At 51.4% G+C, this 69,915-nt stretch overlaps 3 protein-coding genes across 3 annotated transcripts; 2 read left to right on the top strand and 1 right to left on the bottom strand.

Moving 5' to 3' along the window:
- Positions 1-7,491: 7,491 nt before the first annotated feature.
- On the bottom strand, positions 7,492-28,168 carry SUN5 (Sad1 and UNC84 domain containing 5). The gene is made up of 13 exons (XM_068524940.1): positions 28,083-28,168; positions 26,046-26,104; positions 25,781-25,849; positions 24,716-24,782; positions 23,754-23,815; positions 19,830-19,879; positions 18,506-18,540; positions 17,806-17,914; positions 11,123-11,201; positions 10,064-10,179; positions 9,302-9,469; positions 8,699-8,785; positions 7,492-7,623 (listed from the first exon to the last, which is right to left on the bottom strand). Exons 1-13 carry the CDS (start codon positions 28,166-28,168, stop codon positions 7,492-7,494), a joined length of 1,119 nt encoding a protein of 372 aa, XP_068381041.1.
- A 3,805-nt stretch (positions 28,169-31,973) lies between these two features.
- Positions 31,974-50,378, top strand: BPIFB2 (BPI fold containing family B member 2). The gene is made up of 15 exons (XM_068524174.1): positions 31,974-32,082; positions 34,334-34,427; positions 36,286-36,390; positions 37,307-37,453; positions 38,932-38,992; positions 40,372-40,432; positions 44,796-44,887; positions 45,159-45,344; positions 45,571-45,624; positions 46,195-46,365; positions 46,881-46,948; positions 47,113-47,158; positions 47,871-47,934; positions 48,311-48,387; positions 50,337-50,378. The coding sequence occupies exons 1-15, from the start codon at positions 31,974-31,976 to the stop codon at positions 50,376-50,378; spliced, it is 1,377 nt and encodes a 458-aa protein (XP_068380275.1).
- Positions 50,379-57,752: 7,374 nt separating this feature from the next.
- On the top strand, positions 57,753-69,708 carry BPIFB6 (BPI fold containing family B member 6). The gene is given in 16 exon segments (XM_068524739.1): positions 57,753-57,924; positions 59,175-59,274; positions 60,362-60,466; positions 60,951-61,100; positions 61,259-61,322; positions 61,785-61,849; positions 62,634-62,724; positions 63,507-63,680; positions 64,842-64,895; positions 65,259-65,324; positions 65,327-65,434; positions 66,226-66,293; positions 67,585-67,636; positions 68,451-68,508; positions 68,923-68,999; positions 69,645-69,708. Coding segments are annotated over 16 exon segments (1,437 nt in total). The 3' UTR covers positions 69,678-69,708.
- Positions 69,709-69,915: the final 207 nt, after the last annotated feature.

Here is a 69,915-nt window from a genome sequence, read left to right as displayed (position 1 = left end):
CCTGTTCCTTCTCTCACCATCCCTGTCTCAGTGACTCTTAGGAAGGACTCTGCTGAACTCTTCCCCACTGAGGTGTGAGTGACTGAGAGCAGCACAGACCAGGCACAGAGTTTTAGGCCAAAGGGACATGGTACTAGTGGTGGGATGAACCACCACTAACAGGGCTGATGCTTCTTTCTCAACAGGCAGAGCTGGTTTTACTCTGGAGCCTGGGGGTCCTCATGGCCCCTCCCCCTGTTCTGCTCCCCACCCCGCAGCTAGAGAAGGCACAGACTTGGGTAATACAGTCTTTCTCGACAGGTTCAGGGACAGGAAATGTGACAAGGCCGGTGACGTCCAAACTGCAGGTGTTGGTTCAGACACGGGGTGCTGGTGGTTCCAAGAGGGTTGATGGAGCAGTGGAGATGGTTGTTAAATCAGCAGGTGACTTGGCAGGTTCAAGGCTGTCAGGAGCTGGGCAGGGCAGCTGGGCCCCGCCAGCCCCAAAGTCTTGGGTATCAAGCTGGTGATGTCACCACAAAGATTGCCCAAGTAAGCCCCCAGGGCCTGGGCGCTCCCTGCATGCAGGAGCTCAGGGCTCTCTCTCTCAGAGACCTGGCCTGTGGTGCCTCAGTTCTCCTGGGTGAGAAACGGCAGCATTCTGCTTCTCCAGAGGTCTTTCCTACTTTTTATCAATCAGATGAGGCCGAAGGGCAGGAGGCAGTGTGCCTATTGTGCAGATGAGGAAACTGAGGCCCAGAGAGGGACTTGGCTGGACCCCATGCTTCCCACTTTCCAACACTTGTCTCTGTCCTGCCTATTTGTGGGTGAGCCACCACGTTCTGCAGAATGCTGCTGGTGCAACCCTGACCCCAGACTCGGTGACTTGGCGGAGGCCAGGCAGCGCCAGCCCCTGCTCATCTTTAATGGACCTCACACAGCATCAGCACCCCATTGCAGATAAGCACCCTGGTTTGTTCCCGGATTCTGAGCATCTGAGCCTGTGCTGTCCCTGCCGCCGGGTCGTTCAGGGTGTCAGCACTCTTTCCGTGTGCTTTCACTCATCAGCTTGTGTTTATGGAGCACCTACCGTGTGACAGGTCCTGTGCTGGGTGCTGGGGACATAGCGGGGATAAGACCGCCATGGTGCCTGCCGTCAGGGACCCCACATGCAGCAAATGACGCAGAATAGTAAAAATAATCAAATCACATCGATAGAGCACTAAGTGCTAAAAGCAGGGGGTGGGAAAGACAATGTTGGGTGGGAGGTAACAGGGAGTTAATTAGGACACACGATCAGGGAAGGACTCTCAGGGAAGGTGACGTCTGAGCAGAGACCTGCAGGACCGAGGAGCCAGCTGGGTGGCCATTTGGGAAAGAGAGTTCCAGGCAGGAGCACAGCTGAGACAGTGGCCTTGCGGGGGGCGGGGTGAGGCCAGCGTTTAGGGAGCAGTAAAGTGGCTGGTGCGAGCGAGCTGAGGGAGCAGCGGAGGAGAGGAGGTCCGCCGGGCAGACGGGGCCTTGCAGATCATGAAAAGGACTCTGGAGTTACTCTGAGTGAGACGGGAGCCATCGCAGGGCTGGAGCAGGGAGCAGCATGCTCGGATTGGAGCCGCGTGCAGAGGGCGAGGGGGACGTTCAGGAGGTGAAGGTGGTGCAGGCGCCTATGTGCAGGAGTAGAAGTGTTGCAGAGGGAGGTGTCTTGCTCAGCTCCCCGGTTTTTGTCCTGAGGCCCTGTGCACTGCACATCCCACTGAATTTCCAGGGAGGTGGCTGTCTTACCCCCATTTTACGGAAGAGAGTAGAGGCTCTCAAGTAGGGGAAGTAACTTGCCCGAGGTCATCCAGCACGGAAGCCAGAGGGGGATTCGCACCCAGGCCAGGCTGACCCTTGCATCCACTCCCCTCTCTTGGGTGCCTCCCTGGTCCTGCCCCGCGCTGGCAGGGTGACCATGTGCCGGTGACTAAATCTCTTCCAGCAGCGTCTGGAAAGCTAGGCAGCTCCTCCTGGTGATTCAAAAGATTCAAATAAGAGACAACGTTCCCCGTGGGGGGCACTCAATAGACAGTCTAGGGCTGAGGACCACTCAGGGAGGAGGAGGAAGTAGCCACCTCTAAAACCAGGTTAGAGAATCCAAAGAATCCTGGGCTCTCGTGTAACTCCACCCCCCGCCCCGGCTTGCGTACCTCCTGGGACGGGGGATCAGTCCTGCAGTGTTGGACTGGTAGAACGTCCTTCCTTGGGTGGCATCCACGTTTACCTCCTGCTCCGGCCCAGCTCCATCCAGGAGGGTGATGAGGGGAGGCAGTGGAGGTGCTAGACCGTGTTCCCCCAGCTTCTCACAGGGGCCACAGGAGGGACCTAGCGCACAGCCACAGACCCCATCACGACCAGCCCTTCCCTTCCCGTACACCCACCAGCAGCAGCTCCAGAGCTAGACAGCCAGGCTCAAATTCCCGCTCTGCAGCTCTCGAGCTGCGTGACCACACGAGGCCTCATCCTGCTCGTTTCCTCCAGTTGCACCTCCCTCACGGGGCTGCCGGGAGAAGAGGACATGGAGAGGTACAGCGAGTTCCCATCTCCAGGCCCAGCAGGGTGAGTCCTCCACGAAGGGTGCCTATTATTGTCATTTTTATTTCTCAGCCCCCTTGCAAAGCCCAGGGTCTCAAGTGTCCTAGGATGATGCCTGACATATCTGTGCTACTTGGAATGGCCATCCGGGAACTTCCCTCCTGTTGCAGGGGGACCTTCTGGAGGCAATGCCCTCACTTGGCCACATGGCTGGTTGGTGGCATTGATAGCAGACAAGCTGGCAGGTTAAGAAGGGAGGGGTCGCTAGGAGCTCTGCTATTCTGAGCTCTGGGCGGGGTGGACAAGGCCTCCCCTTCCTCCTCTTTCCCACTCCAGACCCACTGCCAAAGCTGAGGGGCTCAAAGGACTCAGGGCTGAGTGCTGGAGACAGAATCCTCCTGGAGCCCAGCCCCAGGGAACTGCCCAGGACCAGTGTCTGAGAGCTGAACAGAGCAGGAGGCTCTCTGCCAGTGCAAGCGGCAGGAGCAGGTGGTGTCCAGACACCCAGGGTAGAGGGGGCTCTAGGGGCCCCAGAGTCTGGGCCAGCCTTCCAGGCCACCTAGAGATTCCCATAAGCCCTTGGGCCCCATAGTGGAGAAGAAGGGTAGATGGGGTGCTCAAGCTCAGGCTCCCTGACCTTGACCATGACACGTGGTGACCAGCAGCCTCGACCCCTCCTCTCCAGGGCTGAGTCATCCCCAAGAGCCCTGGGAGGGTGAAAGTGGCCTAAAAAACCACTGTGACCACTGTCGGGCTTTGCACTGGCCTAGATGCATGAGGCCTCAGAGCAGGATCTGGTTTGGACAAATAAAGACTGTGATGCTTCCCTCACTTTGTGTGTGAGGGGTTCATACCCATCATCACAGTTGACAAGGGCCTTCCACACCAGGAGCTTGGGGGCCTCAGTTTGCCTCTGGCCTCTGAGATGAGGTGAGGACTAGCGTCTCTTGGGCTCATGTGGGGAAATTGAGGCTAGGAAGGTGACTCCCTCCAGGTCACATGGTGAGGGAGCACAGGGTAGGGGTGGAGCCCAGGGCTTTGTCTCATCACTGGGCCAGGGGGCTCTGAGTCACGGAGAAGCCAGGCCCTGCCCGTTGGCCCCAGCCCTACCTGGCCGGGCGTCCAGGGATTAGCGGGATTAGTGAAAATCCTGGGGCTTGAGCTAGGCTTACAGGAGGTGACACTCCGGGTACCACGGAGCGGGGCGGTTTGGTGCTCTGTACCTCTGGTTCTGTCACTGCAGAGCCGACTCCCACCCTGGCCGGCTGCCCACTCCTCTGCTCCGGTCCAGTGGGTGGGCCGGGTGGCGGGCGGGCAGCCAGCCTTGTGCATTATGGGACTGGCATGGGGCAGCGGGGAGAGAGGCCCAGGGGCAAACTTTGTTCTCCTGCAGGATGCTGCCCTAGAGATGAGCCCCTTCTGGCCGGAGCAGCCCCCTGTTGTGGGCCTTGGGTGACACTGGGTCCCTCTGGGGGCCTGTCTTCTTGTCTGTACAGCAGGGCTGTTCAAGGACACCGTGGATTGCAATGCCCAAGCCAGGGCCTATTGACCTTCAAGGGCAGGGGCTGTGAGGCATGTAGGGGATGCGTCTGGGGCAGGTAAAGGGGGAACCCGTGGTGAATAAGGCAGAGGGCTGAGCCGCATGCAGTGGGGGCTCCTGGTGAAGAACAGGACCCCCCGTGGATGGAGCACCCCCGCTGTGCCCTTCCCTGCAGTCTGTGTGATAGCTCGGTGTCCTGGGGTGGGCGGGGCTGTCAGGCTGCTCCCCAGGGCGCAGCAGGGACAGACCCAGCAATCCTGCTGTCCCTCACACTTCCACAGTTGGTCCACCCAAACCGACTGGAATCTAAAATGACGGTGAGAAGGGTTGGATGGGCGAGCAAGCATTTCGGGCCTGGAAGGGTCTGGGTTGATGTCATAGCTCCACCATGACGCATTGTGACTTTAAGAAGTCACTCCACCTCTCTGTGCCGCAGTCACATGTCTGTGCACTGTTCCCAAGCTACAGATGAAAGATGGACTGTTTAATAAAGGTACTGTATTGTGGCCTCTGGTAGCAATTTAGCTAAAATTAAACTAGATCCCTACCTCACACCAAGCACAAAAATAAATTCCAGATGCATTAAAGAGCTTTCACATATCTAAATCTTGTGTGTGTGCACTAAAGAGCATATATCTATATATCTATAGTGTGTAGGTATGTGCATACATTATATGTAAATTATAAAATTAGTAGAAGAAAGTATATGAATATATTTTTGTAATCTTGGAATTGGGCAGGACCTTCCTGACAATACATACAACTTAGAAGCTATAAAAGAAAAGACTGATTTACCTTTGGACATAAAATTTTCAAAAAAAAATTAACAAAAGACACTTTAAACAAAGTTAAAAGACAAATGACAAGAAGGAAACATGTAGGACAGCTGGAGGAGTGAGATTGGGAGAGGCATTTGGGGGAGGAAGTAGGGTATCTCTGGGTTCACTTTTCATCAAACTTCAGTATGGTGTGTTAACAACATTCTTGTTAATAACAAGGACGGTTCTCATAAAAACTATGGAAATAATGCCAAGTTGGATATGCATGGCTCCCAGGTCCACTGGTTGCTGGGAGGGGGCAGGGAGTGGCAGGAGGATGAGGTGACCCCTTGAAGCCACCCTGACCATGGAGACCATTAGAGGCAGGCCCTGGGGCCAGGTGCTGGAGGGTTCCCAGGGGCTGGTGAGGAGCCTGCCTGATGGCCAGAGGGGTGGGTTCTGCAGCAGGACAAGGGCCTGTCCAGGGTGCTCTCCCAGGAGATGGTGTATTTCCGATTTATCTGCCCTTCTAATGTCCAGCTGAACCCTTGCCAGCCTCTCCACCTGCCTCCCCCTGCCTGTATGGAGTCCCTCCCTTGCAGGTTCCATCCCTGTGCCCTTTGCGGCTTGAGCAGCCTGCCCCCTTCTAGCACAGCGTCACCCCGTCCCTGAGTACTGGACCTCCTATCACCCGCCTGGGGCCAGAGGTTGACAGTGATCATTTACCTTGGTGATCATTTACCCATCATTTACACAGCACCTACTGTGTGCTATGCTCAGTGCTGAGACCTCCATGGGTGGAACCGTGGTAGATACTTACAGTAGATACTGGCTTTAGCACTTCCGTAAGCTCTTAAGTAAATACTAGAACAGGTGAGACTCAGCTATGACAAAGATTACGCACATAAAGAATGAGTGACTGATTGAGGGAACAGAAACAAAAAAATATTTACATCTGCATTTCTAATTGTATACAGTGATGACATGGAACACGCTATCAGAATTTATAGAGCTTTCTTACAGTGTTTCCAAAGTTTCCCAGAGTTTCTCCTTTACAGGATTTCAGATATTTTATTATTTTTTTTTCAATTTTTAAAATTGTGGTAAAATACATGTAACATAAAGCTTATCATCTTAACCTTTTTAAAGTGTACAGTTCAATGGTATTAAATACATTCATAATATTGTGCAACCATCACCACCATCCATCTTCATAGTTCTTTCCATTTTGTAAAACTGAAATTCTGTACCCATTAAACACTAACTCCCCTTTCTCCCCTCCCCCAGCCACTGGCAATCTGTCTACTTTCTGTCTCTAGGAATTTGACTACTCTAAGTATCTTATATAAGTGGAATCATACTGTATTTGTCTTTTTGTGACTGGTTTATTTTATTTAGCATAATGTCCTCAAGGTTCATCCAAGTCATGGCATGTTGTGGAATTTCCTTCCTTTTTAAGACTGAATAATATTCCGTTATATGTATAGATCACATTTTGTTTATCCATTCATCTGTTGATGAACACTTGGGTTGCTTCCAGCTGTTGTGAATAATGCTACTATGAACATGGGTGTACAAATATCTCTTTGAGACCCTGCTTTCAGTTCTTTCGGGTAAATATCCAGAAGCAGGATTGCTGGGTCATGTGGTGATTCTATTTTTAATTTTTTTGTGAACTGCCTTACTGTTTTCCACAGTGGCTGTACATACCTTCCCACTAATAGTGCACAAGGGTTCCAGTTTCTCTACATCCTCATCCACACACTGTTTCTGGTTTGTTTCTTTGTTTTTGTTTTTAAATTTATTTTTATTTATTTATTTATTTTTGGCTGTGTTGGGTCTTCGTTTCTGTGGGAGGGCTTTCTCTAGTTGCGGCAAGCGGGGGCCACTCTTCATCGCGGTGCGCGGGCCTCTCACTATCACGGCCTCTCTTGTTGCGGAGCACAGGCTCCAGACGCGCAGGCTCAGTAGTTGTGGCTCATGGGCCCATTTGCTCCGTGGCATGTGGGATCTTCCCAGACCAGGGCTCGAACCCGTGTCCGCTGCATTGGCAGGCAGACTCTCAACCACTGCGCCACCAGGGAAGCCTTGTTTTTTTTTTTTGATGATAGCCATCCTAATGGGTGTGAAGTGGTATCTCATTGTAGTTTTGATTTGCATTTCCGTAATGATCAGTGATGCTGAAACACTCTTGTGATGGTCAAGGGTGGGATTTCTCATCTCCCACATCATCTGATACAACAGGCATAATTCTGTCCCCATTGTACAGATGGAGAGACTGAGAGGGCTGGGTCTTGCCCAAGGTCACACGCGGGTCAGGGGCAGAGCTTGACTTGAAGCCAGGAAGCTGAGTCAGGTACGGGCATCAGACTGCCTGGGGTTGAATCCTAGTGCTGCCATTTGCTGGCTGTGACTTCTGGCAAGTCATTTTTTTTTCCTTGGAGACTTCATTGTCCCCATCTGTGAAATGGGGCCTCATGGGGCTGCTGTGAGAGTGCCTGGGTACCCAGCACGTGATTGATAATTGCTAACTGAGCTTCAGACATCAAACCCTAGCCCACCCTCACTTTTCGGGGCCAAAAGACACTCAGACTTGGGCAGGGGCGTGAAGAATAAACTTTAATCTCTCTCGGGGTGGGGACTCTAGTTAGGCTGCTCTCTGGGTGGAGTCACAGAGCCGTGCACACGCACTCGGTATAGGCAGGTGAAGCGTGGGTTCCCCCAGTTGCTCGATATCTTCACCTTGACTGCTCCAAAAGTCCTGGGAGGGTGGTTCTAGAAAAGAGTCACAGACAGGAGGCAGCTCGCCATAGGCCCCCACCCGGCCTGTCCAGAGGAGTGTTTGGGAGAGGAAGGGAACACTCCATTTCCTCAGGTGGGGAAACTGAGGCTCAGAGAGCAGAATGTCCCAAAGCCACACAGTAAGTTGCTACTCAGGGGCTGGGATGGAAGGGGTTGAGGCCAGAGGACAGATAGACTGTGATGAGGAAGGCGTCCCAGCACAGCACATACGTGCTCCGGGACCCTGGGCAAACCATGCCCTCTCTGGGCTTCAGTTCCCCGTCTGTAAGAGGGAGGGGTAATATCTGCTTCTCAGGGTTGCCGTAAGCATGAAATGAGATCTTGGGGCCAGATGGCTTACTGGCATCTGACACACAGTAGGTGCTCTATAAGTGTTTCCCCCTCCCCTTTTTGCACCCTCCCCAGAGGGGATGGAGCCCAGTGCAAAAGGGGGCCTTGGCCTGTGAGATCTCACCGGATGGTCTCAACCTCCCAGGGAAAACTACACCAGGGGAAACTGAGGCCCGGAGAGAAAGGGAATGGCCTGAGATCACACAGAACTTTTGGTTGGGTCAGGATTTGGGTCAGGGTCAGCCTGATTCCCAAGCCTAGACATTCCACTGAGTCTCAGGGCCATTCCAGCAGCCACCCTCTGGTCCTGCTTCTGTCCCCAACTCCCTCCCCTCCAGGCCTCAGCTTCCCCACCTGTGGTTGGACCAGGTGCTGATCATGTGGCCTCCCAGTATGGAGACACTAAGTTTGAGGCCAGCAACCCTGGCCTGACGGGCCCCACCTGCTCAACACGTGCTGTCCCTGGGAGGAACCACAGCAGGAGGGATCCTGGGCAGGTCAGGAAAATGGAAGCGAATAGGTCTCCTCAGGGTCCTACTCTAGGCCCTGGGCAGTAGCTCTATCACTCTGGGCCTCAGTTTCCTCATCTGTCAATGGGTTAGTGACAACTGTGCACTGCCTCGGGCTGCTGGGAGATGAAGTGGGGTCCCCTGGGTAAAGCCCTGCACAGGGCTGTGTGTTCATTAGGCGCTCAACATGGGCAGCTTTTCTCGGGTACCTGGAGCCGGAACATCTGAATGGTGTTTTCGGGCTGAAACTGGAATGCCCCCAGGAACACCTCCTCCTTTGGGGAAACTTCCATGCCCTGGAAGTCAGAACCAAGAAGAAAGTGTCAGGCACAGGTAGGACCTCTAGAGGGTGCTGCCTTCTCCCAGCCGAGACTTGCACACCTCCCAGGATGGGGAGCTCCCTACCTCTTTGGGCACTGTTCCACTGCAGCACAGAGTAATGAATAGGAAAGAGCACTGGACTGGGAGTCACAAGGTTAGGGGTCCACTCCTAACTCCGCCATTGACTTGTAGGCTTTGATGCTTCCCTGCCCTTTCTCTGAATCTCCAGTTTTCTTATCCGTAAAATGGGGACTTAATGGTCTCTGAAGACTAAATTGGCTCTGAAAAGCTTGGGTTGAAAGAAAGTACTGTTTACCCCCTTTCCTTGAAGGCTGTGATCTGACCCCGACCCTGGCCATTCCCAGCCTTAAGGTCCAGCCCCTGCAGGCTGTGGGAATTGTGCAGACAGTTTATCATAGCGCCTGGAATACTGCAATTATGAGCTGTCCCCTCCCTCACGTAAGCATCGCTCCCGGCCAGGGCATGCTCACGTAGATGACGAAGTCCTTGGGGGCAGTGTCCAGGCTGCCTGACAGTGAGATGGTCTTGGGGATGTGCTGCAGTGTCAGGTTGGACAGGTAGACCTTCTGGGCCAGTTGGATGGTCACCTGGCCTCTGTCACCCGAGAAGGCCCAGCAGTTGCCAGGCGTCACGTTGGGCTAGAAGTGGCAGATGCAATGAGGGATTTGCTGGGTGGGTGGCTGGGTGAGAGCAGCTCCCTTATCCCACCCTGGCTCGCCTAGACCTCCGCGGCCCTCCTGGATGAGCCAGATCCTTCCTGTCTACAAAGCTTGGCTCGAGTACCACCAACACCAGGAAGTTTCCCTGACCGTAGGCAGCAAGGATAAGCCTTCCCCTCAGCCCAGTGCAGCGAGGGCAGGGGCCTTCTCGGGGCCCTGAGGGTTCCCTGCCCCTCAAGACTTGAGGGCTGGGGGAGGGGCCCCTTCCAGTGCCAAAGCAGGCTGTCCTTGCCCCTGTGCCTGTCCCCTACTCCTGCCTAGCCCCCCCAGGGGTCCCTGCTGTCTGCACTTGCCTCTTGCCCTTGCCCCCTGACTTCTCCCCAGAGCGCCCCCCCTTGCCCCATCAGTTGCCCCCTTTCTCTGCCTCTGCACCCCGCTCTCTTGTTCCTACCCCTACCCCTGCCCCAGGCCCCCACCCCCTGCACTCTCACTCCAACCTCTGCCTTCAGTTCCTGCCCCCAGGCCTCTGACCACACCCCTGCCACTCTCCCCAAGTCCTGCCATTCCTCCTGCCTCAAGGATCACGTCCGGGGGCTGCGCGTAGTTCCACAGCCGGATCCAGTTCCAGTAAGAGCGAGCCTTGTCGTGGTTGTATGTGGCTGACGTTTGCTCGTAGTCGATGGAGGCCCCTGTATGGGAGGTGATGGTGCGGGGGGTGGGGGGGAGGGGTGTCTCAGCTGAGCAGCCCTGGCTTCTGCCTGGTGGAGGGGAGACTCACTATGTGCAGGGGGAGCACTTTGGAAGAGTCACTGGTCCTCTCTGGACTTTAGTGTTCTCCTCTGGGAAATGGGAGTAATAATAGTAACAATAATAGTAGTAATGATAGCATCCATTTCATAGGGTTGTTGTGAGGTTACAAGGAGTTAACACACCAAACTGTTTTTACAGCAGCGCCTGGTGCAAAGTAAGGTGCTTGCTCACTTCCATCAGCCTAGTTACTATAACCTAGTAATTATTGCTATGGCCATTATTATACCCATTTCACAGAGGAAGAAACTCCGGGCCTGAGAGGTTAGACTGATGCCTTCTGACCCTACATCTCCTTGGGCCTGGGGGTGCCTGGGTGAGCTGGTACTGTCTGCACAGGGCAGCCCGCCCTGCCGGCCCACCTCCCCGCCTTCCACGCAGCCCCTCGCAGGGGCACCTTTCACGTCGGTTCCCTCAGTCTGGAACGCTTTTCCCTCCTCACCAGGTCTCAACCCAGCGTCCTCCTTCCCACCCGTCTACTGCAGCCACTGGCCTTATTTTTCCAAGGCACAATTCCCAACTGTAATTGGGCCAGTGGTCAGTCTCCCCAGCCGGGCAGGGACAGATCTGCTGACCCCTGGGTTTGGAGGATGATGGGTGGGGGAGGGGTGGGGAAGGGCCTCCCCACCCCACCTCAGCTGCCATGGGAGAAAACGGAAAACTGTAGCAAGGAGACCAGCTGGGAGGCAGAGGTTAGCTCTGAGGACAGACTTCCCAGCAGCAGAGTGTGCCCCAGACCAGAACTGAAATCTACCCTCTGAAGGGTTTCTGAGGAAACTGGACGTGGGCCGATTGGTGGGGCAAGGTGCGGGGGGAGGCACTCACCTATCGACTTCAGGGCAAAGTCCGGTTTTTCAATGTAATCTCCTTGGATCATCTTCATTATTTTCTGGGCCATTTTTTGCTGAGAAGGCAGAAAACCCAAGCTGTGCACTGGTGCGTTCTTACGGATCATGGTCCACAGGCATGTTCACACCAGGTGATGTGTGCCTTCAGGACCCCTCTTGTCCCTACCTGCTTGTCCCTGCCTGTTCCATGCACAGGGCTGCCCGGTGCTATGCTGTGAGGAAGCCCAGGGCCACCCCTATCCCACCCATGGGGTTACTTAGTATTTTCATATCCACTGTGATGGGATATCACACACGCAGGACCAGGAGTCTCAGTGAAGTTAAGGGCAGGGGATCTGGAGTCAGACAGACCTTTCCTGCTAAGGGCCCTTGGGCTATTTACCGCCCCCGGAGTCTCAATTTTCTTGTCTATAAGATGGGTTGATAATCGCGTCCACCTCCTACTTTTGCAAGGATTAGAGCTGAGACTCATAAAGCCGCTACTATATGCCAGGACTGTCCTCGGCTTCACATATGGTCACTCTTATGCCCTCACAGCAACCCTAGGAGGTAGGTACTATTATCATCCCCATTTTAAGGAGGAGAATCCTGAGGCACAAAAGGGTGACTTGTCCAGGGTCACACAGCTGTTAAGAGGCAGACCCGGGAACTTTGGTTCCCGAGTTCAGGCTCTTAACCACTATGCTCTGTTGCCAGAGAAAGACTGCAAAGCATTTAGCACACTTGGTGCTCAATAATCACTGGCTATTGTTTTGTTAGACTCTTCACAGCTGTGGCAGATTGTATTTTCTAAAAATGGATGCAAAAATGTCTCCCGTTCCCCGCTCTTCCTTCAGTGTGGCTTTGACACCCTTCTCATGGAGACGCGGGACTTCAGTTCCCTCCCCATCGGTCTGGATGGGCCTGTGACTATGGCAGGAGTGATGCTGTACGACTTGTGGGCTCAGTCCTAAAAGGTGAACCGCCTGCTTCTTTGGGGACGCTCACTCTTGAAAGCCAGTTGCCGTGTTGTGAGGAAGCCCGTGCCATACGAAGGGACCACCTATGGGTGCTTCAGTCAACAGCCCTGAGTTCCCAGCCGACAGCCAGCATCAACCTCCAGACGAGTGAATAAAGATTCCTCCAGATGATTCCAGACCCAGCTATTGGGTCACCCCTAGCCTTCAAGTCTTCCCAGCTGAGGCCCCAGACATCATGAAGCAGTGACAAACCATCCCCGCTGTGTCCTGTCTGAGTTCCTGACCCACAGAATCTCTGAACATAATAAAATGGTGGTTTTGCACCACTACGTTTTAGGATGGTTTGTCATGCAGCAGCGGTAGGATAATAGCTAGAGTGTTACAGGGCAGTGATTATTACTCTATTTCGTTGATGTGGAAACTGAGGCACAGAGAGGTAAGAGCTGAGCTCCAAAAGGTAAGAAAAGATATTGCTCATAAAAAGCTATTGCATCAGGGGGCGTCCCTGGTGGCGCAGTGGTTGAGAACCTGCCTGCTAATGCAGGGGACACGGGTTCGAGCCCTGGTCTGGGAAGATCCCACATGCCGCGGAGCAACTGGGCCCATGAGCCACAACTGCTGAGCCTGCGCGTCTGGAGCCTGTGCTCTGCAACAAGAGAGGCCGCGATAGTGAGAGGCCCGCGCACCGCGATGAAGAGCGGCCCCCGCTTGCCACAACTAGAGAAAGCCCTCGCACAGAAACGAAGACCCAACACAGCCAAAAATAAATAAATTAATTAATTTAAAAAAAAAAAACTTAAAAAAAAAAAAAGCTATTGCATCTATAAAATAAGAACAGGAAAATAAGAATATGAAAAGAAGCACTGAGAGAACAAAGAGAAAACCGTTAACGAATTCAGAATATATTAGCAGAAATGAAAAACTCAGTAGAAGTTTTGGTAGATAAAGCTGACAATGTTTTCTCAACTGTAGAGCAAAAAGATAAAGAGAGGAAAATGGGGTGAAAAGAAAAAATTCCCAGAGGATTAGTTTAGGAGTTTGACATCCACATAATAAGGAGTTTCAAAAATGAGAATAGAGCAACCAGGGCCAGGGGGAAATCATCAATTTAATCACATGATTAAAGAACATTTCTTTTTTTTTTTAATTGAAGTATAGTTGATTTACATTGTTATGTTAGATTCTGGTGTACAGCAAAATGATTCAGTTATACACATCTATATGTTTTTCAAATTCTTTTCTATTATAGGAAAAGATGTTGAATATAGTTCCCTGTGCTATACAGTAGGATCTTGTTGTTTATCTATTTCATATATAGTAGTGTGTATATGTTAATCCCAAACTCCCCCTCTAATTTATCCCTCCCCCCTTTCCCCTTTGGAAAGCATAAGTTTGTTTTCTATGTCTGTAAGTCTGTTTCTGTTTTGCAAATAAGTCCATTTTTATCATATTTTAAATTCCACATATAAGTGATATCATATGATATTTGTCTTTCTTAAAGAACATTTCTTAGGACTAAAGAACACATGTTTCCAAATTAAAAGGGTTCCAAGTGTGGCCAGCCCATAGGCACATTATTATGACATTTCAGATATAAGGTAAGATGTGGGGCTTCTAGGTAAGATGTAGTAAGTTACAGAGAACCTATGGTCCCACTAAAAACAACTAGAAAAAGCCAGATAGTTTACTAAATCATATTTAAAAACCATCACTGAGCTATGAAAGAAACAGGAACAGAGGGACTAAAATGTGCTGACATTCTTAAAAAAATCCCTGGGGCACTTGATGATTCTGGGCATGGGGAGGATCTGAGTTTAGGTCAGACAAGGGGCTGCTAGTGGTAAAAGAGAAAGTAGCAAAGTTTTTAACAGTTACATACAGCGGGTGAGACAAAATTGGAGATTTGAGGAGCCTTGACCATGACCAGTTTCCTCCATTAGATGCTAACTGAACCCAAAGACTATGTAAGAAGCTAAAGGGCTACTTTGAAAACTTCTGAAAGGCAGAATAAAACTTCCTGGTCTCACAAGCCTTAGTCAACCAAGTCCCTCTGAGGAAGGGGACCCCAAAACAAAACAAGCAAGAGGTTAAAGCCTTAGAACAGTGATTCTCCTTATTATGTGCCAGAATCACTGAAGGACTTGTTGAAACATAGATAGTTGGTTCCCATCATCAAAGTATATGATCTGGTAGGTCTGGGTGGGGCCCATTAATTTGAAATTTCTAGCATTTTTCCAGTTAATGCGGATGCTGCTGGAATAGGGGCCTCACTGTAAGAACTCCTGCCCTAGAAGAAATGCTACATCAATACTGAGCGGCTACAGCTGTGCTTACCTGAGGGCACTAAACCAATTATGGGTACAATTAGAGGCTGAGAATCCTAGCTTGACCCCGGCAGAGAAGGCCACCAATGGGGTCAGAGATTTTCGTATCCAAAATTGGAAACTCAAAGCCCAGAAATAAATCCACACACCTGTGGTAAATTAATCTTCGACAAAGAAGGCGAGAATATACTGATACAATGGAGAAAAGACAGTCTCTTCAGCAAGTGGTGTTGGGAAAGCAGGACAGCTACATGAAATCAATGAAGTTAGAACACACCCTCTCACCATACACGAAAATAAACTCAAAATGGCTAAAAGACTTAAATATAAGATATGACACCATAAAACTCTTAGAAGAGAACATAGGCAAAACATTCTCTGACATAAATCATACCAATCGTTTTTCTTAGGTCAGTCTCCCAAGGCAATAAAAATAAAAGCAAAAATAAACAAATGGAACCTAATCAAACTTATGAGCTTCTGTACAGCAAAGGAAACCATACACAAAATGAAAAGACAACCTACAGACTGGGAGAAAATTATTTGCAAATGATGCGACCAACAAGGGCTCAATTTCCAAGGTATACAAACAGCTCATACAACTCAATAATAAAAAACCAAACAGCCCAATCAAAAATGGGCAGAAGACCTAAGCAGACATTTCTCCAATGAAGACATACAGATGGCCAACAGGCACATGAAAAGATGCTCAACATTGCTAATTATTAGAGAAATGCAAATCAAAACAACGAGGGACTACCTCACACCAGTCAGAATGACCATGATTAAAAATGCTACAAATAACAAATGCTGGAGAGGGTGTGGAGAAAAGGGAACCCTCTTACACTGTTGGTGGGAATGTAAATTGGTGCAAACACTATGGAAAACGGTATGGAGGTTCCTTAAAAAGCTAAAAATAGAGCTGCCATATGATCCTGCAATCCCAATCCTGGACATATATCCAAACAAAACTATAATTCGAAAAGATACATGCACCCAATGTTCATTGAAGCACTATTTACAATAGCCAAGACATGGAAACAACCTAAATGGCCATCAACAGATGAATAGATAAAGAAGATGTGGTATATATATATATATATATATATATATATATATATATATATATATGAAATGGAATACGACTCAGCCATAAAAAAGAATGAAATAATGCCATTTGTGGCAACATGGATGGACCTAGAGATGATCATACTAAGTGAAGTATGTCAGAAAGAGAAGGACAAATACTATATGATATCACTTATATGTGGAATCTAAAATATGACACAAATGAACTTATTTACAAAACAGAAACAGACTCACAGACATAGAGAACAGACTTGTGGTTGCCACAGGGGAGGGGAGGTGGGGGAGGGATAGACTGAGAGTTTGGGACTAGCAGATGCAAACTATTATATATAGAATGGATAAACAACAAGGTCCTACTGTATAGCACAGGGAACTATAGTCGATATCCTGTGATAAACCATAATGGAAAAGTATGAAAAAGAATGTATATATATGTATAACTGAATCACTTTGCTGTATAGCAGAAATTAACACAACATTGAAATTCAACTATATTTCAATAAAATAAATTTGAAAAAATTGGAAACTCAAGAGGCCTCAAACACATGGCAGTCTTTCCCATCAAGACATTTACCAGGACTTCCCTGGTGGTGCAGTGGTTAAGAATCTGTTTGCCAGTTCAGGGGACATGGGTTCGATCCTTGGTCCGGAAGATACCACGTGCCATGGAGCAACTAAGCCCATGCGCCACAAGTACTGAGCCTGCACTCTAGAGCCCACGAGCCACAACTACTGAGCTCACCCGCCACAACTACTGAAGCCCGCAAGCCTAGAGCCCGAGCTTCGCAACAAGAGAAGCCACCACAATGAGAAGCCCGCACACCGCAACGAAGACCCAACACAGCCAAAAAAAAAAAAAAAAAAAGAAAAAAAAGACATTTACCAATTTTTGAAACTGCACGGGCAGGAGGCTAGAGGGTTAAACTGAAAACCTCTGACTAAATCCTATAAAAATTGCAATCCAGCAGGGAGATCAGCTCGGTGCTTTGTGACCACCTAGAAGGGTGGGATAGGGAGGGTGGGAGGGAGGGAGACGCAAGAGGGAAGAGATATGGGAACATATGTATATGTATAACTGATTCACTTTGTTATAAAGCAGAAACTAACACACCATTGTAAAGCAGTTATACTCCAATAAAGATGTTAAAAAAAAAAAATTGCAGTCCAGGTCTGAACCAGTTCAATGCATGTTTACATAGAAGTGATCAGTATACTTCATCTTCCTTACAAAGAAAAGGGGGAACTCTCCCTGTTTGAAATTATAATTATCTGGAGCATCTAGTTCTTTTGTAAACAATGTCCAGAAAACACTAAAAAATTACCAGACATGAAAAGGCAAGACCATAAGATTGATACTCCAAAGAAAAAATGGAAAATAGGAGGAGACCATAGATGATCCAGATACTAGATTTAGCAGACAAAGATTTAAAAATAATTGTGACCAGTATGTTAAATAAAATAAAGGAAAAGACTGACAGCATAGATGAAATGATGGAGAATTTCACCATAGAATTAAAATCTATGAAAAAGAATCAAATGTATATTCTAGAACTAAACAATGCAATGTAAGAAATTAAGAACTTAATGGAAAGGTTTAAGAGTAGATTGGACAGAACAGACTACAGGATTATTAGTGAACCTGAAGAAATATGAAGAGGAAGTATCAAAACTTAAGCGCATAGAGAAAAAGAATGAAAAAACAAGCAAACCAGGTAATAATATAGGAATTATGCGGAAAGCACTCTAAACTTTGGCGTAGATGTAATTGGAGTCACAGGAGAGGAGATAGATAATGGGGTAGAAACAATATTTTGAGAAATAATAGCTAAGAATTTTCCTAAACTATTGAAAAAAAATCAACCCAGAGAGTCAATAATTTCAGCAATCCCCCAAGCAGATTAAATACAGAACACTGGAGGTAAAAAGAATATCCTACAAACTCTCAGGAATGAAAAGAGATCACACTCAAAGGACGAATAATAAGAGTGACATTAAACTTCTCTAAAGCAACAGTATAAAACAGAACACAATAGTGGAAGTCTTTCAAACTCCTCAGGGGAAAATTTCCTATCTAGGACTCTATTCCCAGCCAAACTATCAATCAAGTGCAAGGGTAGAGTAAAGGTGTTTTCAAACATGCAAGTTCTTAAAAAATTAATATACCTCTTATTTTGCTCTTTCCCAGGAAATTATTGTGGGATATGCTCCACCAAAAGTTGGGATATGAGGAGTGGGGCATCAAACAAAGAGAGATCGAGTGTTTGGGGGCAGAATGGCCAGCATCTCACCTCATCTGACATGGCTTCCATCTTCTGGAGCTTGGCAATGAGCTGATTCAAGTTACCTCGGAGGTCCTGGATTTCCCCAGCATGATGTCGCACCTTCTCTTGGTACATCCTTATAAGGAAGGAGTGAGAATATGGACTGACCAATTTGTGATGCTGCTACTTTTACCCTCAGCTTCTACCTTTGCCAGTCAGCCCACAAAGAACTAGCTTCACATTTTTCCACTCTCATGGGCCCATCCCTGAACCTACCCAGAAAGTTCTTATCTCTAAAATATTACTCATGCTCTTCCTTCTGCTTGGACTGTCCAACTATCCTTAAACCCAGCTCATTCCTTCTAAATATTTGAGTATTTTGTCTGCATTTAAGGATGCTGCCACCAGGTGGTATCTTGTTGGTTAAAATTTCTTACTTGCTGAGCACTAACTATGGGCCAGGAACTATTCAAGAAAGTTTACACCTTCTTTAATCCACATAATTACCTAGAACAAGGTGGATGTTATACCTCACTCATAAATGGGGACTCAGAGGCCCAGAGATGTGAAGTGACTTGCATAAGTTCAGCCAGGTAGGAAGTATGGAAGCTGGGATTTAAACCCAGGTTTTCTGGCAGAGCCCACATTCTTAGCCAATACATCTCAGGTCCTGGCTATAGCTCTGGTTTTTAGGTGATAATAGGACTATTTAGCAGATTCTTCTTACCTCAAGCTCTGCAGTGGACTATTTATGCTGTCATCCTGGTGGGGTGTTGAGGAAAGCAAGGGATCTTCTTCAGATGGCCTAATCTGGGTCCAATAGAGTTTCATCCATCCATCCTCCCGCAACCATAAATCCATCCGTTCATCCACTTTCCTATTTATTCTTCCACCCACCGGCCCACCCATCCACCTGCCATCCATTCAAAATCCAATTTACCCTTCTTTTTATTCATCCATCCACATACACTTCCATCCACCCTTTCCCATCCATCTGCTCCTCCATTTATCCAATCTTTCTCATCCATCTACCCTCCTATCCATCTGCCTTACCTTATCCATTGACCCCCTCATCAATCCATGCATGCATGCACCCCTCTACCCTCCCATCTATCTACCATCCCACTCAACTATCCATTCATCCATCCGTCCATTTACTCACCCTATACCATCTGCCCTCCCATCCATCCACTCTCTCATCCATACACTCTTCCATTCATCGATCCATTTTTCCCCTTATCCATTTCCCCCATCCCTACCTCCATTACTTCCATCCCCCATCCATTCACATTCCCATCTGGCCGTCTAGACATCCAGCATTGATCGTGTCCACCTTGTGCCTAGCATTGACGTGGACATCGCTGGAATGAATCAGACCTGGCTCTGCCTTCAAGGACTCCCAACACAGTTGGGGAAATAGTTATGATTACAAAAAATGGCATTTATGTTTACAGAAAATTGTGGGAGAGGGGAATGTGACTACCTCTGCTTAGCTGTTCCTGGAGGAGGTGACATTTTAGCTGGATCTTGAAGCATATATATGATGAAGTTCATGAGGGGAGAAGAGGAGAGGGAAGGACAGGCCCATCAGATCCCCTTTCTCTCTAGGGCTCTTTGCTGTCCTTAGACAGGGAGCTCTGGCCCTTGATTTCCTCCTCCTTCTTCTCCAGGAACCACAAAGCAAATGGTCTCATCTCAATTAAGCAGAAGAACAAACTGCCTTGAGTAGAGAGAGAAATGTGTTCCCCGGCCTCACCGTCCCACTCTAGGTGGGGGCCTTGATAAAGAAGAGATGGGTCACTTCTGGGGATGAGTGACAGGAGAGGCGTCCTGGAGGAGGAACTATGCATCTGGTCCTCAAAAGTCACGTTTTGGCAGGGGAAATGGGTTCCGGGTGGGTGGCATGGCAAAGGCAGAGATTTGGAGCTGGAATGAGTCAGGAACTGAGTAGGGTCCAGATGTGGTTAGAGTGAAAGGAGCTTATGAAGGTGACATTGACTGGCTGGGGTGAGGCCAGTCAGTGGTGGGGCCTGAAGAGAGCACACACTCACCTGCCAGATTTCCACTTTGGACGGCAAGTGCATAGAAAACACCCAGAATCCTGTGGGGATGGGGGAATGAGAATGAGCCATTTAAGATGAAAGGTTAAGAGCTCTGGAGTGAAGCCATCTGGATTCAAATCCCAGCCTTACTAGCACTTGGGAGAAGTTACTTAATCTCTCTACACTTCAGTTTCCTCCTCTGTAAAATGGGAATAGCAGTAATATCCACTTCATGATTGAATGATATCATATATGCAAAGTGTCTCACATAAACCAAATAATGTCTCCTCTCCCTCTCCTGTCTCAATCTTACTGAGGATAATTGGCAAAGAGAAGAAAAGGGGGTGTGGTCTCCCCTGCATTTTATGATCTCTGTGCTGCCTGAAATCTCATTATTCAAGCCATTATTAAAAGCTTGTAAAACTCATTGGTTGTTCATGATAAAACACTCAACAAACCAGGAATAGAATGGAACTTCCTCAGTCTGAAAAAGGCCATTTATGAAAACCCACAGTTAACATCATACTTAATGGTGAAAGACTGGAGGTCTGCTCTTGCCGTTTTTCTTTCTTTCCCTTTCTTTCTTTCTTTCTTTCTTTCTTTCTTTCTTTCTTTCTTTCTTTCTTTCTTTCTTTCTTTCTTTCTTTCTTTCTTTCTTTCTTTCTGTCTTTCTTTCTGTCTTTCTTTCCTTCTTTCATCTTCCTTCCTTCCTTCCTTCTTCCTTCCTTTCTTTCTTTCTCTCTCTCTCTTTCTTCCTCCCTTCCTCCCTCCCTCCCTCCTTCCCTCCCTTCCTTCCTTCCTTCCTTCCTTCCTTCCTTCCTTCCTTCCTTCCTTCCTTCCTTCCCTCCTTCCTTCCTTCCTTCCTTCCTTCCTCCCTTTCTTTTGACAGCACCGTGCAGCTTGTGGGATCTTAGTTCCCAGACCAGGGATTGAACCTGGGCCCTGGCAGTGAAACCAACGAGTCCTAACCACTGGACCACCAGGGAATTCCCTGCTCTTGCCATTTCTATTTAACACTATCCTGGAGATTATAGCCAGGTCAATTAGTCAAGAAAAAGAAATAAAAGGCAGATGACATGATGTTGCATATAGAGATCCTAAAGTATACAAGACTGGGTGTCTTGCCCAGTGTCAGCAGTAACACATGAATTTGGCAAGGTTGCAGGATACAAGATCAGTACACAAAAATCAATTGTACAGTTGATCCTTGACAACAAGGGGTTGAACTGTGGAGTTCACTTACACACAGATTTTTTTCAATAAATATACCATCGGCTCTCCATGTTGGGGTGTTTCACATCTGCAGATTCAACCAACTGCTGGTCTAACTTTCCATCTGCTGTTGGTCAAATCTGGTGATGCAAAACCTGCAAGTAAGGAGGGTTGACTGTATTCATTGTACCACATGATTTTATATAAGGGATTTGAGCATCTGCAGACTTTGGTATATACAGGGGTTCCTGGAACCAGTCCCCCTGAGGATACTGTATTTCTAAACACTAGCAATGAACAATCTGAAAATGACATTAAGAAAACAATTCCATTTATAAACAGAATGTCAAAGAATAAAATACTTAGGAATAAATTTAACAAAAGAAGTACAAAATTTGCACTCTGAAAACTACAAAACATCGAAAGAATTAAAGGAGGCATAGAGTTATTCATCAATAATGGAAAGACAGCCCAATGTTCATGGATTGGAAGACTTAACATTGTTCAGGTGACACTACTCCCCAGATTCATGTGTGGATCAATGCAATCCCTATCAAAATCCCAATGACCTCTTTTGTAGAAATGGAAAAGTTGATCCTAAAATTCATATTGTAATGTAAGGGACCCATAATAGCCAAAACAATCTTAAAAAGAACAAAGTTAGAGGACTTGCACTTCTACATTTCAAAACTTACTGTAAAGCAACCAATCCAGGGTAGTACTAGCAAACAGATAGACATATATGTCAATAGCATAGACTTGAGAGTACAGGAATAAACTCTCATATTTATGGTCAATTGATTTTCAGTAAGGGTACCAGACAATTTAATGGGGAAAAGAATAGTCTTTTCAATAAATGGTGCTGGAACAACTGTATATCTACATTCAAAAGAATAAGGTTGGACCCTTACCTCACACCATATACAAAAATCAACTAAAAAATGAACCATGGACCTCAATGTAAGGGCTAAAACTATAAAAATTTTAGAAGAAAACATGGGAGTAAATCCTCATCACTTTGGGCTAGGCAATGGTTTCTTAGATATGACACCAAAAGCAAATATCACAAAAGAACACACAGATAAATTGGACTTAATCAAAATTTACAATTGGCCTTAATCAAAGGACTTTATCAAGAAAGACAACCCACAGAATAAGAGCAAATATTTGCAAATCATATATCTGATAAGGGACTTGTATCCTGACTATATAAGGAATTTTTAGAACTCAATAATAAAAAGTCAAATAATCCAATTTAAAAATGGGCAAAGATCTGAATAGACCTTTCTCCAAAGATGATATACAAATGGCCAATAAGCACAAGGAAAGATGCTTAACATCATTAGTCATTAGGGACATGAAATAAAAACCATAATGAGATATCACTTCACATGACCTAGGATGGCTGATAAAAGACAGACAATAATGATTGGAAGGGAGATCAGCTCAGTGCTTTGCGTCCACTTAGAGGAGTGGGATAGGGAGGGTGGGAGGGAGACGCAAGAGGGAGGAGATATGGGGATGTATGTATATGTACTGCTGATTCACTTTGTTATACAGCAGAAACTAACACGCCATTGTAAAGCAATTATACTCCAATAAAGATGTTAAAAAAAAAAAAAATGATTGGAACCCTCACACATTGCTGGCGGGAATGTAAAGGGTGCAGCCATTTGGAAGAGAAGTTTGGCAATTCCTCAGATAGTTAGAGTAATCCAGCAATTCTACACCTAGGTATATACCCAATAAAATTGAAAACACGTGTCCATGCAAAAACATTACAGGAATGTTCATAGCAACTTTATTAATAACAGCCAAAAAGTAGAAACAACCCTAATATCTATCAGTTGATGGATGGATATACAAAATGTGGCTCACCCATACAATGGATTTTCAGCCATAAAAAGGAACGAAATGCTTACGTATGCTACAAAATGGATGAACTTTGAAAACACTGTAAGTGAAAGGAACGAAAAGACAACGTATTGTATGATTCTATTTATGTGAAATGTCCAGAATAGGCAAATCCATAGAGTCAGAAAATGGATTAGTGGTTGCCTAGGTCGAAGGGGAGGGGACATGGGGAATGACTGCCAGGGACTGGGAAGTTTCCTTCGGGGGCAGTGAAAATACTGGAATTTGTTAGTAGTGATGGGTGCACTACTTTGTGAATATACTAAAAACTGCTGTATTATACATTTAAAAATGGGGTGATTTATGGTATGTCAAGTACGCCTTAATAAATGTATTTAAAAGAATCTTATCTGTTGGGTTATGTTGCCTAGGAATTTCTAATTTCCTAGGAAGTTCTCCCCCGGCTCCAAACCCCGTGGTGCCCTTAAGTGGAAGGAGGAGATTCCTTTGCTTGAAAAAGCAAAGCTGTGATGTGGAGGCGGTGGTGGTGTCTAGTAGGAAGCCATAGAGACCCAGAGAGAGAGAGAGAGAGAGAGAGAGAGAAATAATTATCATCACATGGTCTGGGGAGAGCTTTACAGTTTTCCAAGTTTTTCTTAGCTTTCAAAGAATTTTCTTAGTCATTGTTTCATTTAATCTTCCGAGCAACACTGATTAGACAGATGAGGAAACTGAGGCTCCTAGAGGGGCAGTGTCTGACCCAGTGTCACATAATCAGTGCCAGAGCCCTCACTCTTTCCCTTCCCAGGATGGGCAAGAGCCCAGGGATACCTCCACCTGGGATGGGGCAGGGCTCTGGACACGCACCCAAAACACAGAGAATCAGAACACCTGTCTTTTCCACGAGCTTGTGGAGGAACAGCTTGCATCTGGAAGACAGAGAAGCAGTGGTCAAGGCGAGGTAGGGCTTTGCACAGCCTAGTAAGTCTTAGCCTGGCTCTTGCCCCGTTCCCACCCCAAGAGACAGGTTCCTTCCTGGGCAATGACACTCTCTCCCTAATGCTGGCCGTATTCTGCGGCTCCACAGCATTTCCGAGGAAAGGAAGCTCTTACCTCAGTATCTGGGGCCATCAGAGATCAACTCACAGTGGTCACCCATGTCCTTCTCACTCCCTCTCTCCGTCTATATACTGTTTGTCCCCTCCCTTCTTCTCTCCCGGGAAATGCACCCTTCAGGGTTTCGTTCAAATGTCCCCTCTGCCTACAACCCCCAGAGTCAACACTCCCAGCTTGGCACTCTTTTTGGTGTCTGCCTGCCCCACCCAACTGGGAGCTCATGAGTGACGGAGGCCAGGTTGGGCCCAGAGCAGGCATTAAGGAAGCGTTTAGAATATAAACTTTAAATGAATGAATGAGGTGGAAAACTCTTGCAGGAATTTAGAGGCATTTGCATGGGCAGGGAACAGAAAGGGAAAGAATGGGACAGGCGTTGCAGGCAGGAAGAACAGCCTGTACAAAAGTATGGAGGTGGGAAGAGGAACAGTGGGTCCAGGGAGTGAGAATCCTAGCCTTGCTGGCCCAATGGATCCACAGCAGAAAGCAGGATAAGAGGAGCTTGGAAAGAAAGGGTGGGACAAGATTTCAGAGGGCTACAGGCTGAGGTGCTGGAGCGATGGGGAGCCACACTGGGGTCTGGGGGGAGGCGATCCGATAAAAACCAGGTTTGAGATAGCTTATCTGAGGGGAGGTCCAAACCAGTGATGGGGTTGCCATGGTCACCAGCGCACAGTTCCAGCCCCCATAACCCTCCCCTCACCTGCCCTGCTCACCTGCAGGTGTTGAACAGAACCTGGTGGGCCTGAGTCCTCAGGAAGCAAGCCAGGCAGGTGATCCAGGCTGTGGAGAAGACAGGAGAGCAGTGAGTAGCTGCACCCTCATTCTTATCCTGCAACAACTCACAGGGGCGAGACCCTGTTGTTGGGAGACCCTCTCAATTTGCTATTCGAGCCCAGGACAGTCCTTTGCTCTACTTATGGGTAAGCACCAGCTTGGAGTGAGTACTGGAACTACAGTAAACCCACTAGCAACCGGCGGTTAATAAACACTTAAAAGTGACTCAGACACATGAAAAGTCTGAGATGTCCTTGCTAATGTCCATTCCCAGACACTGAGAGCTTCTCAGTAGAAGAGTCTTTGTCTGGTTCATCCCCGGCTGCCTAGCATTGCCCCGCATTGGGGAGCTAGGCAAAAAGTAGGGGTTCAGGATGGATGAATAGGTGGAAGGATGCATGGATAAATGGAAGAATGGGTAAGAGAATGGCTTGGAAGATAGATGAATAGGAAGATGAATAAGAAGATGGGAGAATGAGAGGGGCGTTAGAAGGATGGATGGGTTGATGACTGGACGGATGTGAATATTAACAAATAAAGGTATGGGTGAATTGATGGCTGACTCAGTGAATGGATTGGAGGGATGGATGAACTAATGGGATACATGGATATTCCAAAAGGTGGATATGTGAACAGATGGTTGGGTAAATGACTGAGTGGATGAATAGTGGAAGTGTGGCTGGATGAACATAGAAGACTGATCTTTAGGGTGTGGTCAGAACCATGTCCTTGAAGTGAGGGTGAGTTGCATCGAACCATTCCCATGACCTCAGGGACCAGCCTGGTGGCAGAGTAGAAGAGGGCTGGCAGTTAGCTTCTCCTCCAAACAGCAAGTCTCTCTCCTAGTCCCTCTCTCCGACCGCCAAAGAGATCCTCGCTGGAATGACACCCCTGACACCTCTGAAGGGAAGACCTCCAGAGCTCAATCTGCAGCCTGACTTGAGGCTGGGCCCTCTTCCCAGGCCCATGTTGATGGCCAAGGCAGCTCTTCAGTGTATACGTACACATACATCCCAGCATGCCCTGGGTCAGGCCTGAGGCAATGATGTGGATAGGCAACAGGAAGGCGTCACCTGCAAAGAGCACAGGGCTGTCATGTCACTGCCAGCCTCTGGGACATGGTGCCTGCAGACACCAGGGGAGCATCCCTGCCCCCTGCCCTGCCCCGCCCCTTGCTGGGTGACCCTGGGTTGTCCATTTGACATCTTTGAGCCTCAGCCCCTCACTGCCCACAAAGACCCTGGGATCCCCTCTCCCCTCCCTTCTCACTCGTGTTTGACAAAGGCTCCTCTGTCATCCTGCAGATGTTCCGGCCTCGTTGGATGATCCTGGCAACAACAAGATTCACAATTGCATTTTACAACTTACGAGAAGCGTGGTGTCCCCATTTTCCAGATGGAGAAACTGAATTGCAGAAAAGTTTGCTCACGACCACAGGACTGCGAATCAGGGAGAGACCCAGGTCTGGCTGACCCCCGATGCAGGTCTCTTTAGAGGAAAGGACTCAGTTTGCTGTGGCAGTCTTCCAAAAGCCACTCCCTCCTCTTACTGGCAGAAGGCTGATATTGGTCCTTTGTCCCCTTCTCCCCCGAGTGATTTAGATGGTCCTGATTGGTCTCAGCCTGTTGTATTCTCAGTCCCCTTGCTGTTGGCACAAGGATGGGGAAGTCTGCAGGGGTGAGGTGTGGGGGTGGATACAGGGGTCTGGGACTTGGAGGAAAAGTTTTCTCATTGCTAAGCTGAGACCTGCAGGATGCAATACCCACTCTCCTTCCACCCTATATGGCCATGCTTCTGTGTGACCCCTGGGACAGTGGTAGCCATCTTGTGACCATGAGAGGAGGCCAAAAGGGAGAGCAAAAAGATGGCAGGAGGGACTTCCCTGGTGGCGCAGTGGTTAAGAATCCGCCTGCTAATGCAAGAGACATGAGTTTGAGCCCTGGCCCGGAAAGATCCCACGTGCCACGGAGCAACTAAGCCCGTGCGCCACAACTACTGAGCCTGCACTCTAGAGCCCGCGGAGCCACAACTACTGAGCCCACGGGCCGCAACTACTGAAGCCTGCGCGCCTAGAGCTTGTGCTCCACAACAAGAGAAGCCACAGCAATGAGAAGCCCGGGCACCGCAACAAAGAGTAGCCTCCACTCGCCGCAACTAGAGAAAGCCCGCGCGAAGCAAAGAAGACCCAACGCAGCCAAAAATAAATAAATAAATAAATAAATAAATAAATAAATAAATAAACTTAAAAAAATAAAGATGGCAGGAACCTGCGTCTTGGCTGGCACTGCAGAGCCTCAGAATTAATGTTCTCTGGAGCCACCCATATCTTGGGACCTTTGAATATGTGAGATAAATTTTCTTTATTCCTTTAAAATTTTTTTAATTGAAATATAGTTGCACAATATTGTATAAGTTACAGGTGTACAATGCAGTGATTCACAGTTTTTAAAGGTTATAGTCCATTTATAGTTATTGTAAAATATTAGCTATATTCCCTGTGTTGTACGTTTTTCTTTCTTTTCTTTTTTTAAAATTTTTATTGGAGTGTAGTTGCTTTACAATGTTGTGTTAGTTTCTACTGTACAGCAAAGTGAATCAGCTATACGTATACATATTTTCTTTATTTCTTAAGGTAATGCTCTCCAAACATCATTTTTTATTATACTCCCAATGTTGTTTATATATATATATCTATATATATATCTATATATATATCTACAAGTGTGCTGATATATTATTTGTCCTTTCAAATGTACAAGCTTTATTTATACCTTCCTGAGGAATATAAATTAAAAGAGGATGAGCTAAAGGAAAATACATACTGAAGTTCTAATAATTTTTCCCCTTACCCCAGTGAACTGTTTTGTATACCCTCTTGGGATATACACCTGTTCTGGGGGCCCAGAGGAAGGCATCATTTTGAGTTGGAATTTCCATCACCTGCAGCCAGAGGTCTCCTACAGATAAAGATGGCAGAGATGTGTGTTTTCTCATTTACTATCTGTCTCCCTCACGTGAGCTCCACAGGGGCAGGGAGCACACCCATCTGGTGCAACACCGTGCTCCCAGCACTCTGCCCAGTGCCTGGCACACAGCAGGTGCTCAGTAAACACGTGCTGAAAGGATAACTGCTCCACCACTTCCTGGCCGGGAGACTTTAGGAAAGCCACCATCCAATCTCTCTGACCTCAGGTGCTGCATCTGTAGGCGCAGCTGGTAATGCCCACTGGCTTCCAAGAAAAGGCTGAGGGGCAGCATTTTGTAAACTGTCAAGGGCTGGGCAGAGGGAGGGGATGCTGTCCTCACCTCCTGGGTCTGACCTCCCTGGGGACGTGGACCACATTTTCGGGTGGGTCACACGAGTCCCCAGGGTTCCTTGAGGACCGGGGCATCGATGTCCTTCTCTAGGACAGGGAATTGGTGGCAGGGCTCTCTGGGAGTCGGTGAGGAGGAAGTGGCCACTTCTGCTGCCACCTCCTAGCGTTCCCTGGAAGGTGCCATGTGGAATCTTCCCTGGGTCAAGGGGAGCTGTTGGCACTGTGACCTCACAGAGCAGGTGGGGATGGTCAGCCCAGTCTCTAGCTTGGCTCTGGAACTTCCCCTTGGAGGAACCCATTCTGACCAACTTTCCACTTTAAAGATGGAGAAATTGAGGTCTCAAAAAAGGAAGGGTCATGCCAGGGACTCAGGGGCTGGACAGGGGAGAGACCTGGCATGCCAATATCCAGGCCATGCTTTTTCTTGCTCCCAGGCCCCTTTCTGCCCCAAGCTTCCCACATTCTTAGGCTGTACACGTATTTATTACGTAATGCCGAGTTTCTCCCTGGTGTTTTGTATTTTACATAATACAAAACGACGTTTATGTGTTGTTGTCTTAATAAAGTTCTACTTTTTACTGGTGAAAAAGAAAAGCATACAGAAGGGGAATGTCTGGCTGTGGTTTTTCGGTCAGTCCTGCCTGTGAAGAGCCTATTTGGATTGTGGAGCTAAAAATGAATTCACTTCTGCCCCCCTGGTGGCAGTTGCTCAAATTGCAGGCTAAGTACCTGTGGTAAATAGAGTAACTGTCCTCCAAAGAGGCTCACATACTAAAACCTGAACATGTAAATATTTTAGGTTACGTAAGGACCTAAAAGGAACTGAAGCTTGTGGATGAGATTAAGGTTGCTAATCAGCTAACCTTGACATGGGAGAATATCCTAGATTATCCAGGTGGGCCCAGGGTAATGATAGGGGTCCTTATAAGTGTAAGAGGGAGGCAGAAGAGGAGAGAGATGACAGCATAAGGAGCCTAACTTGCTGGTTCTGAAGATGGAGGAAGGAACCATGAGCCAAGGAATGAAGGCCAGGAAGTGGATTCTCTTCTAGAGTTTCTAGAAAGGAACAAAGCCCTGCCAATACCTTGATTTTAGCCCAGGGAGACCCATTTTGGACTTCTGACATCCAAAACTGTTAAGGTAATAAATCTGTGTTTTAAGTCACTAAGTTTGTGGTAATTTGTTATAGCAGCAATAGGAAACTAAGACAGTGCCCTGAAGAATATTTGGTGAAGGGGAAGCCCTGAAATGCTGCCACTGTCATTGTTACAAGGGCCTTTCATTGGTGCATTCATTTATTCATCGAACAAGTATTTATTAGGCACCTGCTATTTGTTAAGCACAGGGGTGAGCAGAAGCAGCTCCTATTCTCGGGGTGGAGGGTAAAGTGGCTGCAGAATAGCCTGCACATAGCGGGTGCTCATGGAACAGTGCTTGTCATTGATGGTTGGGAGGAGGGGCTGGTGAGAATCTCTCTCCTTTGTTCCTACTGGCTGTCACCCAATGTCCCCTGGTGCTTGAAATGTGGAGGAAGAGGAAGTGTTCATGCCGAGAGCAAACACTGCGAGTGGCTTTGGTCAATATTTGTGCTGCTTTCCGCTGAGTCTGCTGTTTGCCTCGGCTACAGCGAAGACCAGGAGGGCTGGTCTTATGCATCAGTGGATAAACTGAGGCCAGAAGAAGGATATTAGGGAGCATGCAGCTGGCTCCGCTTATTCCTTTTTGCCTAAAGAATGGGGCAGGGGAGCATGGGCTAGGAGGCAGGGCTGGTCCAGGGGAACTCTGGTCTCTAAGGGGAGGGCCTGCTGGTTTCTGTACTTCCTGTCAGCTCTGTGGGCACTAGTGGGGACCCACCACGGGTGGGCCTGGACTCTGGACCTGGTATATGGGCTGGTGTGGAATCAGTGGGAGCCATGGAGGGCTCTGGAGGGAGGACCTGGGGCCCCTTGTGTCTGTACCCCAGGTGAGCCATGCAGAGGAATGGAGGGGTCTTCCCTGTAGTTCTGCCATCACCTACTGTGCACACCTGTATGTACACACACAAACACATATGCATACCCCGAATGTCAGGAACCAGTCCACTATATACACATATACATACACGTACAGACCCACAGACACACTCAGTATACTAAGCCCACTTAAACATATTGTACACAAAACTCCCCACACCTGCACTCATGTAAACAGGCATGTGACACCATAAACTAAGATGGCAACACGTCCATTTCATGTGCACACCCACACACAAACACACACTTTCCTCTGATGCCAGTAATTATGACCTAGTACACGTGTGTATGCATGACTACACACACACACACAACCACACACACATATAAGGACGCATATACCCCTCAGATGTGCATGTATAGACAAACTCATTCAGGGGCACACACAGTTCCTTGGGCCCCGTATAGCCAAGGTGGAGGCTGGAGTTCGTAACGCGGAAAGAGCAGATGGGCTCAGCCCTCTGTGAGTGGGATGTGCATTTGGAGAGAGGCTGAGTGTTAAGTAGCAGCACTGGGTCCTCCACACCCTCTCGTCTGCCGCCCTTTGAGTTCGGGTTCCACGTCTGATGAGGGCGAAGTACGTGACCAGGAACAGGGCTCAGTCGGTTGGGGCTCAGGTAGCCTCCTGCGCCTCCTAGAAGAGCTGGGTTTCCGCGTGGAGGCGCAGGTGGAGAGGTCAGTCATCCCCCTGGCTTTGGGTACCCTTCCCTCCTGGGCCTGGCCCAGGGGCGATGAGGGGACCTCCCGGGGGCAGCCCTCCTTCTAGAGATCTGCTGATCTTTGAGGCCCCAAAGCTGCCCGGCCCCAGGGTCTTGCAGTGGTTGGCAGCGGGCTTGCTACGTGGACGTGGCAGCCCCCCCGCACACGTGGGATAATACACTTTGGCAAAGGCCATGTTTGCAGGGAAAACACTTGGCAACCACAAGCAAACCTGCCCCTCCCTGGAGCCCCCACCAGTGGGCCCGGTGTACCGGGGAGCCTCATAAAGCAGTTTCCGCACCTGCCCCGGGCCGCGGAGGGCTTGGCTGGGACTGAGAATCCACCTACCCCGGGAACTGCCTGAGGTAGGAACGGAGATGGGGCTGGCACTCCTCCAGGGAGGAGCCTTGACTTTTCCATCTGTTCAGTGGGGATGCTACTTCCAAAAGCCTTCTGCAGAAGGGTCCATCCCTGGTCTTGCTGTGGGACACTGGGCAAGTGCCGCCTCACTGGGCCTTAGTTACCCATCTGAGCAGTGGCCCCCCGGTCCCACCTGACTCCCTCTCCCCAAGTCCACCCAGCTGGGCTGGGTCGGGAGGGGTGGGGGGCCATGTGAAAGGCCTACACTTAGGACATACCTCACTTGGCACAGGATGAATGAGGATGGGAACCACCCTGGGTCCTCCTCTGGCTGGGTTCGGACAACTGGGCACCAGGCTGGGTTGGATTCCTGGCATCAGACGACACAGGCCTGGGCCTTGGGGTGCTGGGCCTGGGCTCCCTCCTTGGGACAGGAAGCTGCCCTCAGTCTCCACATCTGGGAGTCTCTCCATCCTCCTTTGGCACAACTTGGGTCCTGCACCGGGTCCTAGTTTGCTGTGTGGCCCTAGGCAAGGCCATGTCTTCCCTGGGCCTTGGGGGCCGTTTCCAGACCAGATGTCCCCGTGGTTCCTGATGAAGCAGGCTGGGAAGGGGATTCTTCCCCGTGCAGAGATGCAAAAACTGACATGTGGCGGGTCGTGAGCAGGGCTGGGATCGCCACTTACGGTTTGTGACGTCCTGGCTGGGGTAGGTTTAAGCCGCCCAGGGTGGGACAGCTCTGGACAAGTTCCCTGATGCTTGTCCCCACCCCAGCACACAGATCCTGGGGGGCAGGGGCCAGGGCCGCCATGGCTCGGGCACGCGGGCTGGGCCTGCTGTTGGCGTTGCTGTTGCCCATGGTCGGTGCCTCCAGGCCGGACACCGTGGTCAGACTCAACAAGGAAGTGCTGAGCTACGGTAAGAGACGTGCCGCCAGGCTGTCCTGCGTGTGTCTCTGCATGAGCATGTGCTTGCGAGCCCATGTCTGTGCGTGTGTGTATGATCCTAAGTGTACGCGTGCATCGATGAGCTCAAAGCCCCACGGGGACCTGGATTTGCTCTCTTCTGCCACTGCGTCCCTGGCCCCCAGACAGTGCTGCTCAACAAGTATTTATTAATGAATAAATAAATGAATGCGTGAGTGGGAGTTACATGCCGTGCCCGGTGTGCACATGTGCTCCCGTGCCCAAGTGATGTGAGGATGGGTCGGTGTGAGGGGCTCCTTTTGCTTGTGTGAGTCTGGTATGAGTTTGAAAATCCATGGAGATGTTCCCACGTGTGTTGGGGAGGGTGCCTAACCGCTGGCCTGTGTGCAAGGGCCACAGTGCAGGCCTGAACGTGTGTACCGCTGTGGCTGTGCACCCTGAGTGTATGTATGCCTGGGGGCCTGCATGCGCACGTGTGCTGGGGAGAGGCACAGTGAGAGTTCTCACAGTGAGAACCAGCCCCTCTCTGGGCCCTTTTTGGGCGAGGCCTGTGTCCTGTGTCTCTGTTCTCTCCTTCCAAGTCCTGTCCAGTCCTAGGGCAGAGGGCAAAATGAGGACATCTAGACCCAGGAAGGGACAAAAGCTGCCCACCAGCTGTCCCTGGGGAGGCTTTTGGGATCCCACCAACGCTGGGTCAGCGGTGAGAGATCAGAAGCTCTTTTCCCCAAGGCCAGACCAAACTCAGATAACAATGTGAGAAACTCAGGTCAGACAGTGGAGGGGACTTTCAGGGGTCCCAGGCCACAAAGCAGCGAGGCAGTGGCTCAGGGAAGCTGCAGGGTCCCCATGGGGCACACACAGCCTTCCGGAACCTTGCATCTGGGCACGTGGGCAGAGAGTGAAAGGGGTCAGTGATCCGTGTTAGAGTGGCACATGGATGACTGCAGGCAGGGAAGGAGGCCTGCTGCCCTCCCCTGGGTCCCTCCCTCTGCTGTGCTGTGTGAGCCTCCTTTGTCCCCAGACAGCCCTCCCGGGTGCACCTGCCTGTTTGTTCTCAGCGGAAACAAACTGCCGAGAACACACTGCACACACCTCTTCCATGGCCGGGCTGGTGGCTTTTTACTCCCGTCCCATCCCGCAAGCCCCAGGGTTCAAGCCCGTGTCAGGGGAGCACTGTGGATGGAGTCCAGAGGCCTGGGTGTGAATCTCAGCTCAGCCGCAGACGGTCAGGCAGGAGAGGGGCCTCAGGAGCATGGAGGCCACCACCTTTATGCTCTAGGGTCTGCGGAAACTGAGGCCCAGAGGGGCACAGGGACTCCCCAGGTCCCACGGCGAGTCTGAGGGAAGTTCGGGCCTCTGGGCTCCTCCTTTGATGCTCCCTTCCTGCCCCACAACCTCTCATCTTAATTCTGCTCGTGTTTAATTGTTTAGTTAGCGCCTCTGTCAGCCCAGCAGCTCAGGTACGGGAGGAAGTCCAGGGCCTTGAGGGCCGGGGGCCTTGGCCCAGATCTGACTTCTCCTGGCCAGGGTGCTCAGCGCTCGGAAAACTGGGTCTAATATTGTACTGACGTCATAGAATTTTGAGGAAAACTAAAGCCCTCAGAACAGTGCCTGGCACAGAAGAGCACTGTAGAAGTGCTAGCCATTATTACGACAAAAAACAAATAGCCATGGGCACTAACATTTCCTGTGAACTGAGTCAGTCTTTACAAGGACCCCATGTGACAGGCACCATTCTAGTCATTGCAGATGAATAGGGGGGGACATGAGGCACAGGGCAGCCACACAGAGAGTGAGTGGCAGAGCTGGGGTTTGCACCCAGAATCTGAGGGACTCCAGAGCCCTCAGCCTCCAGGTGAGGCGGTCCCCACCCCATCCCCGCAGGACGGGGAAATGCTCCTTCTTCCTGGGGGCTTGTGGCGGCTCCCGGGGAGGTGGGGTCTGATCCAGTCCTTGCAAAAGGGCACAGGGTGTTACTGTTTTCGAGGAGAGGGTAGACACGTAGGATTTGGAGAGGCAGAAGTGAGAGAGGCGGAAAGGCACGTCTGGAGGGGCCTGGTGGGGTCGTGCACCCAAGGTGGGCACATGGGGAGCCAAGTGGCCCCCCATGCGCCCGTGGACAAGGCCACCCCTTCCAATCTCTGAGTTCTCTCTGCCCAAGGTGTGGGGCGGATGGTGGGCAGTGTGGTCTCTCTCGGTGGCTCCTGAGGACAACCTGACCTCACCCTGCTCTGGCCCCTCAGTGGCTGAAGCCGGGAAAGCCCCTCTCCAGCGCGCCCTGCAGGTCACTGTTCCGCATTTCCAGGACTGGAGTGGAGGGGTGTTCCAGCCCACCAGGTGAGTGCTTCCCTCCCCAGGTTAGATACTCCCACCTGCCGGCTGAGTGGGTACAAGAGGATTTACGAGATGGGACCAGGCATGGGGACCTGGTGCCTCTTAATTAGTAGATTTCTACACCCAGGGGCCAAGACTGTGGCTCCTGGGTCCCCAGCGCTGGCAAGACCCTTGGCTACTTCCTCCAAAAGCCAGACACTGAATCTGGACACAGATCTGAGCCTAATTTACCCCTACAGCCCCCTGTAATGCAGAGAGGCTCAAAGGCAGAGGTAGGTGGGGGCACCTCAAACTCAGACACTTTTAGGGGCTGGGTTAATTGTGGGAACGCAGACTCATTATAGCCAGGACTCTGGATTTCCAAGAGAATCCATATATACATATGTGTGTGTGTGTATATATATTATATATGTATAAGAACTCATATATGTATATATGAATATATATGTTCTTATAAAAAGCCATATATATTTTTTGACTCTTGCTAGCAATTTTATTTCTTCATCATTGTGATCATCATCATCAACAACAAACATGCAGTTTCTTCCTTCTTCAGACGTAGCATTGTAAAATGGGTGCTACAATCTGCCTATGGTACAAAGTTTATAAATGCAATACACCGATACAAAGTTGAAGCCATTAAAAAGAGCTTAATAACAACTTCTTGGAGATAATTCAATCTGATCCGGGGTGTTGATGGACTCTGTGAAGAGATTTAGAAACAACACACAAACTGAAACATTTAGTAAACGATTTATTACTTGGGAAGGAGTGAAAGCAGAACTTTCCACGTGCTGCTGAAGGGTTTTCTCAGTTGCTCCAAGCTGACTTTCTTTCTGCTATGATCTTTAAATAGTGCAAAGCATCGTGAGCTGCATCACTCTGTGCATTGTCATAGGAGATCCCAGAACCATACCTGTATATTTAAAATCTATCAAGTTTTGAATGATGGCAGCTAATTAAAAATCATTTAAAACTTTCAAACACTGGGTAGGTGAAAAGACAGCTAGCGTGGAAGCCCCCAGTTTGAGACCTTAGGGTAGGGCTGGGCTGCCGCTGATGGTGTGGCTGATAATGTGGTGGCTGGGAGCGTCAGTACCCAACAACTGAGGATCCCTAAATGATTTGCAGTCTGGCCACACAGAGGACATCATGTGGTTGTTTGAAAACAGCTCCAAGAGTCCTTGTTTGTAGATGTGGGAACACATCCAGAATGGTTGTCCAGTGAAAAGAAGCAGGTTCTAGGTCAGCCTGTGTCCTAAAGAGAGTCATGGAAAGATGTCACCCAAGTGCTAACAGTGAGAGTGTTTTGACGTGACTTTTAAAATTTATACCACTTTCTAGTGCTCCCCACAACTAACTACTGTGCAGGAAAAAAAAATGGCTTTCATTTAGGAAAAAAAAAAGAAATCTTAGGTTAGCTGGAGAGCGCTTAGCAGTCAGAACAAGCAGCTTTGAAGGGAGTGAGTTTCCCATTGCTGGAGGGCTACAGGCCAAAGCTGTTCACTAGAGGGAATTTCTGCCTTCTGTAGATGCCAGAGTCTTTCTTTCCCTACCTTCCCAGCTTTCCATACCCCTGTCAGAAACTAAAATCCCTCCAAGACCTGAGTAATCATCTCACCCAATTCATGCCCAATGCTGGGGTCCTCTCTGCATCTTTTCCCTACTGGTTGGTTGGCTAACCTTGGCTTGCATGCCCTCTATGATGGAGAACTCACTACTTCTTCCTCATCCCTTAGTTCTAGTTGTCAGAATGTCCTTTATAAACACCAACCGTGTGAGTGGGCTCAGAGCACCCACCCAAGAGTTGATTCTGTGGTTTAAAGGGGGCCACCCTGTCACTTTGATTCCTACCCTGCAGGATTCAGATTCTGAATGTCCATGTGCCCCACCTTCAGCTGAAATTTATTGCTGGCTTTGGAATACACTTGTTGGCAGCCACCAATTTTACTTTCAAGATCTTTCGGTGAGTGAACCTCCTTGTTGGGAGCGGGAGAATTTTCAAGAACTCTCCGAGGGCAGAGTGAGAGGAGGGCGTTTAGCAACTTGCAGGATCCGAACTCAGACCTTCTGACTCTCTGTCCAGCACCCTCTCTCCGGTGTCTTCCCTCCCAGTCTCCAGTGGGGAGGGAGACAGTGAGAGAATTTCTGAGAGTCCAGACCCTACTCAACAGCTATGCAACTGGGCAGAATCATTTCACTTCTCTGACCCCCAGTTTCCTCCTCTGTAAAAACAAAACAAAACAAAACAAAATGAAACTTTGCAGCATGGCTATGAAGGTTGCAGTGAATGGATTCATTACTGTGATTAAAATTACATTACCCTTTCACAGTGCAAGGCACATAGTAGATGCTCAATAAAGTATTAGAATTATTTCTGTGCATCAGTCACTTTATAGGCATTTAGTTTTCAAACTTGGAGCTGGACATTCTTATGTTAACTCCTCTGAGCTGACACTGCCATTTAAGAGGGCTCACTGGGGGCCAGGCTCCAAGCAGGATGTTTTCACATGATTGTCTCCTAGAAAACTCAGCACAGCAGCCCTGTGAGATAGGTACCACCAATCTTGTGTCCATTTTACAGAAGAAGAAACTGAGGCTCAGCATGGGGAATGACTGGCCCAGGGTGTCGCAGTAAGAGGGTACAGGGAGCCAGAGTTCACGGTCAGCTGTTGCAATGTCTGTGACCCTGAGTGGAGTTTGGGAGAGCATCCGGCCTGCCCCAGGTGGGGCCATCTCATGTTGAGTGCAGGCCCTGCCTGTGTTAAATGGTCAGCAGGCTCTTGCTGGCGGGGAGGGCGGTGGTTGTGGGGTCTTGCATCAGTCAATGTGGGCTTGCTGGGCCACAGTGCCACTGTGGCTCAGGACTGGTGTCCCTGCAGTGTCCCAGAGCCCCTGCATCTGATGCTACCCATGGCACTGCTGGCCGACACCCCTGTGAGCCAGGGCTCCATCGGGACCCCCGTGGTCAGCATCTCCGGCTGCTTCTCTCTCTTCGACAAAGCCATCGTGCTTGATGGCCATAACAGGTGGGTGCCTGTTGGGGGCTGGGCTGCAGGATCCCAGACACTCAGGCCGTGGTGTCATTTCTTGAACTTCTACTTCATCCAATCACCAAAACGGACCTGAGCACCGCACCCACCCGCCCCCTCAGTATCACACCTATTTTATGGCTGAGCACCCTGAGGCTCAGACAGGGGGAGGAAGTTGCCTGAGGTCACACAGTGAGTTTGTGGCCAGAGCCCATGTCCCCACTACTGCCCTGCACCACATGACAGTGCACACTGGCCATTAACATACTATATGGGGAGGGAGTCTGGGCTGGCAGCCACTGTTAGGGACCTCAGAGGGCTGCCCCTCCCCGCAGAGATGAGGAGTCTGAGGCCCAGGGAGGGGTTGGGACCCGCCAGGTTCTCCCCGTGAGTCAGGTGGCTGCTCCTGTTGGCATCTAAAACTGACAGCCGCTCTACCTCCAGAGCACCTGCTGTGTGCTGGGTGTGCTCTGGGCCCTTTCTGTGCATCACCTCACAGTAGTCCTACCAGGTAGGTGGAAGCATTTCCCTCATTTTACAGGAGAGCAAACAGAGGCCTAGAGTGGTTAAGTGACTCGCCTAAGGTCACACGGCTGGCAAACGGGTTCAAACCCTGGCAGCCTGGCAAACCCAACCGCTGTGAATTCCTCTGCATTAGGTCTACACCTTCCCGCCCGTGGATGGGGGCTCACTGTGAGGTGGTTGAGTATTTTAGAGACTTAAGAGGGTGCGACATTTACACAAAGACTGGACTTCTTCCTCAGAGAAGACTTGGGTGTAAATCTATTCCCACCAGGGTCCCATGAGCAGCCCGTGTAACTCACAACCCCCCACGACCCCTCATGGTCCTCATGGGCAGGGGCTGCTCGTGGTTCATTGACGGGGAGATGGAGCCCAGAGTTTGATGCTGTTGAGAACATAGATGCCATCCTCCCACCTCCCCAAGAGGCCATTCAGTGAGGCTGGGAAGTGGCTAAGGTCAGCATTTTAGGAGACCAAAGAACCGTGATTTCCAATGGATCCGCACAGAGAAACACTGACTCAGACCCACCTCTCAATGAGGAAGGGACTTTAGTAGGTGCATCACAGAGAAATGGGGCCCACGCAGGAAGCAGACCCGGGCCTCCAGCCCCACCACCCCTCACCGGGCTCAGTGGCCATGAGGCCAGCTGGCCAAGGACGTGGCCGTGTCCGGCTTTTGCAACACCCTCTGTCTCCCTCGAGCCTGGCCTCATTCTCGCATCTCGGCCACTTCCGAACCTTGAGACCAATGACCCCTCTCTTGGCAGCTCAGTTCCTCCTCTGTGCGGACAGTCGTGCCTGTACTGTGCCTGGCACGTGGCAGGGTGTGGAGTGGGAATCACTGGCCCCCGGCCGAGGGGATAGTCTTTTCTCTGGGACCTGTGGTTTTGCGGAGAGACAGGCCCCAACGTGCCCACCTGGAGCTCAGGGGCCCTTCCTGGTCTCTTCTTCAGCACAGCCCCTGCGCTGCTGGCCCCGCTGCAGAATCACATCAAAGCTGTGCTGCAGAACAAGGTAAAGGACCTTCCGCCAGACCCCGCGGAAGGCGGGCGTCGCTCACCTCCAGGCGTGGCTAATGAACCGGGGATCACAGTCACGGGGGAGGTGGGGTGCTAGTGCTTTTCTTTTTTCTTCAGTGGAAGGCCCTTCGTGGGGCTCCCCCAATTTCCCCATGAGGGCAGGGAAGAGGCTGGGGCAATGGTCCCGTGCAATGACGTGGGGACCCAAGCAGGGCGTGGGTGTGGGGCTGCAGGGGAGGGGGGCTCATCTTCTCGGACCAGCCCCAGGGCTGAGCTGGAGCATGGGGTGGGGACGGTGCTTTCGGGGTTGCGTGACTTGTGAAAAGAGAACACAGTGCGAGCGGGCGAGGGCCTGGGCACCAGAGCCAGATGTGACCTGGCTTCCAATCCTGGTCCCCTCCTTCCCAGCTGTGAACCTTGGACAAGTCACCTAGCCTCCCTCTGCCCCTCCTTCCACATCTGTCAGGCAGAGAGAGTGAATGTCCCTAGTCCCTGGCGGGCTGGCTGTGGAGGCTGAGTGCATTACCGTCTGTGGAGACTTTACAACAGTCTGGGGAGAGTGAGTGCTGCTGTTACCGTTGCTATTTTAGCTCCTGCCATTGTCTGTGGGTGGTTGACTTGGTGAGCGATGGTGGCCCTGGGGCCAGGGTCCCACTGTCCCAGGGGAGCCAACTCTCCCTCCCTGCCCCTTCCCACCCCACTCCCACCTCTTTTAAGGGACAGGAGTGGAGACCAAGTCAACCCACTGTGCGCCATCCCACACGCCCAAGAGACAGGCCTCAGCGTCCCCATACTGCAGATGAGAACACTGAGGCTGGAGGGCTGAAGGCAGTACAGACTGTCCCGGCCCTCTCCTCTGACTCCTGGCTTCGCCTGGCTCAGCCTCACCTGTTCTGGCCTGGACCAGCTGTGGCCGCCCCTGGCCTTGCAGTTTCCCCTCTGTCTCACCTCTGTCACACTGACCCCAGCTTCATCCACTTCTCTGGCGGCCCACTGGCCCCGCAGGACTCCAGTCCCCTGCCCTGGCTGGCTGACCACTGCCTGCCCCCACTGCACGTGGCACCCTTCCACCTGCTGGCCTCTGGGCCCCAATGCAGCAGGCTACCGGCCTCAGTCCCCTGGGCCTAGCTGTGGCCACCTCTGCTGTGTCCCACAGCCCCTGCCCTTTCCTCAGCGCCCGCAGGCCCCAGCTTCCCCTCTGAATCCCCAGGGCCCAGAGGAGGTGCTGGAAGATGCCCACTGGCTGGTGGAGGAAGGAAGGGCTCCTTGGTGGCTGGGTTGGGAGAGCTTCTAGACAGGGCTCTAGACCCTCCTAGCCTCACCCCCTCCCACCCTGAGTGCCACCCTAACCCGGCCGCCTCTGTCTTTCTGCAGCTGTGCCTGAGAATCTCCAACCTGGTGCAGGGCTTCAATGTCCACCTGGGCACTTTAATTGGTAAGACTGGGAGCCCAGGGGGAGGGCCTGGGGCCTCTGAGATCCTCTGGGGCCCCCATGACCCTTCAAAGACCCCAGCTTTGCATCAGGGTCCACCATTGGGAGGTCAATCATAGGATGACTGAACCATTATTGGTGGAATATGGGACTCTCCAAATTCTAGAACAAGTCTTTGAATGTTTAGTGTGTGTGTGTGTGTGTGTGTGTGTGTGTGTGTTGGTGGGGGGTACATCTCAGTTTGCAATTGCTTCCTCCCCTGCCTGGAGATTCAGGGACCCCATCCTCCCCTGGTTTAGCTGCCACATCTCCCACATTCTTTGCTGGACTCTCTTCCTGCCCCCCACAGTCAGGGCTCAGGCCCTTATATTCCTCCTCCTCCTGGACATCTCCTCCTGGAGGTCCCACAGGCTCCTCTGACTCAGCACATCCTCGACAGAACTCAAGCTCTTCTGCTCCCAAGTGCCCATGCACCTGTTTCCCACCTCAGGGGCCACGCAACACCCCGCAGGGGCCCAGAGCCAAGGCTCCCCGCCTCTGCACTTTCCATCAGCCTTGTTCCACGCCTGATTTTTCCAGGGATCCTCGTTATCCAGGGAGCGCTAGGAGTGTACCAGGACAAGGCCACTGTCAGACTAGTCCCCCCAGAAGCAGACCCTGAGATGCAGATTTTAGTGCAAGTGGTTCAAATGGGGGTTGGTCCTAGGGAGCACTGGTTAGGGAGGGGGCTGTGAGTCAGGGAGGGAAGGGTGCCGCTGGGGGCAGCTGGGGCTCTCTCCCACGGGGGTCCCACCGGGGACTGAGTTGAACATGCCTAATGTGATCCTACCTGAGGGGCAGGAGCCGGGGTCTGTATCCACCAACTCCCATCAGTCACTGGTCACCTCCCCACCGCCCGCACACCTTCCTCCACCGCTGCTGACAGAGTCCCAGGGGCTCCCAGCCCTACACATAGTCTGCTTAGAACTATGCATCCTAAACAAGGCTTGGGCAGGTCCTCAACTTACAATATGGAACTAAAAGCTACAAAAGTAGGTCAGCTTCATCTTTTTAGGGGTATTTATCACTATTGAAGGACGACACTGGCAATTACCCACCCATACCCAGACTGATCAAAGAATGCATCCTCTGTTGATTGGGGAGTAATATTTTCTCAGTGATCCCCGAGCATAATCCAGGGCGTCCTCTGGTTTTTCACAAACCTGTTTCGAAGCTGCTGCTGTTTGAAGTGCACCTTCTTCTACCCGATGGCTTTGCCTGGGATTCTGGTGTTTCTTCTGTGTTACTGTCATTGACTTTGTGAAATCCAGAGCCGCAGACTGTTGGCAGCTGCACTTGGCAATCCGTTGGCTCTGCCTTTGAGTCAGGGGTTTGCACCTAACTCTCATACAGCCCAGGACAGGCGTGCAGGAATGGAGGGTGTGGGGACAGGTGTGCGGGGCGACATGTTGGTGTTAAGCCAGGAGGGATGTCTGGCAGGGTCCACATTTATCCTTGGTGGCTTCTTTAGTGAATATTTTCATATCAAGGTAGCTTTGGCTTTCTTGTGCAAACTTCTAACCATAGTCCTATGAGGTGGCATCATTATCCCCAATTTATAGGTGGGAAATCAGAGGCTCTGAGTCTAAAATCCTCAGCATGGTGCCAGAGCCCCCCATGAATCAGCTCACCTGGGTTTGCTCATCCTCCTCACCGGTCCACCTACTGCTCTGTCCACACTTCCCAGCCCGGCTCAAAGTCTGGGGAACATTGCTTGACTTGCCCCACTCCCCTCACTGCCCCAACCCCAATATTACCTTAATAGGAGGTACCGAGAGGCCACGGAAAATGGACTTGACATCAAAGGACATGGGTGTGAATTCTGGCCTTGTTTCTCACTTGCTGTGTGACCTTAGGGAAGTCACTCCATCTCTCTGAGTTTAATCATTCCATCCAAAAATAGGAATCAAAATGTCTACTTTTCCCATGTGTTGCTACAGGACAGCACAGGTTACGTACCTGGTGTGCAATAAACTCAATAAACGTTAGTCTCTCCCTTCTCCCTCAGAGGGGTTGTCTCTGTCAAGATGCCTTGTAATTGGGTTCATACCAAAGACCAGCTCTTGCCCTTGTCTTTGAGGAATTTTTAAAAATCTAGTAAAAGAAACCTAAGTGTCCAGCCCTAGGGGACTGTTTACATGAGTCATGTACACATGGAACGTGGAGTGACAGGAACCACTGAAAAGCGTAGTTTAAAGGGGCATTTGATCACTTAGCCATATGCCTGGCAAAATACAATATTAGAAGAGCTTTACTCTAGCATTATTAGTTCCATTTTACAGATGCAGAAACTGAGGCAGTCTACCATGAGAACTTCTGCTTTTAAGTAAGCTATCATACCACTCTGTCAAGAAAACAAGGACACAAAACTATATATAGCTTTGCTCCAGTTTGAGAGAGAGAGAGAAAGTTTATTTCTGTAAAAGAAAATACTGAAAAAGAAATAAATTTAAGATTCTGAGTTATATTTTTTCCATATTTTAAGAATTTTCTATATGTCCACAAAAAATATGTATTATTATTTTACAATTTTTAATGTTTTTATTCATTTAAAAACATATAATATTTTTGGTAATGTCCAATACTATGAGTTTTGACAAATAAATGCATATGGTCATCACAATGTTCATTGCAGCTCTATTTACAATAGCCAGGACATGGAAACAACCTAAGTGTCCATCGACAGATGAATGGATAAAGAAGATGTGGCTCATATGTACAATGGAATATTACTCAGCCATAAAAAGAAACGAAATTGAGTTATTTGTAGTGAGGTGGATGGACCTAGAGTCTGTCATACAGAGTGAAGTAGGTCAGAAAGAGAAAAACAAATATCGTATGCTAACATTTATATATGGAATCTAAAAAAAAAAAAAAAAATGGTTCTGAAGAACCTAGGGGCAGGACAGGAATAAAGACGCAGACGTAAAGAATGGACTTGAGGACATGGGGAAGGGGAAGCTGAGACGAAGTGAGAGAGTGGCGTAGACATATATACACTACCAAATGTAAAATAGATGGCTAGTGGGAAGCAGCCGCATAGCACAGGGAGATCAGCTCTGTGCTTTGTGACCACCTAGAGGGGTGGGATAGGGAGGGTGGGAGGGAGACGCAAGAGGGAGGAGATTTGGGGATATATGTTTATGTATAGCTGATTCATTTTGTTATACAGCAGAAACTAACACACCATTGTAAAGCAATTATACTCCAATAAAGATGTTAAAAAAAAAAACAATAACAAAAAAACCATGCATATGGTCGTGTAACCACCACCACACTTGAAATAGAGGACATTCCACCAGCCCCCAAAATCTCTTTGTGCTGCTCCTCTCCTCCCACCTTCATCTTTGACACCACTGATCTGTAGAAATGGAGTCATACTATCAATATATTGCTTTTACCATCATAAATTTCCAAAATATTAGAGAAAATAAAATGAAATCCAGAAGAGACAGTAGAAAATCAGACAGAAATCTGAATGCACACACACACACACACACACACACACACACACACACACAGAGGTACACTTAAACCTTGGTTATCCAGAGTCTTTGGGGGAGGAGCTCTTGTTAAGAGGGCTTTCCTGACAGTGAGGTTGAGGCTTCCCCTGCCACGCCGTCTAGTCGTGTCCAGAGATGTCGTTCCCACAAGTGACTCACCCTTTGCAAATGTCCCAATCAGAATATTCTGAGCCTTTGGGGAACTACCCTTATAGGAACTGAGTCCTCAGCTCGCCTCCCTGGGGGCCTCTCCGAGGATCTGTGGCGGGCGGGCACTGCTGTGCTCCTGCACTGAATGGCCCCAACGGGTGTGCTTTCTGAGTCCTTGTAGGAGAGGTGTGTTTAAGTGGAGAGAGAGTAGCTTTGGAATCAGACGGACCAGGTATACAATCGGGGCATGACTGAACTCACCAAACTATGTGTGTGTGTGTGTGTGTGTGTGTGTGTGTGTGTGTGTGTGTGTGTGTGAAGGGTTCCTAACCCTACAGCAGTCTGGACCTTGATAAATGTGAGCTCCCTTCTTTTTCTCTGGTTCTTTCTTGCCTTTTGCAGGGGGTATTTGTGCCTGAAGTGACACTTCTCCTTCCTTCTAATTTGGGATCTCTAGCCTTCCACTGATTGGGAAAGCAGAAACCAAAACGGTTAGAATTGTATCTCAGCTAACAGTCAACAGCTTGTGAGTGGCTGCATCTTGGGTGTGCATTTTGCTCCTTAAATTTGCTTACTCGCAGGGCCTTTTCCTGCCTCTTTTCTTGGCCTGGGTCTGGCATTGGTGGATAATGCTAAGAATGCCATCTTTTGTTCTTTGCCCTGGTTTCATTTAGGCCTCAGCCCTATTGGTCCAGAGTCCCAGGTTCACTACTCCATGATCGACACACCCACCATCACCAATGACTACATTTCCTTGAATATCAACGTAAGTGCCTCCTTGTCAGCCCAGAGCTGGGGGCTTGTTGCCCCTGGAGTCCTTAGTGTTCTGGAAGATTCCTAAAGGAGCAGCGGAGTTGAGGGGAGAGGAGCTGGGACAGCCTTCCAGGTGGGAGCATGGCACGTAGGCAAAGGTGTGAGGCTGACAACACGCGGCATCTTGGGTTGGGCGGCATCTCACAGCCCAGGATCTGCCATGGAGCTGCCTGCCTATTGAGACCCCACTGCTGTTCTCCCCCTTCTCACCCCCAACCCCATAGGCTGTTCTCTTCCTCCTGAGCAGACCCATCGTCCTGCCTGTGGATACCACCCCCTTCGTGCTGCCACAGCACGTGGGCACCAGGGGTGCCATGGCAACCGTGGGCCTCTCCCAGGACCTGTTTGACTCTGCCATCCTGCTGCTGCAGAAGGCTGGTGCGCTCAACCTGGACATCACAGGGCAGCTGGTGAGAGCTGGTCCTGCTGCCCAGGGCATGTGGGGTACACATGCCCGGTGGCGAAGCCTGGGGAGACCGTGCTGAGGCCAGATCATGGGTGGGTGGGGCAGCTGGAGTTTTGGGGCCACAGGGTGGCTGTTGGAAGGGTTAGACGGGGTTGGTGGGGAGGCAAGAGGTGGCCTAGCTTGGGGAGTGGCTGCCCTAAAACCTGTCATGTGTCGGGGGCTGATTTCAGAAGTCAGATTACAACCTGCTGAACACGTCCATGCTGGGCCAGCTCATCCCCGAGGTTGGTGATGTTTCTGGTCATTCCAGGGGCTGAGACCCGGGATTCGGGTGGGACGCTCTCTGGGCTGTGGGGTCTTCGCTGGCTCATGTCTGCTCCACGTGGGGTCCAGCACCTACCTTTCCATCTGCACCTCCTCCGTCTCGGGGAGGCCCCTCCTTCTGCCCAGACGTCACGCCATTTTCTCCCCTCTGTGCAGTGCACAAGTGGTACCCTCTGCCTGCGCTGTCTTTTCTGCTTCCTTTCCCTGATCCATCTTCAAGTCCAAGCTCAGGGATTACCTCCTAGGGGAGGACTAAACCCCTCATCTGGTCCAGGAGCCTCCTTGCGCTCTCACGCCCCTGAGCTGCCCTCCCTCCTGGCACAGATCACACAGGTTGTGCCTGTCTTCATGTGACCACCCATCAGACTGGGTGTCCCTGAGGGCAGGGGCCGGGGGTGGACCCACCTCTGTGGCCCCGGCACTTACAGCACAACGGTGGCTTGATCAGTGTCTGAGGAATGACGAGCAAAGAGCCCACCCAGTCTTTGCCCCCAGGTGCCCTCCTCCCTCTCTCCCCCTCTGCTCCCCAGGTGGGTCGTCAGTTCCCTGAGCCCATGCCCCTGGTGCTCAAGGTGCGGCTGGGTGCCACACCCACAGTCACACTCCGGACCAACAACGCCACACTGCGGCTGCAGCCCTTCGTGGAGGTCCTGGCCCCGGCGTCCAACTCAGCTTTCCAGTCCCTCTTCTCCCTCGATGTGGTGGGTGAGGTGGGCTGCGTGGGGCTGGCCAGGGGGTGGGCGACTCTCAAGGAGACCTCACTTCCTCCTGCACTCTCCTCACTTGCTCTGTTCTAGCCACACTGGGCTCCCTGCTGTTCCTTCCATGTGCTAGGACATTCCTGCCTCAGGACCTTTGCATGTGCCGTACCCTGTGGCTAGGGCACTCTTCCCCTGGCTCTTGGCATGGCTGGTTTCTCCTCATCTTTCAGGTCTCAGATGAAATGTTGCAGCTTTCCTCAGGGCAGCCTTCCGGGACCACCCTGAGAAAGATGGCCCCCATCTCTCCAAACACCCCTCTGCCCTCATGGCACCCACCACTCTCTGAAAGGATCCTGTCTGATTACTTTGGTTGCTGTTCACCTCCTCCAGTGGCCTGTGCTCCACAAACACCTGAATGAATAGGGCGGTGGGTGGGAGACTGGGGTAGCTGGTGGCCAGCTGAGAGCTCCCACGTGGCTCCGTGCCCTTTGACCCTCTTCTCCCCACGTGTCCAGGTAGTGAACCTGAGCCTCCAGCTCTCCGTGTCCAAGGTGAGGCTTCGGGGGACCACATCTGTGCTGGGGTAAGTGAGGCCTCCTGGACCCAGCAGCCTCAGTGTGTTCCTCTGTGCAATGTGCCTGCAATCACCCATCACAGTGTCAGTCAGAGGAGCTTGGGGTGCAGCAGGCGTGGTACACGGGTGGCGGGCACTAGGCCCCTTTCTTAACCCCTCTGCTTCCCTTTCAGGAATGTCCAGCTCACTGTGGCCTCCTCCAATGTGGGCTTCATTGACGTGAGTATGGGGCTGGGGTCTCTGGAGACCCCCTCACTGGGTGGGGCAGGCCGTGAGCCCGGGGAGAGGCAGCATGAGCGTGTGTGCTCACACACATGTGTGCTCTGATCAGGCTTCCTCCCCGGGCGCTTCGGGACAGTGGTCAGGCGGCAGCCCCTCCATCGGACAGTCAGTCTGTCCCAGGCTGTCTGTCTGCTGGGCAGCCGGTCAGTCAGCCTCAGATCCTCAGTGGGGTCAGTCAGCTGTCCTGTCACTCTGCCTGGGTGTCGATGGCTCGCCAGCCCTGCCCTCAGCCCAAGAATCACTGAGGCCAATAGTAAATGATCTGTAGAAGCCAGTGTCAGACAGTGTCGGCCACTCTTTCAGTCACATGATGTGCCTGGGCCACCAGCCACCGTGCATTCCTTTGCCGGGTGGCCCATCAGTCTGTCCATGGTCAGTTGATCTGTCTGTTGGTCGGCGCCAACAGGGCAGCCGGTCTACCTGCTGGTCACGCAGTGACTGTCAGTCAGTCAGCAGTTCCCAGGGGCCTGATGCTGACCCGACCCCGGGGGTAGCTGAGCTCTGCTTGAAGCCTGGACAGGGGTGACCTGTCCTCCTCCCTCCCCTGTGCCTCTGCCATCTGTCGGTCTGTCTGTGTGTTCATGTGTCTCTCCTGGCCCCTCGCTGGGGCGGGCCTGTGGTCCCCATCTCCCTGGCTCCGTGGCTGCAGACGGACCATGTGCAGCCACTCATGGGCGCTGTGTTTGAGAAGCCCCTGCTGGACCACCTCAATGGTGAGCTCTGCCCTCTGCCCCAGTGTGGCCCCTCTGTTCCCCTACCGCCCCCCATGCCTGCTCCAGGCTTGGTCTCGGCCCCTTCCCACCTCCTAGGCCCGGAAGCTAAGAGGGTGGCCTTGGGATTCCAGCTGCCTGTGCGTGCATCTTGGCTCGGCTGTTTAGCAGCTGTGTGATTTTAGCTAAGTTCTGTTCCCTCCCTGAGCCTCAGTTTTCCCTTCTATAAAGTGGATATAATAATAACAGCTCCCACCTCCTGCGTATCTGTGGAACTCGGTGTCATGATGCACACGAGGACTTCAGCACGTGGCCAGCTCCAGGTGATACTTCGTTACCGCCTCCAGGCGGAACTTGATTTCTCCTTTCCCTCGTACAGCTCTCTTGGGCATGGGGGTTGCACTCCCCCACGTGGTCAACCTCCAGTACGTCACCCCTGAGATCTTTGTCTACGAGGTGAGAGCCTTTGGGTGTGACCAGAGGGGACTCCTCCATCTTTGGAGGGAGGCTGGGCTCGGGGAGGCGGGGGCGTCCCCTCTCTCCCTCCCTCCCTGCTAGTGCACTCAGTGGGGTCCAGGGTCAGCCAGGCCTGGGAGTGCCCCCTGCCCAGACCACGCCATGAATCATCAGCTGCAATGAGATGGAAAATTCCAGATGTCAAGAGACATTGGAACAGGGGTTTCACCCACCCTTCAGTCCTCATCAAAATCACACCAGGCCACATTCGGAGGATTTGGACCTTCAGTGGTCCCATGACTCTGTGCCCTGGGATAGGCACGGCCCCTGTGGTGTCTGGGGGAGGATGAGAGAGGGGGTTCTTCCAGCGTTGTACACAAACCTCCACAGGCCGGATGGTGGGAGAGGGATCCCGACTCTTCTAAAATGGATTTCCCTGGATCAGAAATTGTGGGCCCAGGGTGAAATTCAATCGCCACTGCCCAGCGTGAGATCCTACTTCTTTCTGTTTCACCTGAGATATAAAAGGATAATATTCTTCCTAATTCATTCAGTAAGACATGCATGGGACAGAAAGCTTAAGCAAGGTCCTTCAAGCCCAACATCTGTGTCATTCACACCCCCTGAGTGGGACTGGCTGATGTCTTTCAGGGAGGATGCCCTCATTGCCTAAGAACAGTGGTCCCAAGGCGACTGGGTGATCTACCCCGCTAAGCAGTGACAATCAGCACGTGTTGGAGCAGGGCTTTTAGTGGGAATTTCCCCAAGACTTCCCTGATCAGGCACGGTCGGTGGCTGACCCACCTTGGCACTCCCAAATCCAGCCACCTGGGACCAATGTCAAAGGTCCCTAGACCAGCACTGCCTGATAGAACTTCCTGCAAGGATGGAAATCTGTAACGTCCAAGGCAGCAGCTACTATCAGCCATTGGGCACATGTGACTATTGCGCACTTGAAATGTGTCAGTGCAACTGAGGAGGTGAATTCTAAATTTTACTTAATTTACTTAACGTAAATGTACAGTAGTCCCCCTTATCTTCAGGGGATACGTTCCAAGACCCCCAATGGATGCCTGAAGCTGCAAATAGATAGTACCAAACCTGTATATATTGAATACTGTGTTTTTCCTATACTGAGGTGCAGGTAGTGTGTACAGCGTAGATCCATTGGACAAAGGGATGACTCACATCCAGGGTGGGACAGAGCAAAATGGCAAGGGATTTCATCATGCTACTCAGAACAGCATGAAATTTAAAACCGATGAACTGTTTATTTCTAGAATTTTCCATTTAATATTTTCGGACCATAGTTAAACTTGGGTAAATGAAACCGTGGATAAGAGGAAGAAACTGGAATTAGCCAGATGATAATAGCTACCATATTGGACCATGTATGAGCTACACAAGTGCAGGCACTGGGTCTGGTTTTTCCTCTGCTGGGTCCCCAACACCTGGCACAAGGCTTGGCTCATAGTAGAGGATCAGTGAAGATTTGTTGAATGAATGAATGAATGAATGAGAGAGAGATCAGCAGGCCCCCAGGAAGTTTCTGCAGTGCAGTGTAGAGAGCAGGGGACATATGGGGGGAAGTGCCTGGCTCTGCTGGGAAGACTTCGACTTGGAGAAGATACTCAGTGGTCTGAACTCTGGGTCATAAAACAGAGATGAGCCTGACCACGTAGGAAGCACAAATCAAGCTCCAGCCGCACACTGAGTGCTCTGCCCGTGTGATCTGGCTGCATCCTTATAGTAGCCTCGTGAAGCGGATGCTGTTACCACCCCCAAGTGACAGCAGGAAACTGAGGCCCAGAGAGGCAAACGACTGTCCTCGGGACACACACAGCAAGAGTGGCAGAGCATGAACTTAGAGCCAGGCTGATGGGGTGGCTGGGGGTCCTACGGTCCTCGTGTGGCCTCTGACCTGGCCCGTGGTTGTCTTTGTCCTTCAGGGCTACATCGTGGTGTCCAGTAGACTCTTGTACCAGCGCTGACGTGGGACCACTCGGAGAGCTGCTCTGGGGACCCTTTTGCCTCAAGCCACTTGGGAAACTGAGGCAAAGCCACACTTAGTCATCGCCAGCAAGCTGGATGGCCCAGTCAGGCTGCTTAATCCCACTCCTCCGCCCCTCCTTCCCCAGCCCCCTCCTTCCTTCATCCCCTCCTTGGAAGGAGCAGATAGCTCCTCCAGGCTGTAGAGACCTGTCTCCTCTTGCATTAAACATCTTCTCTTGAGCTGCAACTTCCAGCCAGGCCTGGCAAACTCTTTGCATATCGGAGGCCAGTTCCCTACATGCAGGCCCTGGTCCTGTCTGTCCCTGGAGCCCCCAAAGCTGCCTGGGAGAGGAAGAGGACGTGACCACGTCTCTGCTCACCGTATCTGTTGACAACACCACCTCCTAGCCCAGGGGAGCAATGCAGACGACCTGGAAGTTACGAATGCCATGGTGGCACTTTAGGCATTGTGCCCTCACCTGGTGGCATTTCCCCTCTACAGTGTCACGTCCCATCCTGTTCCTAGAACCTCATAATAGCCCTGGGAGTCAGGCAGGCCGAGTGTGCAGCTCCATCTCACAGATGCAGAGATTAAGGCCCAGCAAGGAGAGGAATGTGCCCAGAGTCTCAGAGCTGGGTGACAGCAGATCCCCAGCACTGCGACCTTCCTAGAATCCAGACATAAGATGTCCAGTCCCCTCTTCCATCACCAGCACCCACACCTGGGGTTTGTCCTTGGGTCACGAGCCTCAGGTGACGGGAGCTCACTGCCTTCTCAGGCGGCTTCTCCATCTTGGTTTACCCCGATCACAGGCGAACTTTTGTTCAAAGGAGGCAGGATCTGCCTCTTGGGCCTGTGGCCTCACTGAACATGTCTAATTCCTTTTCCCTCTGAAACCTCTTCAAACCCAGCGAGTCACACGTGACAAGATGGCCTAGGGAAGACAGAGGGGCACAAACCCTGGCAGGACAAAGCCATGTGAGTTTCTCTCCCTGATAAACTAATCTCTTAGCCAGAGATGGTATTCCTTCCTGCCTAGATACACAGGATTCACGTTCTGTTTATGTTTCCCTGGGGAGAAAATGTGCCCGAATTTCCACCATCAGTAAGCAAAGCCTTTGGTGCAGCATGATGCTAGCCTCCCTCCCTGTAACAGTTATAGGTTCATCCCTAAAGCCTCCGTGTGACAGGCAGAGGGGCCTGGAACAAGCCTGGAGTCTTGGGGGGAGGAAGTGGGGTTGGGGCTGGAGGATGGAAAGGGCCAGGCTGTAAAATCCAGCCTCGTGATTTCACCCAGGACAGCATGGCTCTTATTTCATTTGGTTGCTTAGGTAATTAATTCATTAATCCTACTTTTATTGGGTCTTAATACAGGCTCAGCCCAAGGCTAGGTAGTTTGGAATATGGGAGAGACAAAAATTTAAGAGAAAGACTCACCCCATGAAGGAAGTAAATAACCTAGAAGAAGATCAATATGTGAGATCGATTCGTTAAACGATCAGGCCAGTGATCCGCCCCTATTCCTTTCTTCCTCCCTTCTGTTCTTCCTTCTTTCTACCCACCTGTCTGCCCATCCATCCATCCATCCGTCCATCCGTCCATCCATCCATCCATCCTCTCATCCACACAGCTACCCATGCATTCAATGATGTGGTCTAGGTCTTATCTGCACCCGTGATGTGCGTGGTTCTATAATATACATTCCTTTAAGAGGAGGGGGATGAAGCACCTGAGTCAAGCTCCTTGCCCAGAGGGAAGCCATGGTCTGCCTGAAGAGAGCCGGCCCCGTCCCTGAGGGACCCCATTCAGCCATTCAGTCAGGAGCTTCTGGGCGCTGGCTGCTGAGAGGCACAGATGAGCATAGCAGTCTGGGGCCAATCAGAAGATAGAAACCACATGATATCTTAAACAGGGGATGTTCCGTGTGAAGGATTATTAACTATGGTAAAAGAGTATAAGCTCTAAGGAAACTCTGCACGGTTCACTAGGGCTGAGGGAGAGTACCCAAGGAAGGAGAAACTTGGAAGGGCTCAGACCTGGAAGGGGAGCGTGCCGTTCAGCTTACTGGGTAGGAGAGAGGTTCGCTACCAGGTTGGAGCTGACCTGGAGTTGCTGGGTAAACAGTGGCAGCAAACACCTCCAGGGCATTCCCTGGCGGTCCAGTGGGTAGCACTCTGAGCTCTCACTGCGCAGGGCCGGTGTTCAGTCCCTGGTCGGGGAACTAAGATCCACAAGCCGAGCTGTGGGGCAAAAAAGAAAAGAGACCTCCAGAGCCTCCATGCAAGCAGCATGGGGAGGGGAGAGGAGAGAGGGAGGGCTTGTGACTTGCAGATGTGGCAGCCACCTGAGGCCCAGAGAGCCACACACTGAGCAGCTGCCAGAGGGCCTTCGGGCACTGCTGTGGGCCAGTGTCCTTCAGAGTGAGTGCACGGCCAGAGAGGGGCGGGTGTGGTGGGGACCCTGGCTCGTTTGGAAAGGGCTGCGGAAAGGCTGCCCCAGGCTGAGGCTGAAGGTTGCAGAGGGATTGAGTCTGGGCCTGTGGCTGAGACAGGCTTCTCTGGATGTTCTCCTACATACACCGCTCACCTCAACGCCCTGGAAATTGCAGGAAGCCCCTTCCTCTCGCCCGCCTCCCCGCCACGTGCCCTGTTTAGCTTCGTGCTCACTCTAAAGGAGACGTGCTGAAACGAGTTCTGAATTCCGTCCTATATACAGACCTGTATTGAAGGGTGCATTCACTGCCGTGTGCTCGCAGGTCTGGCTCCTTCATGAACCTCCAGCCTCCTCCCACTTGTCCGTGCGAGGCCCACCCCTCACCTTGAATATGCACCCTGCACGTCTCCTCTCTAGGCCTTGGCCTTTGCCCTGGCTCTTTGCTCCACCTGGGCCACCTGAACCTGAACTCGATGACCCCACCCACCAGCTCAAATGCAGTCTCCCCTGGCCACGTGCAAACTCCTCTACCACGGTGACTCTGATGTCCTTCAATTTCCGGTTGCTGGTGTCTTCGGCTTCCCTCCCCTCCACACCTCTCTGACCCTTCCAGAGCCCCGCATACAGCAAGTGCATAATAAGCGTGTGGTACGTGAGCGGCTTGCACGTGTATATGCCAGAGCTCTGGCCCAGCCCTGAGCTCGGGAAGCCTCGTGGAGCCCAGTCCCCTCAGGCAGGTGGGGCTGCTGGGAGTCGCCCTCCTTGGGTCCCCGAAGCGTCTGTGGGGAAGGGAAAAGATGGCACTGAGCTTCAGGGCTGGCCCAGTCTTCAGTATCTGAGAGGCGGGATGCCGGGGGGAGAGGAAGTTTCCCTGGAGGAAGGAGCTGCAGCTGGTCCTGGAAGGATGGCAGGATTTGGAGTTGTGTCAGGGACCAGGCAGGGTGATGCTGGGGCAGCGGGTGGGGGGGTCGGGAAGGGAGGTCAGTGGGTAGACAGTGCCCCGTTGGGTGTGCCTTGGCAGGTCTTGGCCTGGACTCTGGAGCCCCTCGGATCCAGATTCAGCCTGGCTGTGCCATCGCTTGCTGTATACCTTGGGCAAGTGGCTTGATCTCTCTGAGCCTCAGGGTTTCTGTCTGTAAAATGGAAAAAAATTACCAAAGTGCCTACCTCATAGGGTAGTCCTCAGGATTATATGGACTAGTGCATATCAAACACTTAGCACGCTGCCCGGCACACGTCAGATTCACAGTAAATGGGCCCTCTTGTTACTATTATTTTCAGCATCGTGAGAGTTGAGTCAGAGGCGCTTCCAGTGCTTCCAGCCACAAGCTGGCTGGACCAGTCTTCCCCGCTCATGTGATGATCCAGGGCCCCAGGAGAGACTCTCTTGTTTCCTTATTTATTTTTAGGGAGCTTGCCTCCTATCTGGCCACTGGAACTCGGCTGGGGCCACTCTGAATTTAGGGGAACAGGGGGTGGCATGACTGTCCTTTTCCCTCTCAGCATTGCTATTATTATTCTGTCCCCTCATCTTAAAGAGGCTAGAACAGTGGCCCAGGGAAGTTGAGGGAGCTACCCAAGGCCGCACAGCTTGTGAGGGCAGTGGCTGGCGCCGGGCCCCAGATCCCCAAACCCACGCAAGGGGGTTTCTCCAGCCTCCCCCACCCCATCCACCCCACTTCCTTCCTGCCTCCCCCTTCCCCCCAACACCCAGGATGGTCCTGGGGGAGGGAGGAGGGCCAGGTGATGGGAGGCACTAGGGAGGATTTGCGTGCCAGGAGGAGGCAGGGCCTGCCGGTCCCTCTGTCTGTTGCGGGGGTGGGCGGGGGGGTGGGGAGGTGGGGGTCGGGGGGGCGGATCTGCAGGGATACAGTGAGGCTATCTGTAGTCTGGCTCCTCCAGCTCAGGGCCCGGATCAGGATGGAGACCGACTGGGCTGACCTGGGTCCTTCTGTCCCCCGTTCCAACTTGGCTTTAGAGCGGCGAGGGGGCCCAGTCGGGATGGTCCTAGGCCTTTGCACCCGCCAACTCCCCAGGTGAAACCCCTTCCCCTGCCTTGCAGAGCTGGATCTGCTCACCCCTCAGGCATCAGCTCCAACATCCCCTGCTCCAGGGGTCTTCTGCTCTGAAGATAACCCTGCTCTTCCCTCCCTGCCCCACCCCCCGGTTCACCGGCTTCCACCACCCTCAGGTCCCCAGGACTGACCAGGCTCTTGCAGAGTGCCCGTCTCCCCCATAGGCTCCAGGAGCCCTCTCGGGATAGGAACCCCGACTGCCTTGCTCACCACGGCATCCCTAGCACCTGCACAGGCCTGGCACACAGTGGGTCCTCAATAAACGTTTGTGAAAGGAATGGATGAGTGCCAGCTGTGTGTCCGGACTTATGGGAGGCTCTGAGTCTAGGGGAGGGGAAGTTTGAGCCCCAGTGCCCGCTCCGACCACCGCATCCCCTCCCCAGGGCCTGCCCCAGTGCAGCCACCTGGGATCTCCAGCCACCCTCCTCCTCTGCGCTATTTACACTGGAACAAACTGAATCATCACGTGAGCATCGGGGCTCCTGTTCTTTCGGAGTCTAGATAATTATCTGGGCCTTATTAAACCCTTAATTATCTAAGCAGCTAATCAAGCTCCCAACTATAAGGGCTTCCTTGTCCCAGGATGGGGAGGCAGGGGCCAGTCATCGGCAGGACGTCCCAGGCTCGGCAAGGTAAGGGCAGGCTCTACCTGTGGAACTCTCCCCAGATAATGTCTAATTCAGCCCTGTCATTTTATAGATGAAAACACTGAGGCTCAGAGAGGGCAAGGGACTTGCCTGAGGTCACACAGCAACTGGGTGGCAGGGACAGGGCTTGGATCTATGTCCTGACCCCTGCCCAGTGCTCCTCACCTGACAGGAAGCCACTGGACATCGCAATCCTCAGATGCTGCAGGACTTGGGCCGGATCAAGGAGACAGCAGATCTGAGGCTCCTCCTTGGGCCCCATCTGAGGCTGACGGGAGACAAGGGAGGGTCTGCTTTGCAGGAGCTCAGAGCTGAGCTGAGGCAATGGCGGGGGGTGGTGGTGGTGGTGGTAGGGGGCATCTAGGAGCATTTGCTAAGCAGAGAGAGAGAGGAAGGACTCCAGATGGAGGAAACTGTGAACAGAGGGTGGGGGTGGAGCAGCAGGAAACACTTGCCTTGGGGTGGGATGGATTAGCTATACACTCAGGTTCAAACTGTGGTTTTTGAGACAGGGAGTGATTGGAGGTTGAGGGGAGGCTTCCTGCTGGAGGATGCAAGGGCTGAAATTAGGACTTGAGGGATAAGCAGGTCGTAGGTGGCTGGAGAGAGGGCATTGTAAGAGGGAGGGACAGCTTAGGCAAAAGCACAAGCACACTCAGAAACAAAACCCTGGCATTGACCGTTTGTCCCAGAAACACCCACACGACCGTGTACCCCAAGCCACTTATTATTGTAAGAGGGCAAAAGCTCCTGCTCCAAGTGGCCTTGACAGCTGACATCAGTTCTGGCCTGGGAATGGGGGAACTGGGGTGGCGCTCAGTCCTGGGGCTCCAGCTCCCCACCTGGGAGACGGGGCAGGGCTGGAGGAGACTTTACCCAGCCCCTTCCAGCTCTGCCGCTTGCACTGAGCCCCACGGTCCCTCACAGGATGAACTTCAGAGATTTGGCACTGGGTGTGCTGTGCCTGGCATTCCCATGGCACACGTGTGTGTGTTCATAGGGGTAGAAGAAACACCACGACTGATTATTTTCAAGCCCAGATAGATATTTAAAAATTGAATGGGACGAGAGACAAATAGATCACGCTTTCACTCAGCGAATACTTATTGTAGGCTCGAAGGTCTCCTTGGCTTTTTATGTGCTGGCTGCTTCTCATCCTTTAGATCTCAGCCTAAATATTTCCTCTCTAGAGAGTCCTTCCCTAATCCTCCCTCTGCCCCCCATACACACTGTACCCCATTCCATTGCTTCTCTTTAAGGTTCAGGAGGAACAGGACTATCTCTGCTGTGTGTACCTTGTAGCCTGGCCTGCCTGGCACATAGTAGGTACTCAGTCAATTCGAGTTGAGTGAATGAATGCATGCAGGCAGGCATAGGCTTGGACTAAAAAGATGCGCCCCCAGTAGACACCTGCTTCTGTTTGCGGATCGGTGGAGCCCTCAGTGGCCGAGCCTGCTGTCAGCAGGAGATCATCTGGAACTCTTCCTCTCTGGTGACACAGGCCACCCCCCTTGATTCTTTTCAGCCACAGCTCAGCCCTGAAATAAACACTTGGCCTCTGGTTGGGAGAATTTCAGGTCTTGGTAAGTAGTCAGTAGGAGGAAGGGGTGTCTGGGGGCCCAGGGGTGGGATGGTGCTTTCCTGGGAATGTTGAAGGATCTGGTGTGGGAGGTCGTTATTCGATTCTCTACTCACCGGCTGTGAGACCTTAGGTCTGGCCCAAACTGTGCCTCAGTTTCCTTATTGGTGAGGCGATGTCTCAAGGGGCCTTAAGGGGCTGTGAGCTGAGATTTCTGGAAGTGAGGCTGAGCTGGAGAAGGTGGGGGATGCCACTGGCTGTTGTGTCATTGTTGGGGGAGCAGAGGGTTCCCCCATTCCCACACTGCAGTGGGAGTTCCCAAGTCAGGACCAGGTTGGAATCCCCTCTGTGGCCCCAGCGCTGCCCTCTGAGCCGCACCTGAACTCATGAAAAATTGCAGCTAAACCTCTCACCAACCCCATCATGCAGGCTGATCAGAATGCAGCACGCTCACAGACGAGGAGACTGAGGCTTAGAGGGGAAAGTGACCTGCTCGGGTGACTCCAGAGGCCTTGTATTTAATCTGGACACTCTTGGGCCCTTCTGGAGGAGGCAGTCATGAGGGTTGCTGAACTGCCTGGCGTCCAAAGGCTCCTGGACATCCGAGGTCATCCAGGGGGCTCGGTCTGCTCTGGAGCATGGGAGGTCCCCAGGGGAACCAGGGCCTGCTGGGCTGCACCCAATTCAGGCCCCGTGGCACAGGTGGAGCCGGGCTGCGAATCCTGTGTCTGGTGCTCTGCGGCCCGCTGACCCCCGCACGAGGGGACCCTGGGGCTCTGCTGCGGTTGGGCATGGACGTCTTGAATCGTGGTGAGCTGGTGCTGGGTGTGGGGCGGGGTGGGGGAGGGGTACGGGGGAGGTATGGGACTTGGGGTAGGGGGTCAGTAGTGACTGCTCGTGTTCGCATAGACCTGAGTATTTTGTGATCCTCAACATAAACTTAAAAGCAACATGTTATTCTTCTTCCATTTTACAGAGGCCCAGAGAAAACAGGGTAACTTGCCCAAGGTCCCCCCACAAGTTGGAGGTAGAGCTGGAAATCCTACTTCCCTGGATCCTCTCTTTGGCCCTGATGGCAGGGGTTGGTGTCCACAAGTGGGCTGACATGAGCCAAATCCCAGCTCTGCCAACAATTTACTGTGGGACCTTCGGCAAGTCACTTACCCTCTCTGTGTTGCCGTTTGCTCATCTGCAGATGTAAAGAAATGTAGAATAGGGTGAACCATCCTTTTTGGGCAGGATTAGATGAAATATGAGATTGAAAGGCCCTGGGGGCACTTTACTAAGAGGTATTTTCCACCCCTAGCTCTGTGACCCCCAGGGAAGTCACATCCAGGTGCAAAGGGCAAATGACAGTTCATCAGCTCAGGATTTGTCTCCTCTCTGGGAACTAGCCTGTGACCATTATGGAGTGTTTCTGGCACCGTGTCATTTGGGCTTGGGGCCTCTAGGCCTGGGGAATCAGAATGTCTTGGCTTCAGGCCCCAAATCTTCCCCTTAACAAGCTCCCAGTTGAATTCCCTTACCACCCAGGTTTGAGAGTGGCTGGGCCACAGGATAAAGTCGACACTGTAGCTTGGGCTTCAAGTCCTTCATGATGTGCCGCCTGAAACTGCTCCAGTTTCCCTGTCCTGTCCCTCCCCCTTCCAGCCACGCTGTATTTCTCACTCCTCCCTCACCATGCCACCTCCTTCCCCCCTTCCCCACCTTTGCACTTGCTGGCCCCTCTGCCCTGAGTGGCCTCCTTTACCCCTTTGCTTCCTGGTGAAAATTCCTATTCCTCCCTCTAGGACCAACTGGCATGTCACCTCCTCCTGGAAGCCTTCCCCAGCTCTTCCTTTCCTGGCCCAAACCCTTCATGTGGTTCTTCCAGCTGCCTGTGCTTATTATGGCTCTCATCACTCATTACTGTCATTGCTTGTGACTCTGTCTCCCCTGTGAGGCTGGAAGAGGGCAAGGGCTGGGCATAACTCATCACTGGGATGACCAAGAGACTGGCCCAGGTCAGGGAAGCAGTGAGGAGTCCAGCTGAGGGTCTCTCCCACCCTCCGCCTATCCAGAGGTCCAGAATGCCGTGGATGAGAGCCATATCCTGGAGAAGATGGCAGCTGAGGCAGGCAAAAAACTCCCAGGCATGAAACCCATCAAAGGCATCACTGAGTGAGCAGGGGAGGGGCTTTGGGGGCAGGGGGTGGCTGTTAGGGCAGAGGGTGTTAGGTAATGCTGTGCCTAGGATCTGAGTGGGGGAGGTGGTGCAGGGCATGGGGCCTCTTCCTGGCCTTGCTGCTGGCTTGCTGTGTGACCTTGGGCAGGTCACTGCTCCTGACTGGGCCTCAGTCCCCTCAGTCATCCACTGGGACAATTCTAGTCCTGTTGTGAGCAGAGCCAATGGGAGGAGGAAGTGAGTTTGGAAAGTCAAACTTCAACTCCCTGCATGCAGCAGGAACTCACTGAATATACATGAAATTGAATGAAAAATCCTCCAGTGGCAGAATGGAAACAATCATCTAATGACTGGGGCAAACTGGTTTCGTTGCAAGTGTCAGATGGGATTGATTGGTAGGGGCTGCCTGGAATGATGTACTGGGGAGGGTTCTGAGGCACCTTCTGGACTTAGCAGGAAATAGGACTCTGATCAATTAGCAATGTCTGCCAAGAGCTCAGGATGGGCAGGTGAGGTAGATGTGCCACAACTTTGTTATACTGGATCTTGACTGGTGGTTGTCAACCAGGGGTGATTTTGTCTCCGGGGGACATTTGGCAATGTCTGGAGACATTTTTGGTTGTCACAACTTGTGGAGTGGGGAAGAGGGAGTGCATCTAGTGCCTCTGGTGGGCAGAGGCCAGGGATGCTATGAAACATCCTGCAATGCACAGGACAGCCCATAGCACAGAATGATCCCGCCCAAAATGTCAATAGCATTTGACAGCATCCAGAAACCCTGATCTAAGCAAACCTCTCCTTTTTGCCAGTGGGGAAACTGAGGCCCACAGCAGGGAAGGGAGCAGTCCAAGGTCACAAATTAAGCCACATCTCATCTCACACATGATGAGAGCTTTTTGTGTACAAATTGGTTCATGTCCAGCCTTTTGTCTGCATTTCATGACAGCCCCAGAGGTAGGTTTATCCCTATGACATGGGGTGGGGGATTTACCCAAGGCCTCCCAGCAAAGCGGTGGAGGAGTGGGTTGAGGGCCTGGGTCTCACCTGTCCAGTTCTCATTGCTTGGATGTCTGCCCCTCCCAGTCTGAAGGTAAAGGATGTGCAGATACCAGTCATCACACTGAGCTTCCTACCTGGGGTGGGCATCTTCCAGTGTGTGTCCATGGGCATGACCATCACTGGCAAGAGGTGAGTATGGTGGGGAGGTAAGAAGGAAAGGACAACTTCTTTGTCTCGACCTTACATGCACATTTATTGAGTACCTACTGTGTACCATCTGGGTGCTGTGGTCTGAGATGATGCAAACTTGGTTCCTAGCTTTGATGGGAAATGGACCTGAGCACAGATGATCACAGACTGACCAGGGACTGGCCTGGGACAGAAGAAACATTAGCAGAGTGCAGGGGGTGGAGATTAGAAAACGCCTTTGGGAAATGATGACAGCTGGGCAGAGCAGGGTTTTGAAGGATGTGTAGGAGTTCACCAAAGCAAAAGGGGAGAGGAAAGCCTAGTCATATGACCTTGGGTAGGTCCCATCCCTCTTTCTGTCCTGTGGCGTGGTCCCCCACCATTTCCCTCTCTCAGAGCTGCTGAGATTGTGAGCAAAGAGGTGACAGGGATAGTGGCCACAGTGGCAGTGATCCCCATGATACCTGCCTCCCCCCTCCTCCAGCTTCATGGGTGAGAACATGGATATCTTCGTGGTCCTGAACATCACAGCCACCAACTGGCTTCTGCAGGATGAGGAGACGGGCCTCCCCATGTTCAAGAGCGAGGGCTGTGAGGTTATCCTTGTCAGCGCGAAGACGAACCTGCCTAGCAAGTGAGGGCTCTGTGGCTGGGGTGGAAGGCTGGGTTCACCTTGCCAGCCCAGCCCAGCATCCCACTTCCTGAGCCACTGAACTGCCTTAGCCATGTCCCTGCATGTCCCGTGCCTAACTTTCTGCCATCTGTGCCCCTGTCCCTGTCCTCTGTGTCCAGCACGCTGCCCAAGATGGTCAACAAGTTCCTGGACAGCACCTTACACAAAGTCCTTCCTGGCCTGGTGAGTGCCCAGAGCAAGCCTCCGCCCCTCATCCGCAGCAGTGCTTAGACCAGGGCTGGCAAGCGCGTTTCATCTCGGGTGCTGACCCTGACTGATCACTGGTGGCTGAGGATTCTGAGACTGTGGCTGGCTCGGTGGGAGAAAGTACGGTGATCAGCTAGTGATGTCTTCCGTGAGACGGGGAGGAGAAAATGGCAGCCTGCACAGCACAGCTCGCCAACCCCGCTGAGAGCACCAGCCCCTGGGGAATGAGTCCTCACTGATCTTGCAGGCTATGGTCAGGAGATCTGGATTCTAGCCCAGGCTCTGCCATTGACTTCCTGCGGGACTATGGCCTTGGTTTATGTCCCTGTCCGGGTCCCTCCAGGGCTCTTCAGACTCCCCATGGAGTAACATTCAGCTGGGAGGAGTGAGACCCTCCACGCAGGAACCCCCTCAGCTCAGTGCCTTCTCTTCTTCCAGATGTGTCCAGCCATTGATGCGGTCCTGGTGTATGTGAACAAGAAGTGGGCCAACCTGAATGGTGAGCAGCTAGCCATAACTTACTCCTGCATGGGGACAGCAGGATGGTTGGACTTTGATGCCCCACTGCCCATTCAAGTGCCTGCTCCCAGCCCAGCCTTGGGACTAGAGGAGGTCTGAGGTCATGGAGTCCGCCCAGCCCCCTCACTGGCCAGATGGGGCGCCTGAGACCCTGGGGGACTCTGGGGTTCTTGCCTCTCAGCCTTCCATCCAATGTTCTATCCATCACCCCCCAGACTCCAAGGACAGCAGCCTTTGTGGGCTCATCCACAAACCTGGCACCACAAATAATAATCCCAATAGTAACCCCACTCTTTCCTTTGTCAAGGGGATCCCTGCATCTCAGGGTCCACAGGGCTCCCCAGGGTGGGGGAGAGGGAAGTCCAATGGCTGGGACTGAGGAAAACTGGTTCATGTGCCCAGCAGCGTGGCCTGGGACATCACCTCGCTCCCCCAAGCCTCAGTCTGTGCATCTGTAAAATAGAGCCAATAATCCTGACCCTGCCAATCTGTTGCGAGAACTGAGCTGGACAACCCTTGGTGAACGTTCAAGCTCTGTGCCTACAGAGTGATGTGAGAGGGCGTGATTTTCTAGGGCAGGCACCATTGCTTCCATTCTGCAGATAAAACTACTGAGGCCCAGAGATGCTAAGCAATTTGCCTTGTGTCACACAAAGGGCCAGGGGTCCTGGCGCCCAGGCCAGGCTCAGGTGGCAGCTGGCCGGTGCAGGCTTCTCTAGGCTGCCCCTGGGCTGGTGCCTCTCTGAGTGAACCTTCCTCTTTGCACAGCCCCCTGCCCGTGGGCCAGATGGGCACCGTCAGATATGTCCTGGTGTCCATACCGACCACCACTGCCAGCCATATTCAAGTGGACTTCAGTGTAAGCTAGGGGGCACCAGCAGGCGGGTGTCTCACTGGCCTGAGGGGTGGGGGCTGCTTCCACCAGGGCAGGCGGCTGGGCTGGGACTTCGGAGGGTGGGAGGGCCCTCTCCCTCTTTCTGTCTCAACATGAACCCGGAGTTCTGAGCTGATTTCCGAATGGCTGACCCCACACCCACGCCTTCTCCCAAGGCTGCCTGCTTCTCCCGATGAGTGGCTCGCCCAGTTGTACCCTGTCATTTTGCAGATGAGAGCACCGGGCCCAGGAGGGAGGCAGGATTTGGCTAGGGCCTCCTGTGAGTGGTGGCAGAGTTGGGTCATCACCCAGGACTCCAGAGCCCCGGTGACTAGGTGAATGCATCTTCCAGGAATGGGAAGAAAAATCCCAAGCAGTCATCTCCCTATGAAGTCTTCCTCCAGCGTGGTTCCTACAGGCCCCATGTTGTTTTCCGTTTACCTCTTTCTCCTGAGAAGAAAACAGGGAACAGGTTCTGTATAAATGAGGGCTCTAACCCTCGTTAGAGGGTTAACTGAGGTTACTTACACAATCCTAGGAGGAACCGCCAGTGGTTTAGTGACTGACTCCCTTATCCTCTTGGGCCTCAGTCTACCTACCTGCACACTGGGAGAGTTGAGCCACTACAGCCTGCTCTGGCTTCACCATCTTATGACTTACTGACTTGGGGCTGATTCGAGCACCATTTGTTTGGAGGTCTGAGACTTGCCCTCAGCCACAGTCCTTCATGGCCAAGGCTGAGTGTCTCTCCCCTGGCTGTCCCACAGCCTGTGGTGCAGCAGCAAAAGGGCAACACCATCCAGCTTGCTGATGCCGGGGAGGCCGAGTTCCCTGAGGACTATGCCGAAGGCGCCTCACAGCTGCTGCTCTCAGCCACCCTCCTCACAGCAGAGCTTGCTCTTCTGCAGAAGTCCTTTGATGTGAATGTCCAGGAAATGACGGTGAGCTGCCCAGTGGCCACACCGCCCACCTCTGCATCTGCCCCCTGTAATGACAGCCCCTGCCCAGAACACGCATTCTGAGAATTATCCTGGGGTGTGGGTAATGCTGGGACTGGGAGGGGCCAGGACTGATTTGAGTTTCCATCATCATTTCACCCCACCATCCACCATCTCTCTGTCCATGTAACCACCGTCTATTCATCCATCCATTCAATTGTCCATACAACCAGGTATTTATCCATCAACCTACAACTCTCATGCATTGGCCATCCAGCCACCTTCTTTATATCCAGTCTATCTCGCTACTATGTATTCATGTCTTAGACTCTATCCTTCCAGCTAGCACCCACCCAACACTTCATACCATCCACACCTAGAACAGGGCCTGATATTACTGAATGATTGAATCTATGCATCTGTCATTTACCACCCAAAAACCCAGATACCCACCCATCTACCCATCCAATTCTCCACTATCCATCCTCCTACTCATCTGCTCATCCATCCATCCATCCAACCATCCATCCATCCATCCATCCATCCATCCATCCATTCATTCACTCCCCACTGATCCCTTTATTCATCCTCTCATCCATTTACCCACCATCCATCCATGTACCTTCACATCCATCCTGCCACCCATCAATCCATTCATCACCCATTCTCTCATCCATTTGTCAGGCCATTCCACCATCTTTCCATTCACGCATCCTCCCATCCATTATTCTTTTCATCCCTCCACCCACCCATCCACCTGCCCATCTATCCATTATTCATTCTCCTACACAAACACTCATCCATCCCACCCATCCATTCACCCACTCATCTGTTTATCCATTTTCCGCATCCATCTAGCTATCCATGAATCCATTCACCCACCCCCTCTGATCCACTGCATCCACCCGTTCTCCCATCTATCTGTCTGCTTTTTCATCAAACAAAATTTTCTCAGCTTGTAACCTTGTACTCAAAACTGTGGGCATTGGAATGTATGAGCCACAGTCTGGGCTACCCAGGAGCTCATTATCTACTTAATCAAAGAGTGATAACTGTTTTGATGAAGGAATCTCAGAGGGCATGCCTTATTGTGTCAGAGGAGAGGTTTGTTAGGATGGCTCAGGGAAGCCTTCAGTAATCCTAACCTTTACTTTTATTTGGTAGATTGGCGAGCTGCCCCCACAAACCACTGAGACACTGGCTGGCTTCATCCCTGAAGTGAGTGACCCAACTACCCATGCTCACCACGCCTGCCCTGCCCTGTTCCCCAGGCAAAGGGACAAGGGATTTTTCAATACCGTGTCTCCCTTGTCCGGTGTGGAATCATCCCAGCTTCTCCATAAAGTACTCTTTGGGCCCCGCACAGAAACAGCCCAGCTTTTGTGCATTGTACTTTCTATGTCCAACATAGAAATAGCCAGATTGTCTGTTTTGTTTATTTTATTTCCTGATAGACACATCCCAGCCTTTGCATATCGTGCTTCCAAGGTAGAAATCACCTATTTCATTATGGACTCCTGGTTTCAACTGAAGCCACCAGTCTGAGGTTTGGCCCTGAGGGGAGTTTCCTGGTTTCTATAGGTGGCCAAGGCCTATCCCAAGCCGAAACCCCTGGTGACCCAGATCAGGATAAACAAGCCCCTTCATAGGTCACTATGAAGACAGGCAAGAGCCTGCTGCACCGCCATGGCACCCTGGAGACGTTTGCTCCTCTGCTGCCGGGCAAGGCTCCTGTATTCCTCTTTCTCCTGGAAATTGTGAGTGGAATCTGTTTCCCAGTTTGGCCCAATCTCATGGATATTCGAGGCTGGAGGGTAGGCTTTTAGCTCATAGTCAAGCAATGGATTGAAGGGTTCTTAGTTAATCTCAATTGTGTGGTCCTAACCTCCGGGGCAATGTCACCTGCTGTCTGATTTTTGGCTCTGCAATTGAAACTTTGAATGACTAGAAAGATCAACAAAAGAAGGGTCAAAAGTTTAGTCCTCCCTTTCTTTCTCCTCCCTCCCTCCCTCCCTCCTGCCCATCCCTCTCCTTCCCTTCTGCTTCTCTCCCACCCGACAACATTCATTAGCATCTATAAGGGCAGTGAAAGCTCACTCAGGGAACTATGGGAGTCTAGAGAGATCCCCAATCTAGTTTGAGGAAATCCAGAGGACTTCCTAGAGGAGGTGATGCCTGAGCTATGTTTTGAAAGTTGAGCAAGAGCTGGCCAGGGAAAGGATTGATGTTGGGGAAGCTGGTGATGGAGGGCACTCCAGACAGAGTCGCAGGATGTAACCTGGAGCAATAACATGTTGTGTTCAGGCACCTACAAACATGCCAGGAGTTTTGATAGTGCTATCCTGGGCTAGGTACAGGGAAGATGAGGACCCTGGGCTGGGCACATGGGGGGACTGCTGGGTTCAGTTCCTGAGGGTGGGAGGGGCAGAGAGGAAGACTCCTGCTTTGTCTTGGCAGTGGTGGTGGTCTTGGGAAGGTGGTAGAGCCCCTAGTTTTACCAGCCCTGATGGGGGACCCACTGCCTTCTCTCTGCTTCCCCCCATATCAGCACTTCAACCTGAAAATCCAGTACTCAGTTCGTGAGGACCGGCTGCAGATGGCCACCTCTCTGGACAGGTAGGAGTCTGCTGCACTACCAACACCACTTGGTTTCCTGCTCTAGGACCTCCCTCTGATCCATCCAGCACAGCCCACACTGCCAGGCTGCTCAAGTCACTATCCCTGTTCTAGAACCCTCAATGGCTCCCAAGAGTCTGCACGATCTTTTGTCAAATCTTAGCCTGGCACTCTAGGCCCTTCTTAAATTCTCCCACCACTGCTCCCACTATTCCACTAGCCTCTTGGAGAGTGCATCTGATTGTAAGCCCATGTCCCCTTTGCATTAATAGGCTTTACCTATGCCATCCAAATGCCACCTGCCTGTCATCGCCCACCTCAAATACCACCTCTTCCAGGAAGCCTTTCTTTATACAAATAACAGTTAACATTTATAGTTGCAAGAGACAATTCCGACTTTAACTGGCTTAAGCCCAAAAGGGAATCTTTTTGACTCACATAATTAAAATCTCTAGGGGTAGATCTCCCCTTTCAGGCATGGCTGGACCTAGGTGCACAAAATTCTCACAATCTGTCCCCCTCCTCCCTTGGCCTTTGCTGTCCACTTTATCGGACAGTCTCAGGCAGCCTCTCCCCAGCTGGTGGCAAAGCGACCCCAACAAGAAGAGAGGCCTCTTGTTTAATAGTTCTAACAAAATCCCAAAGGCTGCTTCTCATTGGTCTATCATGGATCACATGACCAACTCTAAGCTAATCACTGTGACTCTAAAGATGGAATGCTCTGATTGGCCAGGCCTGGGTCATGTCCTCACCCTGGGAGCTCTGGGTTCTGCCCCACTTTAACGCCTTGGATTGAGAGTGGAAAATGGAGGGTCTGTTACTGGAATAGAGAATGGATGTTGGGAAGATAGAACCACCAGATGACCATCACATGGCCTGTTCTGGTGCCAAGATGTATTAGTGCCCACCAGAGGCTGTGCAAGGGAGGGGGCCGTGTGAGGGGCCCCAATTCTGTGTCCTGCAAAAATCTGGGACTGGCTAGTTGAGCTACAAACCTCTGCATATCTGGCCTTGGGCAGGAACAATAGACAGGGCTGGGGTGCCAGAGGGAGTCAGGACCAATGAGAGGAGGCAGTGGTTTGAGCTGGGGGAAACAAAATGGGCTGTAATGAAAGGTGTAAGCGCCCCATCACAGGTAGCATGTAAACAGACTTAGGAGCACCTGGGATAAGGCTGTAGAGGGGACTTCTGCAACAGGGAGGGGTTGGGGGTGTTTGAGATCCCTTTTCTCCAGGGCCAGGGGAATGGCTCTGACTGCCCTTCCCCCTCCTTGTTTCCCTCTCTTCTGCAGATTACTGAGCCTATCCCGGGGGTCCTCATTGATTGGTGCCTTCAACGAAAGTGTCCCAAGTACTTCTGCCTGGTCTGGCTTAAAAGCAAGAAACTGGGCCTGTTTTTCCTTGGGACTGTGGGGAAGGGCTCTGAAATGGAGGCAGAGAGGATAGAGTAGGTCATTGTGGGCCTTGGGGCTCCTGACTGACTGTGTGACCTTGGGAAAATCGTTTAGCCTCTCTGAGTCTCTGTTCTCTCTTCTGGATAGAATCTGGACATCTCCCTAGATTGATTTTAAAAGCATTGTCATGCATAGCAGCAACCTGAGCTGGCTTGGTTGGCCCAGCTGCTATTTTTATTAGTCTCTGTAGCCTCAGGGCCCAACACAGAACCTGACAGAGTAGGTGCTAATAAGAATCATAATCACAGCAAGAGCGGCAACACTACTTGCTGAGCACTTACTCTGTGCGTTATCCAAACCCATTGAATCCTCCCGGAAACTGTGAGTAGGTGCTATTATATTTCTCTTTCACAGATGGGGTAACTGAGGAACAGAGAGGCAGTGAATGAATCACTCATCAAAGCTACTGAGTTTTCTGTAGGATCAGGGGTAGGTCCACAGGCCACCCAGTGTCTCCTGAATTCCTCCATGCCTTCACTGTGACCTAAGGCCCACGTGTCACCTGAAGAGGGGCTAAGCAGAGGTGAAGGGCATCAGCCTACAGTCTAACAGTCAGACGCAGTTCTGATGCAGTTTGATGTCTCTAATATTCATTCCTGTGGTCCCCGAACCCAGCTGGAGTGAGGGCTGAAAAGATCTGTTGAATTTAATTGAGTGATGGCATGGGGGTGTTTTCTCTCTTTCTCCCTCTCCCCCAGGAGAAGGCATTGACTGGCTTCATCACTGATTTTCTCCAAGAAGCCTACATCCCAGCCATCAATGGTGAGGGCTCCAGCAGGCTTTGATTTTGCTGGTGCCAAGAAGCACTCTGAGCAGGAAGGGACGCCACCTGGGTGGCCTCAAAGCCCCTCCATTGGCCCCAGATGAGGGAACCTAAAAGGGAGTGGATAGTCATTGCCGAATCTTTGAGGCTGATGTCATCTTAATGTCACTTACCTGGGGACAAAGGCCCCTCCCACAACTTGGACTCTGACCCTTGACCACACACCATGCATCAGATCTTGACCCAGCCCTGGGATGCAAATACATGGTGATCCAGCTGATGTTCTCTAGGCCTGCGCAGCTGGCAGACATCCTGAATCGATCACTGCACTATTTCCCACTACTCTGCTCCAGGCAGTCACTCAATCAGCTGCAGAGCAGGCAGGCTGCAATGACTCTTCCTGTATTTCTCAGATGTGCTCCAAGCTGGGCTCCCAATTCCAGACTTCCTGGACATGAATTACAACCTGGCAGAGCTGGACATAGCAGAGGTGAGGAAAGGAGCTGGGGAAGGCCATGTCCGCCAATACTTTTGGCCAGTGAGCAAAAGCCTGCCTCTCTCAATCTGGAGAGAGTTGGGCTGAGGAGGGCAGCGGCATCAGTACAATCCTGCCAATCCCTTGGGCAAGACCCTTCCTCTCAGAACCTGGGCCCTCCTTGGCCAGGGATCCCCAGGAGGAAAAGTAAATTCTGCTACTCTCCTTCTCTGCCACCTCGGGCAAATTGCTTCCTCTTTCTCTATGCTTCAATTTTTCTGTTGCCTAAAACGGGGATGATAATATGGTATCCACCTCAGAGAGCTGTTGTGATGATTCATTGAGATAAATCACCTAAAGGCATACAGTACATATTAGCTTTGCATTGCACACCAAGCATTGCACTCGGAGCATTGAATGGACATTTTTCTCATTTGATTGCTCCACTCTGGGAGGTAGGGGTGGCTTCTCCCCACTTGACTGTTGAGAAAGTCGAGGCTCAGAGAGGTGAAGGGTCATAAGGCCAGTCAAGTTCATCCTTTGTTCTTAAACACCACGCTGATTTCATTTCCTGACCACACCCCAGTCCATCCCATCCTGTGTCTGGGTGGCCCCGTCAGTGTTCCCTGCACTACCACCTGGCCCTCTGTCTCCTGCCAGAATGCCCTGCTGCTGGACTTGAAGCTGGACTGACCGCGGCAGGATTTGCCTGCCAGCTGCCCACACACCACCAACCGGCTGCACCCAGTGGAGGAGCCCAGCTGGAGCTGGGTGGGTCTGGCCCCCTATCACCGGGGCTGCTTCCCTTGGTGAGGAGTGAGCAGGGCGGGACTGGGCTGGGGGCTTGGCAATAAACAAGAGAAAGGCCCTTACGATCATCTGAAGTTTTGATCTCTTTATTTGTAGCAAATTGACTTGTGTTTTTTCTCCC

Source organism: Eschrichtius robustus, chromosome 16 (assembly GCF_028021215.1).
Source record: "Eschrichtius robustus isolate mEscRob2 chromosome 16, mEscRob2.pri, whole genome shotgun sequence".
Taxonomy (NCBI): Eukaryota; Metazoa; Chordata; class Mammalia; order Artiodactyla; family Eschrichtiidae; genus Eschrichtius; species Eschrichtius robustus.
This window is presented reverse-complemented; position numbering and strand designations above follow the sequence as displayed.

What these genes read in the sequence shown, in the direction of transcription:
- SUN5 (XM_068524940.1), bottom strand. Translation starts at nt 28,168, where the DNA reads ATGCCCCGGTCCTCAAGGAACCCTGGGGACTCGTGTGACCCACCCGAA. An exon ending in AGGGAGGTCAGACCCAGGAG is followed by an intron (nt 26,105 to 28,082) that starts GTGAGGACAGCA and finishes TGTTGTTGCCAG; the next exon opens with GATCATCCAACGAGGCCGGA. An exon ending in TTCAGATGTTCCGGCTCCAG is followed by an intron (nt 7,624 to 8,698) that starts GTACCCGAGAAA and finishes ACTCTTTTCTAG; the next exon opens with AACCACCCTCCCAGGACTTT.
- BPIFB2 (XM_068524174.1), top strand. Translation starts at nt 31,974, where the DNA reads ATGGCTCGGGCACGCGGGCTGGGCCTGCTGTTGGCGTTGCTGTTGCCC. An exon ending in GGGGTGTTCCAGCCCACCAG is followed by an intron (nt 34,428 to 36,285) that starts GTGAGTGCTTCC and finishes CCTACCCTGCAG; the next exon opens with GATTCAGATTCTGAATGTCC. An exon ending in CCAATGTGGGCTTCATTGAC is followed by an intron (nt 47,159 to 47,870) that starts GTGAGTATGGGG and finishes CCGTGGCTGCAG; the next exon opens with ACGGACCATGTGCAGCCACT.